This window comes from Ostrea edulis, chromosome 2 (genome assembly GCF_947568905.1).
Source record: "Ostrea edulis chromosome 2, xbOstEdul1.1, whole genome shotgun sequence".
In the NCBI taxonomy this organism is placed as follows: Eukaryota; Metazoa; Mollusca; class Bivalvia; order Ostreida; family Ostreidae; genus Ostrea; species Ostrea edulis.
In genome coordinates, this window is record NC_079165.1 from 88,439,613 (window position 1) to 88,496,968 (window position 57,356).

General features: G+C 34.8%; 3 protein-coding genes across 10 annotated transcripts in view; 2 read left to right on the forward strand and 1 right to left on the reverse strand.

Annotated features, from left to right (window-relative positions):
- Positions 1-436: 436 nt before the first annotated feature.
- LOC125680118 (uncharacterized) lies at positions 437-52,351 on the forward strand. Its single transcript, XM_056153515.1, has 33 exons — positions 437-509; positions 3,534-3,581; positions 3,816-3,842; positions 3,942-3,971; positions 4,194-4,220; positions 4,318-4,439; positions 5,300-5,380; positions 5,488-5,530; positions 5,832-5,984; positions 6,132-6,179; positions 14,827-14,853; positions 15,455-15,484; positions 15,613-15,639; positions 15,726-15,844; positions 19,223-19,309; positions 19,428-19,467; positions 19,557-19,613; positions 20,909-20,923; positions 23,322-23,465; positions 24,783-24,838; positions 26,844-26,910; positions 27,077-27,133; positions 28,421-28,453; positions 28,973-29,002; positions 29,101-29,127; positions 30,109-30,242; positions 33,617-33,688; positions 34,759-34,798; positions 36,783-37,223; positions 42,287-42,430; positions 43,190-43,246; positions 45,661-45,820; positions 52,098-52,351. Exons 1-33 carry the CDS (start codon positions 467-469, stop codon positions 52,279-52,281), a joined length of 2,670 nt encoding a protein of 889 aa, XP_056009490.1. The 5' UTR covers positions 437-466; the 3' UTR covers positions 52,282-52,351.
- On the forward strand, positions 8,550-12,169 carry LOC125680821 (uncharacterized). Its single transcript, XM_048920590.2, has 2 exons — positions 8,550-9,089; positions 9,554-12,169. Exons 1-2 carry the CDS (start codon positions 8,689-8,691, stop codon positions 10,290-10,292), a joined length of 1,140 nt encoding a protein of 379 aa, XP_048776547.2. The 5' UTR covers positions 8,550-8,688; the 3' UTR covers positions 10,293-12,169.
- Positions 52,352-55,352: 3,001 nt separating the features above from the next.
- Positions 55,353-57,356, reverse strand: part of LOC125679184 (GTPase-activating protein and VPS9 domain-containing protein 1-like) — a 42,466-nt gene continuing 40,462 nt past the window's right edge. For all 8 annotated transcript variants that reach the window (XM_056155353.1, XM_048918179.2, XM_056155355.1 and 5 more), the window contains one exon: positions 55,353-57,249. In XM_056155353.1, the coding sequence (XP_056011328.1) occupies positions 56,974-57,249 (276 nt within the window). In that variant the 3' untranslated portion in view covers positions 55,353-56,973. The remainder of the gene's footprint in view (positions 57,250-57,356) is intronic.

The following is a 57,356-nucleotide window of genomic DNA, read 5'->3' on the forward strand; positions in this document are numbered from 1 at the left end:
GTAATCCATAGTAAAAGAGTAGGCTCAAATGAGGCGACAATTTTCGATTTAGCTATCTATCTAAATTTCAAATCCATGGCGCTTGATATTGACTTCGCTTACTATAGTGCATGTAACTGAATAATTCTTTATCATTGTATGTTACTGTCATACTAAAACTGCAGTGAAATCTCTCCCCTCTTATGCCAGGTGCTTGCCCAACCTATGTTAATTGTCTTAAGAAGCGGTGCCGGAATCGAGAATTGAACCCGAGGCCTCCTGTCCTCGAAGCGAGCGCCCTAACCGCTAGGTCACCACTTCCGCTAGATAATACTACTAAAAAAAGAAAAGTTGCTTGTCAAGTTACGTAATAAACCTGTCTGGACATGTAACATGTACATAGTGTTTGCTGAACATCTGACAACAAAGATAACCTAAAGTGCCCGCTGATGTTATATTCTTATCTCTCGAGTGCTTTACGTCGTTCATGATGTTTTCCCGACTGCTTGTCTTCATACAGATAGTATACGGTGAGTGAAATTCAGCTACTTACTGGGATACTTTCCTTCTTAGGGTAATTTGAAGACAGAATCAGTGCACAATAACTGGGAACCAGTCACACACTGTATTGGACGACTAACAAAATCTCACGATAACCAACACGTCTATTGTTGCATACAGAGTAGACTGAAATGATTGACGAGTCGGTTAATGTGATGCATTTAAATATTTGACTCAAAATTTCTACCTTTAATTCAGTATATCTACCTTTGTCTCAGTATCTCTACCTTTGTCACAGTATCTCTACCTTTGTCTCAGTATCTTTACCTTTGAGTCATTATTTCTATCTTTGTCTCAGTATCTCTATCTTTGTTTCAGTATCTCTACCTTTGTCTCAGTATCTCTATCTTTGTCCCAGTATCTCTACCTTTGACTCAGTATCTCTACCTTTGTCTCAGTATCTTTACCTTTGTCTCAGTATCTCTACCTTTGAGTCATTATTTCTATCTTTGACTCAGTATCTCTATCTTTGTCTCAGTATTTCTATCTTTGACTCAGTATCTCTACCTTTGTCTCAGTATCTCTATCTTTGTCTCAGTATATCTACCTTTGTCTCAGTATCTCTACCTTTGTCACAGTATCTTTACCTTTGTCACAGTATCTCTACCTTTGTCTCAGTATCTTTACCTTTGTCTCAGTATCTCTATCTTTGACTCGGCATTTCTACCTTTGTCTCATTATCTCTACCTTTGAGTCATTATTTCTATCTTTGACTCAGTATTTCTATCTTTGTCTCAGTATCTCTATCTTTGACTCAGTATCTCTACCTTTGAGTCATTATTTCTATCTTTGACTCAGTATTTCTATCTTTGTCTCAGTATCTCTATCTTTGTCTCAGTATCTTTATCTTTGTCTCAGTATCTCTACCTTTGTCTCAGTATCTCTATCTTTGTCCCAGTATCTCTACCTTTGTCTCAGTATCTCTATCTTTGTCTCAGTATCTCTATCTTTGTCCCAGTATCTCTACCTTTGTCTCAGTATCTTTATCTTTGTCTCAGTATCTCTACCTTTGTCTCAGTATATCTACCTTTGACTCAGTATCTCTATCTTTGACTCAGTATCTCTACCTTTGTCTCAGTATCTCTATCTTTGTCTCAGTATCTCTATCTTTGTCTCAGTATATCTACCTTTGACTCAGTATCTCTATCTTTGACTCAGTATCTCTACCTTTGTCTCAGTATCTCTACCTTTGTCTCAGTATATCTATCTTTGTCTCAGTATATCTATCTTTGACTCAGTATCTCTATCTTTGACTCAGTATCTCTATCTTTGACTCAGTATCTCTATCTTTGTCTCAGTATCTCTACCTTTGTCTCAGTATATCTATCTTTGTCTCAGTATATCTATCTTTGTCTCAGTATTTCTATCTTTGACTCAGTATCTCTATCTTTGTCTCAGTATCTCTATCTTTGTCTCAGTATATCTACCTTTGACTCAGTATCTCTATCTTTGACTCAGTATCTCTACCTTTGTCTCAGTATCTCTACCTTTGTCTCAGTATCTCTATCTTTGTCTCAGTATATCTATCTTTGACTCAGTATTTCTATCTTTGACTCAGTATCTCTATCTTTGACTCAGTATCTCTACCTTTGTCTCAGTATCTCTACCTTTGTCTCAGTATCTCTATCTTTGTCTCAGTATATCTACCTTTGACTCAGTATCTCTATCTTTGACTCAGTATATCTACCTTTGTCTCAGTATCTCTACCTTTGTCTCAGTATCTCTACCTTTGACTCAGTATCTCTATCTTTGACTCAGTATCTCTACCTTTGTCTCAGTATCTCTACCTTTGTCTCAGTATCTCTACCTTTGACTCAGTATCTCTATCTTTGACTCAGTATCTCTACCTTTGTCTCATTATCTCTACCTTTGTCTCATTATCTCTATCTTTGACTCAGTATTTCTATCTTTGACTCAGTATCTCTACCTTTGACTCAGTATTTCTATCTTTGTCTCAGTATCTCTATCTTTGTCTCAGTATATCTACCTTTGACTCAGTATCTCTACCTTTGTCACAGTATATCTACCTTTGTCTCAGTATCTCTACCTTTGTCTCAGTATCTCTATCTTTGTCTCAGTATATCTACCTTTGACTCAGTATCTCTATCTTTGACTCAGTATCTCTATCTTTGACTCAGTATCTCTATCTTTGTCTCAGTATCTCTATCTTTGTCTCAGTATATCTACCTTTGACTCAGTATCTCTACCTTTGACTCAGTATCTCTACCTTTGTCACAGTATATCTACCTTTGTCTCAGTATCTCTACCTTTGTCTCAGTATCTCTATCTTTGTCTCAGTATCTCTACCTTTGTCTCAGTATCTCTACCTTTGACTCAGTATTTCTATCTTTGACTCAGTATCTCTACCTTTGACTCAGTATTTCTATCTTTGACTCAGTATCTCTACCTTTGACTCAGTATTTCTATCTTTGACTCAGTATCTCTACCTTTGTCTCAGTATTTCTATCTTTGACTCAGTATCTCTATCTTTGACTCAGTATTTCTATCTTTGACTCAGTATCTCTACCTTTGACTCAGTATTTCTATCTTTGACTCAGTATCTCTACCTTTGTCACAGTATCTCTACCTTTGACTCAGTATTTCTATCTTTGACTCAGTATCTCTACCTTTGAGTCATTATTTCTATCTTTGACTCAGTATTTCTATCTTTGTCTCAGTATTTCTATCTTTGTCTCAGTATCTCTATCTTTGTCTCAGTATTTCTATCTTTGTCTCAGTATCTCTACCTTTGAGTCATTATTTCTATCTTTGACTCAGTATTTCTACCTTTGTCTCAGTATCTTTATCTTTGACTCAGTATCTCTACCTTTGTCACAGTATCTCTACCTTTGTCTCAGTATCTTTATCTTTGTCCCAGTATCTCTATCTTTGTCTCAGTATATCTACCTTTGTCTCATTGTATTTGCTTTTGTCTCGGTATATCTACCTTTGCCACAGTATCCCTACATTTGACTCGATATATCTACTTTTAGCTGACGTCTTCATGAGTTCAAGCAGTTGCCATGATTTCCTCAGTAAAGGTAGGTAAATGTAGCACAGACGCTGGCTTTTATGACAAACAAAGAATGTTTGCATCTACGTAATATAAACAACATATTGTTATGTTCGTTTTTTGTAAGATGAAAAAAATAGGTATTCTCCAAGTAACTCTTTCCATATAAAGTAAGCTTTATGTGACGTAAGCATGATACGTGTATCTTTATGGGGCTATATGAAATAGTGAATAATTAGATAATTTATTTTATTTTCTCCAGGAAATGCTTTTAGTTGCCCTTCCTGGAGTGAGTATGCTTCATGCTTCCATCCATTGAGGTTTTCAATGAAAGAATATGAAATATTAAGTGAAATGTAGTACTGAGCAATATTTTGCCATGTTTTAGATGCTGAAATTAACACCAATTGCAGGATAAGTAAGTAGAAATCCATCGGTAATTTTTATTGTTGTCTTATTCAATTTTTCTCACGAGTAAGTAAAATATTCCTATGATTGGCATAGCATAACTGACCGTCTCGATAAGAAAGAAATGTCGTAAAAATGAGTCCACGACAGCTTTATTGTGTTTCTATTTGTAGAGCAGAAATATTTAGCGTGGAGTAGTTATGATTACTGACTTAAGTATTTTAATTTCCAGACCTACGACACGTGGATCCCGCTATAGGTAATTACCGGTATACATATTCTAAAAATAATCATTCTTATCCACGGGTATGGGGAATCCATTTAGAAACTGATGTGGCATGGCTCTTTGTTTTTAGCGGAGTATTATGTTGGAATCCTCAGTCAGACAACGTTGGTGGGATGCTTTGTCACGGACCTGGGTTCGACTCCTTACTTTAACGAAAATTCACACGTGATCGCTACATGTAAACCGGGGGCAGTAAGTATGGGATTACTTCATCTCCACCATTTTACCTTGGGTGCATTGGAATGTAATTCTTTTCGAATTCAATTTCTGCCACATTTTATAAGCGTCTTAAAGAGCAGTGGGGTTCGGTGACTTTGCGAGGATCACAGACACATTTTAAAAATCTGGGTACTGTGAACCTCACCACCTTCAGAAAATTTTGTATCCACTCCATTTTTACAGTGTTGTATGCTTGCGTGAAGCATTGCAGTTCATCCGCTCGCATATTTTCAAAAATGAAATCTATTTCTTCATATTTACATTCTACTTTCATTTCTTTCGGAATTCCCAGCTGTTAAAATAGACGTACTATATTTATCAAAATTCATACACACATTGTTCACTACTACATCGCATTCATGAGGAAATGGCTGTCATTACAATTGGTAAAAATATCGAAGGCAAAAACATTGTAAATGTATATAAATGTTACATAAATGTTACGACCAATGACTCTCTCTAGTCCCTAAATATGATTATTTAATTTGCAAAGATTGAATAATCAGTCGGCAATAGTGTTGTAGAGTTGAAAGACACATTGATTGACAGTTCCCAGACTCAATGTGTCTGTGATCCTTGCAAAGTCACCGAACCCCACTGCTCTTTATGACGCCTATAAAATGTGGCAGAAATTGGATTTGAAAAGAATTACATTCCAGTGCATCCAAGGTACACGTATTAATTGTATGAATCAATGCAGAAAGAGATAAAAGATACAGTCTGGCAAAAATGTAAAATAATTTAATTGTTTTGGTAAGGGGAGATAAGCGGTACCCAGACTTCGAATGTCTGTGGTACAGATAGGAACTAACAGGCGTTGGTTCGTTTTACAGATGTGTTTTTGGAGAAGGGTCGGTGATGCTTATGTTCAGGGATGCACTTTGACCTCGACAGATTCCGTGCCACATTATCATGTAACTACCAATGCATTTCTTGGTTATTTCATCACAACGTAAATAGTGTTTCAGTGGAGACTTACAATGTTGTAAAAATGAGCAATGCATCTTATTATTTTGAATAGATTTGTCAGGGAGACTTTTGTAACCATGGACAAAGCAGCACTGGTAATGATATTCTTTTGCCCTCATAATCAGAGACAGATTTTGGGTTGTCCGTCTGTCTATTTACCAGCTAAATTCTTTGGTCAAACTTTTGCATGGTGATAGGGCTTTCAAATTTCACATGTGTATTCTTTGTGATAAAACATTTCTTTTGGTACCAAGGATTTTTTACCTCATGGCCTTGACTTTTGAGTTTAGTACATCAGTGTTTCACAGACATTTGATTTTGTTCTATAGTCTTCTATTTTTTTTCTCACCCAGAATAGGGGTGATTTCTAATGAACTTAACATCTATTTCGTACAGAGTTGGACGTTATAAACAACATATTACGAAATTTAAATCGCACAACGCTTGCTCCTCACTCTACGCATGCACACCACGCAACGCATGCGCATCACACGACAAGTGTACAGCACTCAACGCACGCAATCCAGTTCACTTATCCACCCCAAAACGGTATAAAACAGCAATGACATTTTTAAAGCTTTCTAATGTAGACATAGTTTGGACCTATAATATCCAGTACATTATAGTACAAATATACAGAGCGATCAATAGAGAAAGCATTTATCAGTTAATGATCCCTAAATTCTTTGTTTTCAGTCCATGGCTCTCCACACACCCATACCTGCCAAGATATTTTCCAGAGCGGTAAATGTAGCACTCAGTTGTTGAACTAGTTTAAGGACAATGTTTATCATGTCTGCCCCAAGGCAAGAACTGTTCCTTGAGGAGGGAGAGGTCGCCCATGGGCAACAGTTCTTGCCAAGGGCAAGGGGCTGACAAAATGACTCGACAGTCAGTATTCCATTAATATTTATATATGGATTTCTACGAAATTCACAAAAATACACGATACTTACAAACTGTTTGCCAACATATGAAATACAAAAAATGATATACAGAAAAAATTGAATAATACAATCATACTTCAAAACAAACTTCCTTTTACTCCACTTCAAATTCAAAGTTAACATCAGAAAAGAGTTAATCGGTTAATTTAAACAGTATTTTTTTATGAATAACATAATAAGGATTAGGCAGCAGGCAATGCCTATATAAGCCTTCTCCTTAAAAGTACAAGGTAAAGCCCACATAATTATACACACAAAAAATTACAATATAGATATGAAGTAAAAGGATAATTTGTCATTCCAAATATAATGATTATATAAGTATTATGATTTCTTGATATGAATAATAGGCTAACAAAATAGAAATGTGGGGTGGTTAATGGGAACTAAATGACATACAAAAGAGAAAAAAATGAAATCAAATAAAAATAGTGGAAGAAAAACGAATAAGTACAACAGGAGAAAAAAAGATTGAGAGTACCGACTGAAACATGATAAGACAAGTACAACAGGAGAAAAAAAGATTGAGAGTACCGACTCAAACATGATAAGACAAGTACAACAGGAGAAAAAAAGATTGAGAGTACCGACTCAAACATGATAAGACAAGTACAACAGGAGAAAAAAAGATTGAGAGTACCGACTCAAACATGATAAGACAAGTACAACAGGAGAAAAAAAGATTGAGAGTACCGACTCAAACATGATAAGACAAGTACAACAGGAGAAAAAAAAAGATTGAGAGTACCGACTGAAACATGATAAGACAAGTACAACAGGAGAAAAAAAGATTGAGAGTACCGACTCAAACATGATAAGACAAGTACAACAGGGAAAAAAAAGATTGAGAGTACCGACTCAAACATGATAAGACAAGTACAACAGGAGAAAAAAAGATTGAGAGTACCGACTCAAACATAATAAGACAAGTACAACAGGAGAAAAAAAGATTGAGAGTACCGACTGAAACATGATAAGACAAGTACAACAGGAGGAAAAAAGATTGAGAGTACCGACTCAAACATAATAAGACAAGTACAACAGGAGAAAAAAAGATTGAGAGTACCGACTCAAACATGATAAGACAAGTACAACAGGAGAAAAAAAGATTGAGAGTACCGACTCAAACATGATAAGACAAGTACAATAGGAGAAAAAAAGATTGAGAGTACCGACTGAAACATGATAAGACTATACATACATGTACAGATAGTTAATCAGTTGGTCCACTCACTAATTTACTACATGTACATGATATCGATTTTAGACAAATGCTTATCAACATTTGAATATTCTTTAAAAGCGCTGATAAAAAAAAAACCCATTTTATTCATATATAGGGACTACATTTGCTATTACAGGTCGTGTAACGTATGTAGCGATTCTCAGTGAATTGCACCATTCATTTTAAACATATCCGTTATACTGAAACAGGTGTAACAGGAAAGGAGAAAATGCAACGGACCAGACCGGGATTCGAACCCGGGCCCCCTGAATCTCTAGTCAGGTGCTCTACCAACTGAGCTAACTGGCCACCTGTGATCGAACCCGGCCGACCGCTACATTCCTCCCTCCTTAAATTGTCTTCGCCCCTGAAGACACAACCCAAGTTCTTATTAGCCCCTGGGAGGACTTTCACCTCCAAGTCCAGGGGTGGTAAACGGCACCAAATCTGTAACGGGAAAGGAGAAAATGCAACGGACCAGACCGGGATTCGAACCCGGGCCCCCTGAATCTCTAGTCAGGTGCTCTACCTAACTGGCCACCTGTGATCGAACCCGGCCGACCGCTACACAGGGTTGATTACGATCATTCCCTTAGCTACTAGTATTTAACTTTGTTCGGTAATTTATCATCCTGACAATTCAACTCTTATAATATTTCTTCCGATTCCAACTAATTTCATTCTTAATTTTGGCTAATTACGTAACACCTAGACATTTATATGAGACTTGCTTTCTTTCGGTTAATTAAGGTAGTACTCTACATCGTCATAATGGCTGATTTCCTTTAAAAACATGGATGAAAAAATCAATATCAGCAATATTTGACTTTTCCTTTTCTATTTAAATACCTAGCCGAGTAGCTCAGTAGGTTAGAATACCGAATGCGGGACTTCCGGTCTACTTGTTGTAGTGAGCACGAGGAAGTTTTGTGTGTCGGAAAATTTACCTTTTTGCGTCTACTGTGAGTAGTATATTTGCCGACTGCTGTTCTGCAGAAGGCTTTATGTATATATGTTTCAATTTTCTGTGTAAAATAGTTAGACTTTGAGAACATTGTAAATAATTGTGCATAAACGTGAGATGGCAGCCACGTCGGGTGGCAGCCATCTTGGCGGATCTAACAATTTATTCAAAGACAGAAAGTACTGTCGTGAGAACACTGTGGTTGTAAATGTTAGAGACAATTCTCTCATCAAACCCGAGGGAATAATACAATTCGTCAATGAGAACTGTGGTTTGGGGTCTCTTTATGCATGTGTGCCTAAATCAGGTAATTTGTATGAACTTACTCTTGATGGAAAAGCACCAACACAATATTTGCTGGAAGGAATAAGACTTGGCAATGATTTGTTTGAATGTCGTGAAGTTGTACAGACTTCACTGATTGTTAGTTTTTTACACCTTCCTGCTTACATAGATGATGGAGAGATTGAACAAACTTTAACATCAATGGGTGTTGAATTGCTGTCACCTATTAACAGGTTGGGAACACTTCCCCTATAGCGAGATATTCTCGCTAAAACGCGATTATCCCTCTTTAGCGAGAAATAAACATTACCATAAACAGGTGATTTGGCGTCTTTATTGAAAATAATGGCAAATCCCGTGCAACGCTGAATAAGTGCGACACGCACTCAACATGATGTGAATTGTTTCTATGAAATTGACAACATAGTCATGAAATTACATATCAGAGTTGCTGCATAAGAGGGAAGCAGTATGAAATCCAATACACATCGTGAGTGTTTTTGTTTCGATTCATATATTTGCAGAAGTATCAGACATTTTATCACTTTTTCTTCTTTTCACGTGAATCACGAAAAGATGTACTCCGCGGGTGTTTTTCTCGGTTGTACGGGATCTATTTATTCTCGCTAGAGAGGGATAATCGCGTTTTAGCGAGAATATCTCGCTATAGGGGAAGTGTTCCCAACCTGATTAACAGACGATTTTATCCTGGAACTACAATTGCTGACGGAACAAGGTACGTTAAGGTGAAACTACCTCCTCATATGCCCTCTTTTCCATGCACTGTGAAATTTCAAAAGGAGTATCATAGGTGTATTCATAACGGTCAAATGAAAGTGTGTTCGCTGTGTTACGTGAGTGATCATTTATTTAGAGCATGTCCAAAATTTGTGTGCTTCAAGTGTAAGCAGCAAGGTCACTACGCGAGGGCCTGTAAAAATCACTTGTGTGAGCAGTGTGGTGAATGGACATTTAAATGCCAGTGTTGCATGAGTGATCACAGTTCTGAAGAAAACAATGAATTGGAAGTGTCTGAGGTGGAGAAAGAGGACGTGTTGGAGGGTAACACAAAGATGGAAACAGAAGAGGCGAACGAAGGGGTGCAACATGAGAACGAAAATATAGACGAATCACTTATTTGTGCGGAAACAAAACAAAAGAAACATACTGAGACGACAGAAAATCAAATTATTGTGAATAAAAACGATCAAGTGAATATGTCTACTAATAAAAATGCCCCTAAGGATGGTGAAAACGAAATTCAAGAGCGGGAATTGAATGAAGCCTCTCAAGATTGTGAAAACATGATTCAAGGGCGGAGTGAGAGTGACTCTAATGTAGGAACAGATTCGGAAAATGAAATCATCATCGTAGAGGGGAAAGCCAAAAGAAAAAAGAAATTGAAGAAGAAGAGAAACGCAAAAAAGAATAAATGAAATGGAAAGAATGGACAAACTATTATTCTTAATTACAATCATGGTGATAGTAACTTCGTGGAACTGTAATGGATTGTGTAATGTAAATAAGATGAAAATGATATTGAGTTTATTGGATGAAAGGAAGTATGATATCATTGGTTTACAAGAAACTCATTGGCGAGATGACTTCATTGAAAAATATAAACATTTATGGAAAGGAAGTATTATGTACAATAACTCTGAGACGTCGTCAAAGGGTGTAACTTTTTTGATTAGAAATGAATTAAAAGATAATATTCAATATGTAAAAGGGTGCGATGGTAGATTTCTACATATAAAATACAAAGAAAATGATGAAAATGTTGATATTATAAACATATATGCACCTAACGTTGCAAAAGAAAGGGCCAATTTTTTTCAATATATGTCTAGTATCATTCCATATTCAGTGAATCTTATAATACTAGGTGATTTTAATAACACACTTGCAGAGATTGATAGATGTGGTAAGACACGTCATGTTTATGACCAGGGTTACAAAGCCCTGTTCAATATGATGAATCAACATGGTGTAGCAGATTTATGGAGAAGTAGAAATAGAGGAGAAAAGGTTTTTTCAAGAAAAATGTTAGTAGGAAACATGTTAGTTCAAAGTAGAATAGATTACATTCTAGTTTCACACGTTATAAGAACATATGTTAGAAATATATTTTATGTTGAAACTACACTAAGCGATCATTCGATGGTCGTGATGTACTTGAATACATGTAATACTGTTTGTGAAAGAGGATCAGGGTTGTGGATACATAATAATTTGCTATTGAATGATGATACATATAAAACAAAAATCATAGAAATTATTGAAAGAGAAAAAAATTGTATATTATATGAAAATTCAATGTTGGTGTGGTGGGATAATTTGAAATACAAACTCAAAAAGTTTTCTCAAAGTTTTAGCAAAACTAGAGCCAGGGAACGAAATAAAGAATATTATGGTTTACAAAACAAAATGCAAAGAATTTCACAAAATTTAGCAAATGGAGTACAAGTTGATATTGAAAAATATGAAGCAATCAAACAAGAATTGTCAGATTTTGAAAATGAAAAGTGTCAGGGTGCAATACTCAGATCAAAAGCACAGTGGGCAAATGAATCAGATAAATGCACGAAATATTTTTTTAATTTAGAAAAACGAAGACAAGAATCAAATTCAGTAAAAGAATTGTTGAGTGACACAGAAGAAATAAAGAAGGATATTGATGCAATTTTAGAAACAGAGTACAATTTCTATTCTAACTTATATTCATCAGTGCGAATTGACTCTGAAAGTAAGGCACAGTTTTTGTCATATGTGAATAGAAAAATTGAAGAAAATGATAAGGAAATGTGTGAAAGGGATATTAACAAAGAAGAAATTGAAACTGCAATCAAGGAAATGGCTAATAATAAAAGCCCAGGATCTGATGGGTTGACTGTTGAATTTTATAAAATGTTTTTACCACAATTAAGAGATATTCTACTCAATTTATTTAAAGAAATTAACAGAAAACAAACGATGTCTAACTCTATGAAAATGGGTGTTATTACGTTGTTATACAAGAAGAAAGGAGATAAGAAATTGTTGAAAAACTGGAGGCCTATAAACCTGTTAAATGTAGATTATAAGATAATAGCAAGAGTTATGGCAAATAGACTGAAACAGGTATTACCAAATATTGTGTCTGAAACACAGACTTGTTGTATAATAGGAAGAGATATTGCAGATACTCTAGTTAGCATTAGAGATGTGATTGATATGGTAGAGATGGATAATTTAGAGGGTTATGTGGTTAAAATTGATCAGGAAAAAGCTTTTGATAGAGTGAGTCATGAGTATTTACTTGATGTATTAGAAGTATTTGGTTTTGGAACCCAATTTAGAAAACGGGTACAGATATTTTATACGGATATATACAGTAGTGTAAAGTATAATGGGCATTTAACTAAATATTTTCCTACTAAAATTCTGTTAGACAAGGTTGTCCAATATCTGCATTATTATATGTTTTATCAGCAGAACCTCTGAATTATGTCATGAAACAAAATACAGTAATAAGAGGTATTCCAATACCAATGTCAGAAAAGAATGGGTTGATGTTTCAACATGCTGATGATACTACAATGACAGTGTGTGACAAATATTCTGTTTTTGAAGTTTTCAAAGTATTTGGCATGTATGAAAAAGCATCTGGTGCCAAAATAAACATTCACAAGTCTGAAATAATGTGTATAGGAACTGGTAGAAGTTTTGAACAGGAAAAGATATCATTGAGTGTTTCTGAGGCAAGTGTCATGAAAATTCTTGGTATTTATTTTGGCAAAAATGGAGTAGAGTGTGAAAATTTAAATTAGAGAGACAAAGTTAGAAACATTAAGCAAACTCTTAATTTATGGAGAAAGAAATCCTTAGCAGTTCAAGGTAGAGCCACTTTAATTAATACCTTGTTTATGTCTAAATTATGGTACTCATTGTCAGTTATATCGATTCCACAATGGGCTAGAGACAGTATTCAAAAGGAATGTACCAATTTTTTATGGAATTTTGGCTCACACTTGGTATCTTATAAAACAATAATTGGTGAAAAACACAATGGTGGTTTGAAAATAGCTGATATCTATCTAAAAATGTTATCATTTAGACTCAAGTTTCTTGCAAAGCACTTTTGTTGTAATAAAGATTTTCTGTGGAAACATATTTTTAGATATTTCCTATCAAAGATTCAAAATTTAGGAGCAGGAATGGAGATATTTTTACTACAGTTTAAGAAAACAGATTTAGAGGGTCTACCACAGTTTTACAATGAATTATTTTGTGCATGGTATGCCATAAAAGATTATATCATTGTTACAGAAAAAGAAAATTATGTTTTTAATTATTGTCTGTTTTTTAATCCGAAAGTACAAAGAAGAAACAAAATGTTGAATTGGAAAGATTTTATTAGTGCTAGTATTACACATGTCAAGGATATTTCATATGAAGTAATTCCGGGATTTGTACCAATATCATGTATTGTGGAGATTTTTCAAGAACAAAATTCAGAGGTAAATGTATCACTGATTACAAAAAATTATAAGGATTTGTTATTATCTATTCCAGAAGAATGGAAAAATTATGTTCATGAAAATGAGTACAAAAGAACATGCTTTCAGCCAAATTTTGATATTTCATATAGAGATCGAAGGATAGTGTTCCAATCCGGTACAGTACAAATATTTTATAATTTGTTAGTTCAAAAAATGTTTCAAGAACCGGTGTCAAATATTTATTGGCGAGATAAACTTGATATGAATGATAAATCATCCATTGAAAAGCGATGGGAAACGGTATGGGTGTTATACAAAACACCAGATATTACTGAACTGGATTTCAAAATTTTTCACAATATTATATTTACATATGAGAAACTTTTTAAGATAGGGAAGTCTGATTCTAAAATATGTCCAATTTGTATGCTAGAATGCGAGGATATAATGCATTTATTTATTAGATGTAAAGAGTTGGCTGAATTTAAGAACAATTTTGTTATTTATCATCTTGAATCGTTATTGAAAGATTGTGAAAGTGATGTTTTTAACAGATTAAACTTTGAAGAAATATTCATGACAGCATTACATAAGGGTATCAAAAACGTGAATGTATTTTTTGTAAATTATTTTATATCAGTATGCAGATTTTGTATTTATAGAAGAGGACAGATTTTTTTGCAAAGTGAAAAGAAAATTGATATTGAAAGGCTTTGTAGATATACGTTGAGACATTACATTTCATATAACCATTATCAATTGACTGTTTTAGAGAAGAAAATGAACCTGTTCAAAAAGTTTTTCTTACATAGAAATCCTCTATTGAAAGAAACAGAGGGAATATTATTGTTCATATTTTAAATACAAAGTGTTTTAAATGTGATTGTAACTGATGATTAGTCTGTGATATCTGTTTAAATGTTAATCAATAAAAGAGAAGAAAAAAAGAATACCGAATGCTGAACTGTAGGTCGCAGGTTCGAGTCCAGCAGGGATTTTAAATTTTTTTCAGATTACCTTCTACTAAAACTGTATTTTTTGACAAAATAAAGTAAATTTGAAATTTTTCAACTTCAAAATATTGTTGTACATATCCTCCACTTTTCATCTACATCAAATTTCTTTGGTGTAGCATACATCCTTAAACTGCTATCAGGTTAAACATCCGGGGGTTAATAAATCTCATTCCCATGATGAATCCAGAAGTGTTTTTATGTCAATCGTTTATTCATGTGTTTTGATGTTAACTGGGCCGGGATGAATGGTCAAGCAGAGAATGCAACGTGTTTTAGATTAATTATTGTGGAAACTATATTTTGTAGCTCGCTGTGATATTGATGTCAATGTTCTAAATTTCAGAGTCTTTAACACGCGCGAAAAGCCACAGTTAGATTAGTACTGTCTGATATATCTTTTATTTTTTGAAGTGAGCTTGATGACATTCAAATTACAACGATTTTTTCTTATTGTTATTTTTTCTTTCTTTCAGGAAGTTCTTTCAATTGTCCATCCTGTAGTGAGTTTTGGAAGTTTTCTTTATAATCTTGAAATCCATTGAGACCTTTATTGTGATAACATGTATTATTATACTTTCATGTAAAATACTCGAATCTGATTGGTCAAGAAGCATTTGAAAAAACATATTGTTACCCTCTGAGAACAGAAAACACACCCTCCAGGGTGATAGTATCTAGCAACGGGTAACAGTACTTGACAACGGGTGATATTATAAAAAAATTATCACATGCGTCAAATTTATGCGCGTACGGTTCGCCGTAGATTGTTAGACGACGTCGTTTGAGCGTTTGTAATAAACACGAATACCCGCATCGATATACGAAAAATCGCATAACATTGATTGATCAATGTCAACAGACGCAAGTCTTTCTGCTTTGTTGTTTATTTAACATTCAGTATAATAAAACAAATATTGCATGTAGTTGAGGGTAACATTGAAAATTTTCACCCCTCGAAAAACCATTGTCAACCTCGGCTACGCCTCGGTTGACAATGGTTTTCTCGGGGTGAAAATTTTCAATGTTACCCTCAACTACATGCAATATTTATATAATATAATATTGCAACATTTTATTTCTTTTTCGTTGTACATTCTACAGATGTGGAGATTGACACTAAATGCAGAATAAGTAAGTTCAATATCACCCCCCCCCCCCAATTTTCTGACAGTTAATTGTTAAATCAATTAATTTCTATGGACTATGAAACATGATCAAAGTAATATTATATAATTCAAACTGCATTTATGTATTGACAGGTTTACGACACATACGGCCAATAGTAGGTAATAAACAAATGCTTTCTTCGTCTTGGAAGATGTGTTCATAAAATAAAAGAAAAAAAGTTGAGTTTTACTTCCTAACATTTAAGCCAGCCATTACCTAAGAGTGCTCGTTCAGTCGTCGTTATTGGGATGTTTCGTCACGGATTCCAGTACGTCTTACTTCAACCAATCATCCCACGTGATCGCTGTATGCAAACCAGGGGCGGTGAGCAAATTTCAGAAATTTTTCAATGATGGAAGCAATAATATGTTGGGTTTTTGGTTGCTTTTCTATGACATTTATTTTGCAAATCATGTAATTATGCTTGCTAATTCTTGGCTCGGACATGCCCATATGCTTGAATTCTAATCTACCTAGAAAATAGACCAAATGAAATCATTCGTACAAGTGTGAGATTCGGAAATTCCGCTGAGGGAACAAATCAGCAACCCAGGACAAAGCTTTACCAAGTCCTAGACCGCGAATCTTGTTTCATGTGTGGAATTTCCCAACTACAAAAATGTGACCCCACGAAAATAAGTGATTCTATAGTCAATGTATTCAATAAGTGATTCTATAGTCAATGTATTCAATAAGTGATCCTATAGTCACTATATTCAATAAGTGATTCTATAGTCAATGTATTCAATAAGTGATCTATAGTCACTATATTCAATAAATGATTCTATAGTCAATGTATTCAATAAGTGATTCTATAGTCACTGTATTCAATAAGTGATTCTATAGTCAATGTATTCAATAAGTGATTCTATAGTCAATGTATTCAATAAGTGATCCTATATTCACTGTATTCAATAAGTGATTCTATAGTCAATCTATTCAATAAGTGATTCTATAGTCACTGTATTCAATAAGTGATTCTATAGTCAATGTATTCAATAAGTGATTCTATAGTCAATGTATTCAATAAGTGATTCTATAGTCAATGTATTCAATAAGTGATTCTATAGTCAATGTATTTAATAAGTGATTCTATAGTCACTGTATTCAATAAGTGATTCTATAGTCAATGTATTCAATAAGTGATTCTATATTCACTGTATTCAATAAGTGATGCTATAGTCAATGTATTCAATAAGTGATTCTATAGTCAATGTATTCAATAAGTGATTCTATAGTCAATGTATTCAAAAAGTGATTCTATAGTCACTGTATTCAATAAGTGATTCTATAGTCAATGTATTCAATAAGTGATTCTATAGTCAATGTATTCAATAAGTGATTCTATAGTCACTGTATTCAATAAGTGATGCTATAGTCAATGTATTCAATAAGTGATCCTATAGTCAATGTATTCAAAAAGTGATTCTATAGTCAATGTATTCAATAAGTGATTCTATAGTCACTGTATTCAATAAGTGATTCTATAGTCACTGTATTCAATAAGTGATTCTATAGTCAATGTATTCAATAAGTGATTCTATAGTTAATGTATTCAATAAGTGATTCTATAGTCACTGTATTCAATGAGTGATTCTACAGTCAATGTATTCAATAAGTGATTCTATAGTCAATGTATTCAATAAGTGATTCTATAGTCAATGTATTCAATAAGTGATTCTATAGTCAATGTATTTAATAAGTGATTCTATAGTCACTGTATTCAATAAGTGATTCTATAGTCAATGTATTCAATAAGTGATTCTATATTCACTGTATTCAATAAGTGATGCTATAGTCATTGTATTCAATAAGTGATTCTATAGTCACTGTATTCAATAAGTGATTCTATAGTCAATGTATTCAATAAGTGATTCTATAGTCAATGTATTCAATAAGTGATTCTATAGTCAATGTATTCAATAAGTGATTCTATAGTCAATGTATTTAATAAGTGATTCTATAGTCACTGTATTCAATAAGTGATTCTATAGTCAATATATTCAATAAGTGATTCTATAGTCACTGTATTCAATAAGTGATGCTATAGTCAATGTATTCAATAAGTGATTCTATAGTCAATGTATTCAATAAGTGATTCTATAGTCAATGTATTCAATAAGTGATTCTATAATCACTGTATTCAATAAGTGATTCTATAGTCAATGTATTCAATAAGTGATTCTATAGTCAATGTATTCAATAAGTGATTCTATATTCACTGTATTCAATAAGTGATGCTATCGTCATTGTATTCAATAAGTGATTCTATAGTCACTGTATTCAATAAGTGATTCTATAGTCAATGTATTCAATAAGTGATTCTATAGTCAATGTATTCAATAAGTGATTCTATAGTCAATGTATTCAATAAGTGATTCTATAGTCAATGTATTTAATAAGTGATTCTATAGTCACTGTATTCAATAAGTGATTCTATAGTCAATATATTCAATAAGTGATTCTATAGTCACTGTATTCAATAAGTGATGCTATAGTCAATGTATTCAATAAGTGATTCTATAGTCAATGTATTCAATAAGTGATTCTATAGTCAATGTATTCAATAAGTGATTCTATAATCACTGTATTCAATAAGTGATTCTATAGTCAATGTATTCAATAAGTGATTCTATAGTCAATGTATTCAATAAGTGATTCTATAGTCACTGTATTCAATAAGTGATTCTATAGTCACTGTATTCAATAAGTGATTCTATAGTCAATGTATTCAATAAGTGATCCTATAGTCAATGTATTCAATAAGTGATTCTATAGTCACTATATTCAATAAGTGATTCTACAGTCACTATATTCAATAAGTGATTCTACAGTCACTGTATTCAATAAGTGATTCTATAGTCACTGTATTCAATAAGTGATCCTATAGTTAATGTATTCAATAAGTGATTCTATAGTCAATGTATTCAATAAGTGATCCTATAGTTAATGTATTCAATAAGTGATTCTACAGTCAATGTATTCAATAATTGATCCTATAGTCAATGTATTCAATAAGTGATTCTATAGTCACTGTATTCAATAAGTGATTCTATAGTCACTGTATTCAAAAAGTGATTCTATAGTCACTGTATTCAATACGTGATCCTATATTCAATGCATTCAATAAGTGATTATACAGTCATTGTATTCAATAAGTTATTCTATATAGTCACTGTATTCAATAAGTGATTATATATAGTTACTGTATTCAATAAATGATTCTATAGTCAATGTATTCAATAAGTGATTCTATAGTCACTGTATTCAATAAGTGATTCTATAGTCAATGTATTTAATAGATGATTCTTTAGTTACTGTATCAAGTCTTTTAAAGTCATAATTATTTCAAACACGAGAATTTTTATATTTTATGCCCCGGGGGATACAGTATTTAACCCTAGCCAGACATTTTTTTATTATCAAGGTTTTTGAAGTTATGACCTTCACCTTGGCGTTTGACCTACTTTAAAAAAAATTAACCTTCATCATAACTTTTGAACGCTTAAAGCAAGGACTTTTAATTTCCATATATGTATTCCTTGTGATAAGACAGGTCTTTCGGTACTAAGGAGTTTGATCTTGTGACCTTCACCTTAGGATTTAACCTACTTTTTGAAATCTTTAACTTTGGCTGCTAACAACTTTGCTGCCATACGGGGGCATCAGTGTTTCACAAACTCATCTTGTTTTATTTTATAGATTTGTTATTCTGGGAAGTTTGGAGATGCGTATTTTCGTGGATGTACTATGGATCCAACAACAATTCATCTACTCACTGAAATCAAAGTATTGTGTACACTCACATTGCTTTTCATCGTTAAATAAAAAAAATTATATTTACTTTGGTGACATGTGTGTGCATTGTGATTATGACCGAGTGTTGGATTTTTTTTTTTTTTTACAGACTTGCAGGGGAGATTTTTGCAACCATGGAACTATTTCAGGTAATTTTAATTTTTCAGAATGTTGTTCGTTAAACCTCCAATTCATTATTCAGCTGCTTTAGTATCGAATATCATTTCTTTTCTCTAAGAACTGGAGCTTATTTATAAAATACTGGAAAATACAGCGGACACAGAACAAAATAGTGGTAAGTACTAATCCACAGCGGACACGGAACAAAATAGTGGTAAGTACTAATCCACAGCGGACACAGAACAAACCAGTGGTAAGTACTAATCCACAGCGGACACAAAACAAACCAGTGGTAAGTACTAATCCACAGCGGACACAGAACAAACCAGTGGTAAGTACTAATCCACAGTGGATACAGAACAAAATAGTGGTAAGTACTAATCCACAGCGGACACAAAACAAACCAGTGGTAAGTACTAATCCACAGCGGACACAAAACAAACCAGTGGTAAGTACTAATCCACAGCGGACACGGAACAAAATAGTGGTAAGTACTAATCCACAGCGGACACAGAACAAACCAGTGGTAAGTACTAATCCACAGCGGACACAAAACAAACCAGTGGTAAGTACTAATCCACAGCGGACACAAAACAAACCAGTGGTAAGTACTAATCCACAGCGGACACAGAACAAACCAGTGGTAAGTACTAATCCACAGCGGACACAGAACAAACCAGTGGTAAGTACTAATCCACGTGTCTGTTCTTTAATAACACTGACCGTGTGTCTGTTCTTTAATAACACTGACCATGTGTGTGTCCTTTAATAACATTGACCGCGTGTCTGTTCTTTAATAACACTAACCGCGTGTCTGTTCTTAAATAACACTGACCATGTGTGTGTCCTTTAATAACACTGACCGTGTGTCTGTTCTTTAATAACACTAACCGCGTGTCTGTTCTTTAATAACACTGACCATGTGTGTGTCCTTTAATAACACTAACCGCGTGTCTGTTCTTAAATAACACTGACCATGTGTGTGTCCTTTAATAACACTGACCGTGTGTCTGTTCTTTAATAACACTGACCGTGTGTCTGTTTTTTAATAACACTGACCGCGTGTCTGTTCTTTAATGACACTGACCGCGTGTCTGTTCTTTAATAACACTGACCGCGTGTTTCTTCTTTAATAACACTGACCATGTGTCTGTTCTTTAATAACACTGACCGCGTGTCTGTTCTTTAATAACACTGACCGTGTGTCTGTTCTTTAATAACACTGACCGTGTGTCTGTTCTTTAATAACACTGACCGCGTGTCTGTTCTTTAATAACACTGACCGCGTGTCTGTTCTTTAATAACACTGACCGCGTGTCTGTTCTTTAATAACACTGACCGTGTGTCTGTTCTTTAATAACACTGACCACGTGTCTGTTCTTTAGTAACACTGACTGCGTCTTTGTTTTGTAATATCACTGACCGCGTCTTTGTTTTGTAATACCATTCACCGTACACTTCTCTTTTCAGCCATACCCTGTATTGGTAAGCATCTTTGCCGTCTTCTTTCTTATTTCTTTTGGGGAATACATATTTCTTGTTCACTATACTACATGACCATCATTTTCATTGTTTTGTTATCAGTTACCCTCGGTACATCGGTCTCAATATATTGTAATTTATGAAATGGCCACTTAGTACCGTGATCTGATGTGTTCTATAGGTACATCGGACTCGGTATGTTGTGACTTATGTAATGTACCGTGATCTGGTGAGGTCTGTAGGTACATTGGACTCGGAATATTGTTATTTATGTAATGACCACTTAGTATCGTGGTCTGTAGGTATATCGGACTCGGTATGTTGTGATTTATGTAATGGACTCTTAGTACCGTGATCTGGTGCATTCTATAGGTACATCGGACTCGGTATGTTGTAATTTTTAGCTCTTCTGAGCCGAAGGCTCAAAGAGCTAATCATATGGCCATATGTCTGGCGTGCGGTGTGCGTCAACTTTTTGGAAAAAAGGGCTATATCTCAAATTTTGTCAAATTTGTCACAGGGTATCCTTGGCCCAAGGGCTTTCATTTATACTAAAATTAGGGTTGTGACCCTTTAACAAGGGGAGATAATTAGGAAAATGCAAACAAAAGTAGTGGTTGCTAAAAATCTTCTCAAGAACCACTGGGCAAATTATCATCAAACTTATGCATAAGGATGAGGATAGGTTGTAGATAAAAAAAATTGTTCAAGGCATCATCCTGGGGCAAAGGGTGTGGTTTCAAGGTCACTTCAAAGTTGACCATAAATTTTCTTTTCTTAAAACTTTGATATTTTGCTTAGTATAAGGACTAGGATCATCAAATTTTGTCAGTTGATGCATCTTAGGACTTAATATCATGTTGTCTCAAAAGTATGGTATGGTGACCTACTTTTTGAATTTCGCAGGTAATTAATATTAAATGGATGTTGATGCATATCTTAGACACTTTTGAGCCTATGATCATCAAAAGTTGTCAGTTGATGGATCATGGAACCTTAAAGTGCGTCATGTGAAAAGTATGTCACCATGACCTACTTTCTGAATTTTATGGCTAATCATTTATGAATACATTTTAGGTTGTTATTTCAGATACCGAGAGGTTTAGAATCATCAAACCTTGTAAGTTGATGCATCTAGAGGCCTCAAAACATATTTATAAAAAAGTAGGTCACAGTGACCTACTTTTTGAATTTTGCAGACATTCAAATTTCACATTTTCAATTTTAGATGCATATTTTGGACACTATGAAAGCTAGGATTATCAAACATTGTCAGTTGATGCATCTTCAGTCTTCATAGTTTGTTGACCAAAAAGTAGGTCACCGTGACCTACTTTTGGAATTTGACGGCTATATTTTAATATTTCAGATACTATTTGACTTACAATTATCAAACTTTGACAGTTGATGCATGTTGAGTCTTCAGAGTGTGTTGACTAAAAAGTAGGTCACCGTGACCTATTTTTGGATTTTGACGACTATATTTGAATATTTCAGATACTATTTGACTTACAATCATCAAACTTTGTCAGTTGATTGGTCTTGAGTCTTCAGAGTGTGTCGATCAAAAAGTAGGTCACTGTGACCTACTTTTGGAATTTGACGTTTATATCTGAATATTTCATATACTATTTGACTTCAATTATCAAACTTTGTCAGTTGATGCATCTTGAGTCTTTGGAGTGTGTCGACCAAAAAGTAGGTCACTGTGGCCTTCTTTTGGAATTTGATGGCTATATTTGAATACTATTTGACTTGTCAGTTGATGCATCTTGAGTCTTCAGTGTGTCGACCAAAAGTAGGTCACCGTGACCTACTTTTGGACAGTTACATTTAAATTTTCAGGTACTATTTGACTTCACATAATCAAACTTTGTTAATTGATAAATCTTGGTTAGTGAGAATTTTTGTTTGTTCTACAATGTATCAGAAGAGCGATTCTAGGCCCATGGGCCTCTTGTTGTAATGTGCCGTGATCTGATGTGTTCTATAGGTACATCGGACTCGGTATGTTGTGATTTATGTAATGTACCGTGATCTGGTGTGGTCTGTAGGTACTTTGGACTCGGTATATTGTAATTTATGAAATGGCCACTTAGTACCGTGATCTGATATGTTCTATAGGTACATTGGACTCAGTATGCAGTGATTTATGTAATGGGCTCTTATTACCGTGATCTGGTGCATTCTATAGGTACATCGGACTCGGTATGTTGTAATTTTTGTAATGTGCCGTGATCTGATGTGATCTATAGGTACATCGGACTCGGTATGTTGTAATTTATGAAATGACCACTTAGTACTGTGATCCGGTGCGTTCTATAGGTACACCGGATCCAGTGCGCGTGCTGTACACGATTAACATGGACTTATTGTTCATCTGGTGTGGTTCATTCTGTAGGCACTTCTGACTCGCTGTGTCGTAATGAATGGCCATTTTGTTCCAACTATCACAACACCACAGGAATTTGTAACTATCAAGCTATCAGCGAACACATCGACTTCTTCGATAAATGTGCCCTCCACTGCAAGAGATGTCAAGAATGTGAGTACATCAGCATAGCATACATATAGATAAAAAGGAACCATGAATAATGTGTATACTGAATATCCACTACTATACGCGAGTAAAGGGTGTTTCCTAATGATAAATATATTCGCCTTTCATCCATGTATTATGATGGAATGATAATTAAGAACGGGTATCTTAGGTGAGTTAAAATGGAAGACTTTGGTGTTTTTCAATTCTTAAAATGCCATTAAATGATTCATCCCTGGTTTGTGCGTACTTAATACAAGGAAATACAGTTCAAAACGTTTTCAACAAAATGAAGAATTATTCATGGTTTCAAATAATCTGTAAATGACTAACATTTTTTGATTGATTAAGATAAATTGGAAGGAAACCTTGCGCATCAATGCGTTATGCGCATTGATATACTTTTTCGGTAAAATACATAGGTGAACCGACAAAAATTCCGTAGGGATCCAGGTTAGAATAGGTCTTCAATGCCCTTGCTTGTCGTAATAGGTGATTAAATGGGGGGGGGGGGTCCTTCGGATGAGACTGCATAACCGAGGCCCCTTGTCACAGCAGGTGTGACATAATAAAGACCCCCCCCCCCTGCTCAAAGGCCATAAGTGCCTAAATTTTGCAGCCCTTCACCATATGAGTGAAAAATCCTCTAGTGAGATGTTAAACAATGTACAACCAACCAATCAATCTTTTTAAATTACATTCATATAACTTTTAGACAGATTATCAACGCCTGATTCCATTATTACATGTAATTTTGCAGTGTACGTTTGATCGTTTTTCGTTTTGTAGATTATCTTTTATTCAATTTGCAGAATTTTCGTTTTGAAGATTTTTTTATTTTAATTATTATTATTCATTTTGCAGATTTTTCGTTTTGTAGATTGTGCGTTATTTATTTTGCAGATTTTTCGTTTTTCATTTTGTAGTTCGTGCGTGTATCATTCATTTTGTAGATTGAGAATACTTTACTTTGCAGATTAAACACACAGGCACTTGACGTTTTAATTATCCATAATTTAGAAAAAGGTCTTTCTATAAACAAAATATTCACAAGGTATATCACGCCACCATCTTGGTTTTCTTTTTTACCACCTGCATCGCTTGCAATTTTCGGCGAAAAGTTCGATCTAGTATGATAATTACAAGCGATGCAGCTGGTAAAAAAAGAAAACCAAGATGACGGCGTGATATACCTTGTGAATATTTTGTTTATAGAAAGACCTTTTTCTAAATTATGGATATTTTAAAAAACGTCAAGCGCCCGTGATTAAACAATATTCATTGTTTATATTATGCGTTGTCATTATTTTTCAATTCATTTAGATTGTGAAGTCAAAAGAGGAATTATGACGCAACCATCCATTACGGGTAATCAGAATGTGTGATCATCTATAAAAGATAATAATGATCAATTGAAAAACGTGCGTATATGGCGTGTAAAAAGTTGTGATATTGTACTTGTACGAATCTTGCTATTAAAATTGAAATTCTTGGTTTATATTAGATGATATTGTTATTTGTATGCGAAAATCTTCATCATTTTCGATAATCTTTTTATTTACATCTGTATATTATGGAATATTTATCAAAATTTATTGAATATACACCAATAAAAAGGTGAAGATAACGAACAGTAATCAATCTCATGCCTCTTTTAAAGAATCCAAAATTAAGAGTTAATATTTATCGATTATACATCGAGATTTAGCACATATTGCAATCAAGCATTATTGAATATAAATCTCGGAGACACTCAATAAGAAATCTTACTTCATCAGTATTTTCGGGAAAAAATCAATATTTGTATAATATTGCAACGTTTTACACGCCATATAGCTTTTATATTTTTACATCACAAAAGTTCGAATTTACCTGATAACCCAATGCTGTTTAACAGGGCATTTGATTGGTCGGCGACGACGTCTATCCACCTCTAGTTTATAAGAATCCAGGATGAACCATCAATAAACACTGTTGGAAAAACTTTTACGGTTGTTGACTTATTATGTATACAGGATTACGGGCAGGTTAAGATGTAGTTTTATCATTCAAAGAATGCCGGCCGAAATAAACAATAAGGTACATAACAAGGACGAATTACCAGTATATAGGACAGTCTTCTCACTATGTCAGTCTCAACACCGGATTTTTGATGTCGCATCAACCTCTAATCTCAAATCTTATTCATATGGGGAGATCAGCTATTGTTATTGGCCTTTGTGGCGACATTTCAATGGATGGTGTCGTTGATCTTCACTATCAATTAAACAAGTGTTGTTTTGTTCTATCTTGGCGTCCTTTACGAACATATAAACATTTATTTACCTTATTAATAACACTGGTAAGACTTTTTTGCCGTAACATCGGTAAGAAGCTAATTACCTTGATGATAACCCTAGTAAGCTATGTGTGTGGGGGGGGGGGGGATTCTATATACCTAATTGTCAACTGTTAATCAGAACTTTTGAAATTTTGATGCAGTGTTTACGATAATCTGTCCTTTGATGCAATGTTTACGATCATCTGTCCTTTGATGCAGTGTTTACGATCATCTGTCCTTTGATGCAATGTTTACGATCATCTGTCCTTTGATGCAGTGTTTACGATCATCTGTCCTTTGTTACAATGTTTACGATCATCTGTCCTTTGTTACAATGTTTACGATCATCTGTCCTTTGATGCAGTGTTTACGGTCATCTGTCCTTTGTTACAATGTTTACGATCATCTGTCCTTTGTTACAATGTTTACGATCATCTGTCCTTTGATGCAGTGTTTACGGTCATCTGTCCTTTGTTACAATGTTTACGGTCATCTGTCCTTTGTTACAATGTTTACGATCATCTGTCCTTTGTTACAATGTTTACGGTCATCTGTCCTTTGATGCAGTGTTTACGGTCATCTGTCCTTTGTTACAATGTTTACGATCATCTGTCCTTTGTTACAATGTTTACGATCATCTGTCCTTTGATGCAGTGTTTACGGTCATCTGTCCTTTGTTACAATGTTTACGGTCATCTGTCCTTTGTTACAATGTTTACGATCATCTGTCCTTTGTTACAATGTTTACGATCATCTGTCCTTTGTTACAATGTTTACGATCATCTGTCCTTTGATGCAGTGTTTACGGTCATCTGTCCTTTGTTACAATGTTTACGGTCATCTGTCCTTTGTTACAATGTTTACGGTCATCTGTCCTTTGTTACAATGTTTACGGTCATCTGTCCTTTGTTACAATGTTTACGATCATCTGTCCTTTGACATGAAATATAAAACAATTTTACGTCAGACAACTAATTGAGTCCGTTCCATGCTACGATATGGGTCGTCGTTTGATATATCTTATGTGACATTATCATAATCCTAAGATAAGATTTAAAGTGTAGAATGACCCACTGCCTGAAGTATTCAGTCTGATAATGATGTTCCATGTGACGTTTTTGATCACAGTTGGTAAGAATTTATATTTGTCTCTAAAATTGTAAATTACGACTGTTTCAAATTTTCTAGAAATGTCTATGGTAGTGTTTTCAGTTAATGTACGCGGTAACGTTTAAATGGTGACTCGCTATGTTTCTCTATCACTATGACTACGGGTTTTTTCTCTTCTGTACCCCAGCCTCCTGTACGATTCCAGTGTCTGTTGCCTTCTCATGCACTGAAATATTTGAAAAAGGTATGAACATAACTCAATGATCTACGTTTGTAATGACACCGGTAAGCTACTTATTTTGGAAATAACTCCAGTAATTTAAATACCTTGGTACTGACACCGGTAATGTATTCACCTTGATAATGACACCTGAAAGGTATTTACTTTGATATGACACCGTTAAGGTATTCACCTTGATAATGACACCTGTAAGGTATTCACCTTGAGATGACACCGTTAAGGTATTCACCTTGGTAATCCTTGATATTAACACAGATAAGATATCTACCTTTGAGATAACACCGTTTAGCTACTTATCTTGGTAATAACACTGGTAAGCTATTTATCTTGGTATTATCGTTGGTAAGCTATTTACCTGGGTATTATCGTTGATAAGCTATTTATCTTGGTATTATCGTTGATAAGCTATTTACCTGGGTATTATCGTTGATAAGCTATTTATCTTGGTATTATCGTTGATAAGCTATTTACCTGGGTATTATCGTTGGTAAGCTATTTATCTTGGTATTATCGTTGGTAAGCTATTTACCTGGGTATTATCGTTGGTAAGCTATTTATCTTGGTATTATTGTTGGTAAGCTATTTATCTTGGTATTATCGTTGGTAAGCTATTTATCTTGGTATTATCGTTGATAAGCTATTTATCTTGGTATTATCGTTGATAAGCTATTTATCTTGGTATTATCGTCGGTAAGCTATTTATCTTGGTATTATCGTCGGTAAGCTATTTATCTTGGTATTATCGTTGGTAAGCTATTTATCTTGGTATTATCGTTGGTAAGCTATTTACCTGGGTATTATCGTTGGTAAGCTATTTACCTGGGTATTATCGTCGGTAAGCTATTTACATGGTATTATCGTTGATAAGCTATTTATCTTGGTATTATCGTTGGTAAACTATTTATCTTGGTATTATCGTTGGTAAGCTATTTACCTGGGTATTATCGTCGGTAAGCTATTTACCTGGGTATTATCGTCGGTAAGCTATTTACAGGGTATTATCGTTGATAAGCTATGTATCTGGGTATTATCGTTGATAAGCTATTTATCTTGGTATTATCGTTGGTAAGCTATTTATCTGGGTATTATCGTTGATAAGCTATTTATCTTGGTATTATCGTTGGTAAGCTATTTACCTGAGTATTATCGTCGGTAAGCTATTTACCTGGGTATTATCGTTGATAAGCTATTTACCTTGGTAAGCTATATGTACCTTGTTAATGATACTGGTAATTTATATATGTTACATACTGCTTTAGGTCGTTTACCAATATTCTTGTTGTTTTTCAGCCAAGACTAATACGCTTGATTGCTCACACTGCAGTACGTACAGATTTTTCTTTAGTAGTTAACTAAAGTATATCACTATACTTCTGAATACTTGATTTGGCAGTGAGCATGGGGAACACTATGGACCATAGCCATGCATTCTCTGCATTCTCCCATCAGTACACTTTAAAAAGTCTTTGGCATTTATTGTAAAAAAGGAATAGTTTAAATTTCGTATAGAATTTGATTTTTCAGTGTTAATAAGTCGATAGACTTGTGTCTATTGCATTTACAGAACAAACAAACCAAAGCTTACACGTGTATGATGGGAGAAACAGACTTTTTTTCAAGTAGCACTCGGCAAGCCTTGTGTCTCTTGAAAAATTCAAAACTTAAGAAACTCGAGTTTTGGGTGGAACCGATTTCTAACTCTCACTGATATGGGACCATTACATCTCATATTCACATATAGATTATACCAACCATTGTTCATCAAGTAGGTAATTAATTTAAAAACATGCATCAAATTGTAGTCACTGCTAATCCAGTTCAATACTCATTTTCCTTTTTCAGGGACTGAGATAAATGAACACTGTCGATTAAGTAAGTAAGAGTTAAGTTTTACAAGTGAAACATTATTATTCCTGATTAATGTATTGATGGATAAAATAACATTTCACTTGAAATGTATTTCTATTTAGATTTACAGCACATTGAGCCTCATACCCGTAAGTATATCACAAAATTACTAATTGAGGTATAAGACATCAAACTTTTTAAATCAATTAATGCAAAGGGAATAATGCACTATATATAATTTTGACATACGGTGGGTTTTGTACAAGTGTCATTCACAATGTTGTAATTCGCAACTTTTTCCTTTGATATATTTACTAATTGTAATGATAGCCATTTCCTCATGAATGCGCTGCAGTTGTGTTTGTTAAGGAAAAAACTGTAAATTAAATTATAATTCAAAAGATTATTAAGACTACTTTTTTTCTCTCTGTGTATTTCATGAGAGATTAAAATTACAGTGCATCCAATCTGACGTGTACCTGTACACTGTATCTAATGGATTTATATATAATGGCAAACATTATGTATTTCATGAAACTTTTACCAACCTTTGATTGTAAATTTCATAAAAATGAATACCTTTTCATGTACTAGTGTATTTTAAGGACATATGATAACCAAAACAATTGTCATCGAATTTTATAAAGCTATTTCTAAATGTTTTAATATTGCTAAAAACCTACATTTACAAAAATATGATATACTACGACCTTAAGAGGTGCTGGTTGAATCTGTACTAGTGTATTTAGGAGCACAAAGCGCCAACATTCAGTGTCAGTGCTATTCCTAAAAAGTTTATTTTCTTACTGAGCTTTAAAGAACGACAGTCAGCCTTCTATATTTTTCAACCATTAGATTGTTGTTTTATTTCACTTTATTTTGACAGTCGCACCTTACCTGTACTGTTTGTTGTTTTATTTCACTTTATTTTAACAGTCGCGCCTTACCTGTACTGTTTGTTGTTTTATTTCACTTTATTTTGACAGTCACACCTTACCTGTACTGTTAAATTGTTGTTTTATTTCACTTTATTTTGACAGTCGCGCCTTACCTGTACTGTTTGTTGTTTTATTTCACTTTATTTTGACAGTCGCGCTTTACCTGTACTGTTTGTTGTTTTATTTTGACAGTCGCGCCTTACCTGGATATTTTGCGGACTACCTCTCTGTTGGGTTGTTTCTTCTCCGAGTACACCCGAAAACACCCGGATAAAGACTACTTTAATGGAACATCACACGTCATCGCTATTTGTAAACCAGGAGCGGTACGTATAACCAAAGATTACAGTTGAATATATGACCTGTTGACCTCCCATAAACTTGACCCTTCCACCTTAGACGTATAGACTATTTTTATCTTTTCCACTTATAGATCTATTGACGCGTTAATCTGATGCAGTTCACAGATCTACGCATCACAGATATTTTCAGACATGTTTACATGAAGATGTAATGAACTGTCAATCCGTGATTAGGTAGATAAATGATAAAATTATAATCAAGATTGTAGTTGAAATTTAAAATTGGTCAAGACGTTTGATATACCAATATTTTTATAATTCTTATTTTTATGAACACTTGACCTGTACAGAAACTGTAATACTGTACTGTATACCACTTCCGGAACATTTTTGTCAGGTCAAAGAATTTCTAATTTTAGCGACCAACAGACCATCCCCAATCTGATTAAAATATAGATCGCTCGAATAGCGCACGCTTTGCACCGTGCAATATTTGAGAGATCTGTATTTTAATGAGATTGGGCCATCCCTATATATTTTATTAGGGTACCTGAACTGAAAGTTCAACTGACTTTTCCTGATTTAAGTTTGACCGTCGCCCATATGTCTGTCTGTAAACTTTTCCCATTTTCGACTTCGAATTATATGACCAGTTTCAATGAAACTTAGTACAAAGGATCTTTAGAGAAGGGGACTTAAGTTTGATGATGTTTCTAGAGGAGATAATTAACAAGTATCAAAATTAGGTAAGGGTGTTCAAATAACTCGAGAATAACTGAATACTTTCGTTATATGAAGCCACAAATGGAGCTTAAATCTGTACAGAAGAATATACACTAGATTTAATTTAATTTTTTCTCATGAATCACAAGGGTGTCGTCAAATTTCACTTGTCAGATCAATACACAGGCATCTCCATGTAATGTACATTCACAGTGTGTTTACATCTTGACCCCGTAGCCTGTGTCCGCAGTAGGGATTCAAAATAATGCATAGGATTATTCGTTCAAGAATCGCAAGGGTTCATACGTTTAATTGATATACACGCATCCTCATGTTGTGTAGATAAAAGTTTTTGTTTACACCATGTCTCACGGGTATCTCTATAGGGGTTTAGAATTTATCATAAAACAATATATACTAAAAGAGTATTGTGGCGGAATGCACTAAATTGAAAGAAGAAGAAATTCTTATAAAATGTTCTTCTAAAAAAAAAACATAAGGCTGTAATATGTCAAATTGTTGTGCAAGTAGAGGGTCAACGTTTTGTTTAGGAGCATATAGGAAAATTAAAAATATCTTAAAAACCACAAAGGTGCAATGAAAAGTGAAGATAACGAACAGTGAGCAATCTCATACCTCCTATAAAGGTGAAGCTAACGAACAGTGATCAATCTCATAACTCCTATAAAGGTGAAGATAACAAACAGTGATCAATCTCATACCTCCTATAAAGGTGAAGTTAACGAACAGTGATCAATCTCATAACTCATATAAAGCTGAAGCTAACGAACAGTGATTGATCTCAAAACTCATATAAAGGTGAATATAACGAACAGTGATAAATCCCATAGCTCCTATAAAGGTGAAGTTAACGAACAGTGATCAATCTCATAACTCCTATAAAGATGACGATAATGAACAGTGATCAATCTCATAACTCTTATAAAGGTGAAAATAATAAAACGTTATCAATCTCATAAATCATATAAACGTAAAGATAACGAACAGTGATCAATCTCATAACCCACCGGCAATGGTGACGTCTCTGTATGAGTGAAAAACTATTGAGAGGAACGTTAAACAAAAACAAAATCATTAAAAAATCATAACTCTTATAAGGATACAAAATAGAGAGTTTGGCAAACACGGAACCCTGGATATAGCAGAAGTGGGGTCAGTTATCCCCAGCGTCCCCAGAAGTAAGCATCCCCTGTCGACCGGTCACGTGAGCCCTATATCTCGATCAGTGTGCCAAGAACGGCCTAAAAAGCGGTATGAAACACATCAGACAGCATTTGTCCGAATGATAGGTTGTATTAGCAAACTAGATCATTATACCGAGCGAAGCTAGGCTCTAAAGGTAACACGTATGTAAAAAAAAAAATTGAGAAAATCAGCAAAGGAATAGAGATAATCTCTACATATGTTCACTTAAAATTTTGTGATCCATATGGGCGCCGCCATATTGTTTTGTTCGTTAGTTTGTTCTACGGTTATTATTGTTTTGATTTGGAATGCCAAAAATACAAGACTGACATGCAATTGTAATTCAAACACTTAGTTTGCTAAAAATGAATGGGATAATTATTACTGTTACAGTTTTTTTTTAGCTAATCATCAAATAGGGAAACAGTAATACGACTAAATAGATGAACGAGTTCATGAGTTTCTTTACACAAAAAAATATACGATATATCTACGCTTACGGTTTTACCACATTGAATTTGTTGTTTAGTTTTGTTTTGTTTTAACTGTCTTTTAAATTGCAAACGGGATGTATTGTTGTTTATAATTGTTTGATTTGAAAGAGAGAGAAAAAAAACCGCGGCTAAATGTGATGTCACGCTTTACGTCGCGTGGTTATATATTCCCCGCGTTAAATGAATAGGCGGATCCTTTATCTATCCTCATATGTCCCCCTTCCATATCTAGATGTTACTGGGCATTTAACGCAAGGGGAAGTTCATAAAATATAAAAAATATTTTTAAATGAATTATGATTTAAAGTACTTTTAAATGGGATTATCACTTGGGACACACCAATGACTATTTCATGCTTCGCTCGGTCCAACGGTCACACCGTAAATATTTTTAACAGCCATATAATTTGTGAAATGCTGACTTTAATCGAGATGTTGAAACCCCTGTAACATCAACTTGCTTTAAAGTAGCCTGCCTCGATTTAAAAACTTATCATACGCAGAATAAACTATTGCGTATCGAATCATTTGAAAGATTTAAACATCATATGCAGGTGATAATGGAGTATTGCTACATAAATATGGGAAGTTGACAATGGAGAAGCTGAATTCATCCCGTTTTCAATTTTGTTTGCCATTAATATTTATTTTTGATAAAATATCTAAGCATGAAGCAGAAGTGGACGACTCTGATGTCTTTTATTTCTGTAGAATTGTTAGGGTGAGCAATGTGACCCACGTGCCTCTTGTTTGTTACCCCTTTGGTACTTGATATAAGTACATTCTTATACATTTTTTGAAATACTTCGATCTAGAAGAATATATATGCTGAACCAGCGTTTCTCTCTGTATTTCAAAATTAGACCAAATATTTATGCGCCAATATTTTTCCAGCCATAAGGTGTCGTTTTGATTTAACTAAATTTTAAATGACCATTTTTATTTCTTCTTTAAATTCCATCAGTTCTTTTTCAGCAATGCGGCAACATACAACATACAGATGCGTATGAAAGGGGTTGTGTCAGCTCGAGCGCGCATGTAAGCCAGGTACGTCATCACAAAAATATTCCAAAGGGTGCACTCAGTGCTCCTAGCAGAGAACTCTAAAGGGTGCACTCTCAAAATGTTCGGTTTGATGATGTTTATCTGTATGTTGGTATGCATGTATCATCCATCTTCTGACATTCAAATTGCATGTGTTTGGATTAAAAATAACTCGAGTAATCAAAACACCGTGAAGACAACAAATAGTGATCAACCCCATAAATCCTATAAAGAATACAAAATAGAGAGTAGGACAAACACAGAAGCCTGGAGAGGATCAGGTGTTTAGAAGGAGTAAGTATCCTCTGTTGACCGGTGGTATGAAACACGTCAGACAACCTTCGATCTAATGACAGGTTTTATTTGCAAATTAGATCACTATAACGACCATAACATTGCAAAATACTTTTAGCGCCCTGTATCATCAACGTATTTGTCAGAACTCTGCCTCGGTTTAAAAACTGACCATGCAAAGAACTTGTTCTAGTGTTGAGAGATATAAAAACAATATGCATGTGATAGTGGAATATTGCTACATAAACTTGGGAAGTGGACGATGGAGAAGCTATACTAGTCCCGTTTGTCGTAAAGGTATTGTATTAGTACGCCGTTAACGTCAATGTATAATTTATTTTTAGAAATCCAAATACGAAGCAGATATGGAAAACTATATGGTGTCTTTTATTTTAAGTTCACTGAGATATATCAAATCGACATATTGTTAATATATAATTAAAATCACCAAAAAAAAAAAAAAACAACAGAAAAACCATAGCAACAAAACCACAGCAAGAGATATTCTCTTCTCACGTAGAAGCTTTTGAATAAATTCTGCTTTATGAGAATACAAAAACAGGTCAGCTTATAAAGGAGCACAATTCACGTCCATGGGAATTCCAACATACTTTTGGAAGACCTGATTACCAAAGACTGCGTAGATGTTGTCAATGGGAAACTTCCATACATTGTATCTTTTAATATCAACTTTATGGTAACTGGTCACAAAATCTGATTATTTCTTAGTTCCATTTTAATTGAAGAATTGTGCTGATATACTGTTGTATTATTTACAGAAATGCAGCACAGACTTTTGTAATCACATCTCGGCTACAGGTAATTTCTCTGTACCCTACATATATAGAGCTGTTACAGCTGAATACATTCTTGGGACTGTATAGGGAAACTATACTTTCTCAAGATCATCCAGGTTACAAATTTGTCAATATGAGGAAAGCCTTTGACCATTATCGTAAGTCTACGATGTTCCCGCAAGCCAAATTGTATTGTGTGAAGGTCTACTCTGTCCTCACAGGACATAATTTAAACAATTTTGAATGCACTTGTATATCGTACAAAAAGCTACTTCAGCATTTTATTTATCTTTAAGTTCTTCATCGTGTTTTTATAGACTTCACCTATATAAATATGTTGTATTTCCTCTGTAAATCTTTGCAGATCTAAATGTATGCTTCCAACCAAATTAGCCTCGGGTCCACGCTCCAAAGAACAAATTGTATCTACATTGCATCATGATGCTTGCATTTTATTTGAAATCATGTAACTATTGTTAAGAAGATTTTGAATGTTTGGGAGGCTTGCTTTATAACCCTGACCTATATACTAAGAAGTAAACCTGTGTTCCCCTTCTGTAGTCCCATCATGACCTAGTTTCATAGTTTTGAACCTACACTTTTAAAGATTACCAATAGTATGTAATATGTTGTAACTTCTTTTTCGACCCAACCATGGTCCCCGGGGTGTGAAGATTTGTATCAACTTGATAAATTTACACTGCATGTGGGTGTCTACATTTATCATTGTTGTTTTTTAAATTCAGCCTTTTCGTTCATCAGAAAATAATTTGAAATTCTCTGTTTTTATTCCCATGAAACATTTTGTGCCCATATTGTAGCCCCCATTCCAGCCTAGGAAAAGAAACTAAATCATTATGATGCTTTCAACCTAAGAAACTGTGTCCTTCTCAATAAGATGTCTTAAAGGTGCATGATTTGTGAAAGTGATGACGATTTTCTTTTTCGAACTCCCTCAATAACATGGTAATAGAATATATTAATGACTGCCTGTAATAAAAAAAACATTTATTTTGTACAAAAAGAAGAGAAACCTAATAAAATTATGTTATATAACCACTTTTAGTGTAAAGAAATATATATGCAAAAATTGTCTTACTAGACAATGATTATCTTATCACCAAAATTACAAATTCATACATGAATGTTTGCTCTGAGGGTGTAAGAAGTGTTTGAAATCATGCAATATATTAGATGGAGGCATTTTTCATTTTAATTCAGTTGTTGGTAACAATATGACAGCTAGTGTCCATTTAAGTATTTTTTCCTTATATCACTGTGTAAACGTTTGCATTCCTATTGCTTCTCCAAACGTGACTCCAGAGTCCATTGTTTGAACAAAATTAAATCTCCAATAAATATGACTGACAAACTACACTCATGAATTTATAAGAATTTCCCCTATAAATATATAATCGAGTCCCATTTGCAGTCCTATCCTGACCTGAAAACAAAATACCTCCGTGAAAAGGTGAAGATAACGAACAATGTTTTTCTGAAAATTTTGAGTCCCTATTTTGACTTCACCATGACGTTAAGGTCCCTGATTTGAACAAAACAAATTGTAATTACTGTGTGAGAAAGGTTTTATACAAGGTTCCCACTTTTGACCATGAGTTTCGTTATATATTTGAAGATAAATCCATACTATTGTCTAGTTACAATTGTTTTTTCTTGGAAGGAAGAATGGTCTTTTCGATTGGACAGGTTTTGGGTTTACGTTACCCAAGAATGCTTTGTGTCAAGCTTGGTTAAACTTTGACCAGTGATGTATATGGAGAGTAGAAATGTGCAAAACCTCGATAACCAAAATTTCACTTGAGCCTATGGCCATGGGGAACAAAATACGTGTATATCACAACAGCCTAATGCGTTAAACTGGCTCAATGTGCGACCATAGACTACAAAACTTAAGATTAATACTCCATTAAAATGACTTTGTTAAGCATTGTAACCCTTCCACCTTTTGTTTCAGAATGGGGTTTTTACAAAATCGTATTTTACAGAAATGAATTTGGTGGATAACATTCTCGGTTATATAAGTACTACTACTACTACTACCACCACAACAACTCCAAAACCTACGACGACAATCACAACAACAACGACAACCACCACACCGAAACCAACAACATCAACACCTACAACTACAACACCGATACCAACAACTACAACAACCACACCTAAACCAACAACACCTTCATCAACGACAACAACAACACCCATACCATCATCATCAACTACAACAACACCGATACCATCATCAACTACAACAACACCGATACCATCATCAACGACAACAACACCGATACCATCATCACCAACGACAACAACACCTACAACTACACCGATACCATCATCATCAACGACAACAACGACACCAACAACAACACCGATACCAACAACAACTGCTACATCAAAAATAACGACACCTGTAAATTGCCAGAGTATGTACTCAAAATAACTTTATGTCGGTATAAAATATGTTTGCGACATGGAAAGGGTTTAAGAGGAATTTGACAATAGATATTGTTTTGGTGTAGGAGAAAATATCCTTTCCAAGATTACCAGTCGCGGTAGCTCAGTGGTAGAACGTTTGCTTCGTAACAGGACGTTCGTGAGTTTCGAGCCCCACTCGTGCCATGGACGCGTCAAATCTAAAACGTAAACATAGGTAGTGCTTTGCTCCTTTGCCAAACGTTCGGTATCTAGAAGTGAGAATGGTGGTTCTTTCAGATATGACCTTATATAACGGAGGTCCCGTATCGCGGCAGGCGTTGGCATGTTAAAGAATCCTCACTGTCTCGGCCGTAACCGCTAAGCATAGGTCTAAATTTGTGGTACTTCATCTACAGCTGGTAACGTGTCAATATGAGTACAAAATGTTGGACGAGGCGTAAAACAAACAAACAACCTTTTTCTGACTTGCCTTGGTAACGCAAAAAGCATACAAGCCCAGCTGAAATAAGAATATTGTCAAAATGAAAGTGTGTAGACACTATTCATTGCATTGAATTTCGAACTTCAGTAAATTCAGAATCGGTACATTCAGTACATATCACATATACATGTACATATGAAGATCAGTCAGTTTAGGGTCAAAATGCAATACTAATACGCGATTTTTGAGATATCAGTGGGAACCCAGGTTAGAATAGGCCCTCAGTACCCCTTGCTTGCCGCAAAAACAGAGGCCCCCTGCTTAAAGACCGTAAGCATCGAGCTTAAGCCTAAATTTTGCAGCCCTTCACCGGCAATGGTGATGTCTCCATTTGAGTAAAATGTTCTCGAGAAGGACGTTAAACAATATATAACCAACCAAGATATCAGCTCTTCTGTGATGGAAGTATGTTCAGTAATCTGTTGAAAGCTTGGGCGGGTACAAGATGTATGGATATTACACGCTGGTTATGTGGATAAGGATAACAGTTATGAAAGTGTAAATTTTGTTTGTATCAGCCGTTGGTATAAATTGAATTGACCATATCAAGAATGATTTGTTCTAATTAAGCCATTAAATTAAATATAAAATTGTTGTTTATTTCCTCTTCTACACGAGTGATAATCTTATCAAAGAAAGATGGTGATGATCGATTTTTCTTTGAGCTATTTTATTATATTATATTCCCTGCCTTCCTTTGGTTGCATGACGTCAGGTAATCACCTTTAGACAATATATGAACGCAGCGATAAGCATTTGTACCCACCGTGTGAATATGAAAACATATTTTGTGTCTCACTGTGCGCAAGAGTTCAACAAAGGGAAATAACTATTGGGCGACTCGAAATTTGCGTATTCAAGGGAATTGTGATGGCAGAAATGCGTCTAGAAACACTATAACATATTTTCACATGTTTGATTCACTTTTACCTTACGTCAACAGACAATTAGGTCTATATCATATTCGTACAAAACTTTATTCTGTTCCATTGAGAGTTTTACATACGTTATTTGAAGAAGCCACAGCTAGTCTATTCTTGGATTTTTCACCACCTAAATATAGACTGAACTCTATGATTATGGATGTTGCCAATCACAGGCTCTTTAAACCAGCACGGGTCATGGATGACATTCCTTCCAAATCATACCGCCAGTTCCTTAAGCTCAAATTTACAAACAAAGGAATAGAAGCCGTCAACATAAGCAACATTCTTCGTCATAAAAGGGTTCAGTCGTGTATTCCAACTTATTTCAAGTTCAAGTCTACACCCTGTATTTCCTACAGCTATACTTCTACTATTGCATCCAAACTCATTGATTATAAACAAACTTTGCAGTGCCTAGATATAGACCATCTTAAACCTAATCCACCAACGTGCTCTTGTTCTTCATCTTCTTTCAACTATAGTCCAGCTGGACATGTCATTACTGATGATGTTGATATAGTTGAAAATGAGGACCTCAAATCACTTCTTCTAAAAGGTCCTAAATACAGAGAACCTCGGTCTTTCAATTGGCGACAGAACTTCATCTCTATTATGAATTCTGTCGAAGATTATGCCAGACAATGGGCTAAATATGAAAAAGAACTTGATACATTGTCAAAATGGGTTAAAAGCATAAGTATAATATTAAAATCCCGCATTAGACATATTAAAACAAAAGTAAGTACCATCTATCCTTCTGTGTTTAATAAACCAGAAGTGATAAAAGAATTAGATAGGTTACATGAGGAATATGTTTTAGTTCCAGCTGACAAAGCTTGTAACAACATTGTCTTTGTTTGTAAGGCTCATTATTATACCTGTATTTTGAACGAACTTGGCATTAATTCCACTTTTGGTAATCATACTTATAATCCAACTGCCCTTTCAAAAGATGAAATTCTTCAAAACCATGCTTCAGTTTTAGACACATTTAATATCCCAGTCAATGGGTCGAATGAATATGAGTTACCGTACCTATACTGGATTCCTAAACTACATAAAAACCCTTATAAACAAAGATATATTGCTGGATCCAGTAAGTGCTCTACCAAGCCCCTATCTTTGCTCCTCACGAAAATATTAACAGCTGTGAAGAAGAAACTTCAAACACACTGTGCGACTACATATGACAGAAGTGGTGTTAATGAAATGTGGGATTCTAAAAAATTCTAAAGAACTTTTAGTAAACTTGAAATCGCAAAACTTTTCCCAAATCAATAACATCAAAACCTATGACTTTTCAACACTTTACACGACCATTCCTCACGATAAATTAAAGACTAGACTTTTTAACATCATAGACAGTTGCTTCTTCAACAAAAATAGAAAATGGAAATATTCATATCTAGTAATCAGTCATCCCCCCAAAAAATTACTTTGCTAAACACCACTCTGATTCCACGCACAAGTACTCTGAAGTTGAAATAAAATAATATGTTCCTCATTGTTCCTCATTGACAATATCTTTGTGGTCTTTGGTGATCAGGTCTTCCAACAGTCTGTTGGAATTCCCATAGGCACAAATTCTGCTCCTTTGTTAGCTGACCTGTTTCTATATTCATATGAAGCAGAATGTATTCAAAAACTTCTACGTGAGAAGAAAAAATCTCTTGTTGTGGCCTTCAATTCGACATTTAGATATATCGACGACGTTTTGTCTATTAACAATAACAACTTTCATTCATATGTCGTTTCGATATATCCCTGTGAGCTCGAAATAAAAGACACCACAGAGTCGTCCACTTCTGCTTCATATTTAGATATTTTATTGAAAATAGACATTAATGGCAAACTGACAACTCAAATTTATGACAAACGGGATGATTTCAGCTTTTCCATCGTCAACTTCCCATATGTCGCAATATTCTATTATCACCTGCAAGTGCCCGGAGACTAATCTTACTCAAATGCGACAATAGATCTGCTAACATACATGTAACTCAATGATTGTATGTCAAACGTTGCAACATTTGACCGTTTACTTCTGTATCTATCGTATGTTATTAAGTTTATATTGAAAACATCTTTTGTATTGTATATTTTCCCATTTGTATTGCATGATTTTTCATTTGAATTGTATATTTTCTATTTGTATTCTATATTTTCCATCTGTGTTGTATAATTTTTAATTTGCATTGAACGTATATCGCATAATTTTGGCGCGCTGGAAATTCGTCAAAAAAATGAAAGTGAAATGAAGCGCTAAGATTTCAAACTGTATCTTTTTAAAAGAAAAATCCGCTAAATATTCCCTACGCCAAAATGACACGGTGTATTTTCTGTTTGTATTTTATTCGAGGGATTGTTTATTTTGGTTTGTTACAAAGAATCCCATTGGCTTAAACAATGGGTCAATCATCAAGCCATAGGTTATACCTTTTTCTTATCTGTTGTTTACCTACATGTTGATTCAACTGAACTCATTTCTCTCGCTTATCAACCTCGTGTTTAACTAGTCCTGTATGGAAATAGAGGAGCAGTTTCTCGTGTGGTCGAGCATCTGGAACATTTCGCTCGTTTTCGATACGATACAAGCTAAGACTTGACCAATTAAATCGTTTCATAGCAAAAATCGAAGTAAACAACCCTTCGGATACAACACGAATGGAAAATGATACAATGCAAATGAAAAACTTTACAATACTAATGAAAAATATATAATACAAATGGGAAATTATAAAATATCAACAGTTGCTTGTTTGGTTTTTTTACGTCCTGTCGAGAATTTTTCACTCATATTGAGACGTCACCAATTGTAGGTGAAGTACCACAAATTTAGACCTATGATTAGCACTTACGGTCGCAGCAGTGAGAGTTCATTAACGTGCCAATGCCTGTCGCGACAGAAGATCTACGTTTCTAAGGTCATATCCGAAAAACATGATTTTCACTTCTAAATGCCAAGCGTATGGTGAGGGAACAATTACTACCAATGTTAACGTCTTTGGTTTGACACGGTCTTGGTACTAGCGGGACTCGTGCTCACGACCACCCGGCTCGAACTCACGACCTCCCGGTTACGAAGCGAACGCTCTACTACTGAGCTTCCGAAACCGGCAATACAAAAGGAAAATATATAATACAAATGGAAAATTGGACATGTACATTTACAATACAAATAGAAAATATACAATACAGATGAAAAATTCTACAATTTAAAATGAAACATTACACAATACAATTAGAAAGATCAAATATTACAACGTTTTTCTGGCTGTATGATTCTTGCATCACATTTTTGTACAAAAATATTGGACGTGAACACACCGTCTGCTACCGTAGATGTAGATGAATGTTTCGCTTCTAAAATTAAAAGTGCGTATAATTTGTAAAATGTGTAATAAAAAGTTATGACTGAATTTCGGGAAATATGCCCCATGCCCCCCCCCCCTCCCCTCGATCGATGTGCGAAAGTGTGCATCGCAAGCTTGGTCTCCTCTACTGCGCTACAACATCGGGCGGGTTTACATCCTGATATTTAGACAAAAAAATTATGAATAAAACCACTATACCGTGTATTTTAGTTTTAACTGTTCTTAAGGTGAACTAGATTTAAGTACATATGTATCCAATCTTTTTCCAGGTGGCTCTCGGCAAATATGCCAAAGTGAGATGCCCTTCTGTTTCGACTACGATAACTTGTCTGGTGCCTGTAATAAACCAATCAACAGTAACACCGAGGGCTTCTTCCAGAAGTGTTCACTCTTCTGCAACAGATGTCAGGAGTGTAGGTTTTATTTCATATTTGGGATTTCTATTGGGCTCAAATTGTGCTCCTTTATTAGCTGATCTGTTTTTATACTCTTATGATGCAGAATTTATGCAAATGCGTATACATGAAAAGAAGAAATGCCTTGCGTTGGCCTTCTACAAATTTATGCATCTTCGCCACTATGGAGCGTCACCCATGGCTAGCGAAGATGCAAATTTATGTAGCAATACTGTAATCCATTATCACATGCATATGGTGTCTATGTCTCTCAGTCGATTCAATACGTGAGAGAATGTTCTGCTCATGATCAATTTTAGAACAAAGCAGGTCACTGACAAATAAGTTGATGCGGCAATGGTTTCAACAATCTCGTTTAAAGTCACCCTTTCAAAATTCTATGGTTGTTACAATGATTTAATATATGCAAATACAGTCTGTCATTAAGTCGAATGCTGTCTAATGTGTTTCTGTTAGGTCGTTCTTTATATACTGATTTTGATTTTGATTACGGATAACTCCGTTTACCTGATCAAGATATCGGATTCACTTCGAGTGTGACTGGTCCACAGGGGATACTTTCTCATCCTTGGCATTTGATTAAACCTCTGTTGTATCCAGGGGTTCGCGTTTGCCCTGCTCTCAATTTTGTATTCTTTAGGGGATTTATGAGATTGATCACTGTTCGTTATCTTTACTTTTTCATTTCAGAATAATATGAAATGGTTCATGTCATGTTTACTCATTTTGAAATGCAAAAATATTCTCCTTTTTCAGATTGTCAGTATGTCGCTTCTACAACTGTTAGTACTACTACTACAACTTCCGCACCAGGTAAACAAAGAAAACAAAAAATCTTCAAAATTCAAACTTTTTTTTAATATACGTCGTTCATTTAGTTATACTAAAATCAGGTTTAAAAGCAGTAGCATATAATATTCTCGATTCGCTAAGTCGAGGAAAAACAAATGCTTAAGGGCTTAGATTAAGCATCATACAAGCCTACATTGTTTCAAAGGTTCCGTGCATGAGTGGAAACCTATTATAGTCTAAATCGTTACAGACTTTGATATATTATAAAACTTATACAAACTAGCATGACACAAGTGATATTTACTCAGCATGCGATCCCTGTAAAACCTTGTCAGTGATATTTAATCCAAGATGCAGGTTCTTTAAAAGCTTCTTGATGGCACTTTATAAGGATGCGCTTACCATATTGTTTGTTAGCAACACTTTGCCGGGATGCACTCTCTCTAAAAGCTTGTCAAGGGTTCTTAATCGAGACATGCTTACTGAAGACGCTTTTTAGTGGCACTTAATCAGAATGTGCTTACTTTAAAAGCTTGTTAGGGATCTTTAATCAGGATGCGCTTACTTTAAAAGCTTGTTAGGGATCTTTAATCAGGATGTGCTTACTTTAAAAGCTTGTTAGGGATCTTTAATCAGGATGCGCTTAGTTTAAAGCTTGTTAGGGATCTTTAATCAGGATGCACTTAGTTTAAAGCTTGTTAGGGATCTTTAATCAGGATACGCTTAGTTTAAAGCTTGTTAGGGATCTTTAATCAGGAGGCGCTTAGTTTGAAGCTTGTTAGGGATTTAATCAGGATACGCTTAGTTTAAAGCTTGTTAGGGATCTTTAATCAGGATGCGCTTAGTTTAAAGCTTGTTAGGGATCTTTAATCAGGATGCGCTTAGTTTGAAGCTTGTTGGGGATCTTTAATCAGAATGCGCTTAGTTTAAAGCTTGTTAGCGATACTTAATCAGGATGCGCTTAGTTTAAAAGCTTGTTAGTATGGAGCGCCAAATTAACATAAACTCAAATAAATGAAGATATCTTCAATTATTTGAAGATATCATCAATTCAATTATTGTCCTCTTTAATTGAATTAATGCGCGCATTAAATCAATTATTGCTCTCATCAAATGAATTAATGCGCGCTTCAATTCAATCATTGCTCTCATCAATTAAATTAATGCGAGCATTAATTCAATTATTGCTCTCTTCAATTCATTTGATGAGAGCATCAATTTAGTAGAAATATTGCTCGCAATAATTAATTTAAAGCTTGGTATAAATAATTTGATGATCTCTTTAATTCGATTGAATATATCTTAAATCATTTACAATGCTTCTTTACAAGGAATTAATGCGCGCATCAATTCTTTTAAAGAGAGCAACAATTCAATTAAAGATATATCATTAATTCAATTGTGGATATGTTGAATTGAAGATATCTTTAATTATATAGTTGCTCTCTCTAAAAGAATTATTGCTCTCTTCAAATCAATTAAAGATATCATTAATTCAATTGAAGAGAGCAATAATTGAATTAATGCGCGCATTAAATCAATTCTTGCTCTCATCAAATGAATTAATGCGCGCATCAATTCAATTATTGCTCTCATTAAATGAATTAATGCGCGCGTTATATCAATTATTGCTCTCTTCAATTGAATTGTTGCGCGCATCAAATGAATTGATAATATCTTTAAATAATTGAAGATATCTTCAATTATTTGAGTTTATGTTCATTTGGCGCTCCATGTGATAGCGATACTTAATCAGGATGCGCTTACTTTAAAAGCTTGTTAGCAATACTTAATCAGATGCGCTTGCAGTGAAAGCTTATCCCTATTAAGAAAACTAACAATTCATCACACTTTTATCGTGCCAAATTTCAGCTACTATTCACTAATCTTGCATTTTTGTGGTGAAAGTGAAACAAGAAAAATGGGGGAAAAAACCATATTCTTTTAAATACACGAAAACTTCGGTTTTACCAAAAGTTAAGTCAACAACAAATGGGTTGAAATCTTTTAGATATGAATCTGCAAACTGAAATATTGTAGGCTTTAACCAACTTATATTAAACATTAGCAGTTAGTACGGTTACTATCGTACTTGTGTTTGTAGCTAATTTTTATGATATTTAAGTATTTTACTAGAGAATCAAATACATATTGTCCCAAGGTGCAACAGGCTGGACTTTCCTTTTAGATAATTTATGATAATTAGTGGTTACATGTAGGTCGTTGACCACAAGTTAACTTAAAGACCTAGTGCCATATTTAGTGTACTTTCTCTATATTGAATTCATGTATGTGTATACCCATGTTATAGTATGATAGTACTGTTTTGCATATGTTATGCGAGTTTTATTCATTTAGTCAGAAAATAGCTCTTAAGACCAAATGTTGCTGTTTGTGAACCCGACTTGAAATAAATATTATATTAACTTTTACAGTCCGCCGGCATTGTCGCCAGTGTGGGGATTTGAGCTCCTCTAATCCCTGCAGCACTCTTGATGTTTACACAGGGCCCTCCACGGCCTGCCCCACGGGACTCGATTTCTGTATGACGGACGTAATCCATGATATCAATGGTAACGACAACATTTACAAAAGGTACGTAAAAAGACAGGAAAGCAAAGCGGGAGTAGTGACTGAGAAAATCAATACTGTTTACGATCTACCGTAGCGAAAATCGGTCGGCTACATTAAGGTGGCACCACCGTATGAGAGATAGGAACTCAGGGTTGGTGTTTGCTTCGTAACCGGGGCTTTGTAACCGGGAGGTCGTGAGTTCGAGCCCCGCTCGTGCCGCGTCAAACCCAAGACGTTGGCATATGTAGTGATTGCTCCTTCGTCAATATGGAGCGCCAAATGAACATAAACTCAAATAATTGAAGATATCTTCAATTATTTGAAGATATCATCAATTCATTTGATGCGCACAACAATTGAATTAAAGATCTCTACAAATAATGAATGATATCTTCAATTCTGAATTATCGCGCGCATTAATTGAATTGATGAGAGCATTAATTATTCAGCTGATTTGATGCGCGCTTTAATTGATTAATGATATCTTCAAATGAATTAATGATATCAACAATTGAATTGATGCGCGCTACAATTCAATTGAAGAGAGCAATAATTGATATAATGGGCGCATTAAATCAATTGATGAGAGCAATAATTGAATTGATGCGCGCATTAATTCATTTGATGAGAGCAAGAATTGATTTAATGCGCGCATTAATTCAATTATTGCTCTCTTCAATTGAATTAATGATATCTTTAATTGATTTGAAGAGAGCAATAATTCTTTTAGAGAGAGCAACTATATAATTAAAGATATCTTCAATTCAACATATCCACAATTGAATTAATGATATATCTTTAATTGAATTGTTGCTCTCTTTAAAGAAATTGAAGCGCGCATTAATTCCTTATACAAAAGCATTGTAAATGATTTAAAGATATCTTCAATTGAATTAAAGAGATCATCAAATTATTTATACCGAGCTCTAAATTAATTATTGCGAGCAATATTTCTACTAAATTGATGCTCTCATCAAATGAATTGAAGAGAGCAATAATTGAATTAATGCACGCATCAAATCTATTATTCCTCTCATTAATTGAATTAATGCGCGCATCAATTGAATTGAAGAGAGCAATAATTGAATTAATGCGCGCATTAAATCAATTATTGCTCTCATTAATTCAATTGATGCGCGCATTAACTCAATCGATGAGAGCAATAATTGAATTGAAGCACGCATTAATTCATTTGATAAGAGCAATAATTGATTTAATGCGCGCATTAATTCAATTAAAGAAAGCAATAATTGAATTGATGATACCTTCAAATAATTGAAGATATCTTCAATTATTTGAGTTTATGTTAATTTGGCGCTCCATACGTCAAACGCTCGGTATTTAGAAACGACAATCACGGGTCTTTCGAATTGATTGTTGTTTTATGTCCCGTCGAGAATTTTTCACAATCACTCACTAGGGTTAGTGCAATGACGGGTTTTGTTTTTTTACTGTGTCACCAATTTACTGTGACCTCGGATTTTACCTCCGCTTCTAACGCCGAACAGTTTGCGAAGGAACACTCACTAAAACTACAACAGGTTAAGGTATCGCGTCTGACCCACCCTAGGGCTTCACCCGGGTGCTCACAACGTAAGCGGTACTGATTGAGTTACTGTCGCTGTCAAATAGGAAGTGTTCACGGTAGGTTTCAGGCGGAAGTAAATATGTGTAGTAGTAGGTTCACGTGGACTTTCTTTATTTCCTATGACATACAAATAATTAGAAACATACTATAAACTAGGAAAACTGAATCAATTACTTTATCATCTAAAGTGTCAATGCTATTATTTTTAAATTCATATACAATCTACATTTATTTTGTGATATGTTTAGGCTTTGTTGCACTCAACAACAACAACAAAAGTTCATATCCATCATCGACAGGACGCAATGCTCCCCAATTCTCCTCAAGAACGCGCGTAATTGTGCAAGCACCCCAGAATGGCACACTTATAAAACCAATGATTTTTATGGATGTCGTTTATATGTCCCTACCTGCGAATTTGGCATTCCATCATGAAAGATAACTTGGGTTGTTCTCAAATTTCATTTGCAAAGGATTCTAGCATTTCTTTTTATTTCGGCTAGTTTTAATGATTTTCACTTAATCTTTTCTCTTGTCCGAAAGATTAATCAGATACAGAACAATTATAAATTAATTAAGTTATGAAAATATTTGCCACAAGTACGATTGTATACATAAAAAGGCCCAAAAATTTTCTCTCTATAAAATGTGTCTGGAATTAACCTTAATAAGCGTTTTAAGAAAGTAAAATATATGCCAGGTATACTATGTCAACAAAATCAGAATGGTATTTCTAATTGGATAGCATTATGACATCATGAATAAGACATTTCCCGCCTTTTTTTCAAAATAAGCCTGAAAACTGTCAAATGTCATACAGATTATTGCTCAGGAAAAGATGTGCGCATTTGTCGAGCAAAATAAAAATGATATATATTGTGTATTATTTTAAGATGAAAAACATTCTTGAATATGAATTTGCTCGACGCATGCGCTGTGTGTTTTCTGAAAAGAAAACCACCTGAATTTGTGGATATTTTCATTGAAAATGGCATTTTTGCAATTTTATGCCAACTTCTAGCTCTCGTCATATGACATAAATCATTTTGCTGATCAAACTGAGCGGATTTTGGGTTTGCTAATCAATTCCTTATTTGAATGCCAGGGTTTGAGCTCCAAGTGAAATCATCGATATTTTGGGCCAAATGACTTTAGAAACTGTACCTACTTCTTTGTCGGATTATTTCAATGGAGAACATTCTCGTGGGAAAAGTATTCGGTTTTATAGTCGTGTATTTAAGAAATCAAAATTTTTGAAATATACTCGAGAGTGTATGGAGTGCGACGCTTTATGTCTGCATATTTCATGAAACGTGTGTTACACCCCAAATCGTCACCCATCCCGAATCGTCGCCGCCTGTTGGTACCATTCTTTTTCCCGGCATTGCCATCTCCCCCCGAAGATTGTGATGGTATGTTGTTTCACAAACGAAGAAAAAAATAAGATAAATATATACTGAAAAAGACTTGAATTATAATTGAACCCCTTTCAAATGCTATTACTTTATTCTGACTGCTACCTAAAGAAAAAACATTATGTGGCTATCTAATGAATAAAAGGTACAACCCCCTGCCCCCAAAAATAACATTGTAAAAGATAAAAAAAAAAAAAAAATTAAAACAATTTCCCCCAAACATAGCCGTTTTAAATCGAACGTGCTTTTAATCGAACTAGATATGTTTAAGATAAATGAATTTGAATTTAGTTCTACACCTGGTACAATATACATTTATGTATCACATCAAATTCTAAAGCGAACGAGTCCGGCGTGGAAACAAGGTTTGCCTCATTTGCGATGAATCTATGTGAAAGTTCGTACATTTACGGATATCCTGCGGATTAGTGTTGAAACGAAAGAGATACAGCGGGAAAAAATTGAAACAGCACAGTGAAGTTTATGGCCCATAGTAAGAGGAATTTACAGATTTATTTCATGATATATGAAATAGCTAAAAGGCTAACACAGAATTTATGCTTGGATGGAATTAAAAGTCATCTCATTATTAATCTAAATGTTAAGATATTCAAGTATTTAGTTTAAAAATGAGCTGTCAGAAGTTCTCCCTATTAAGGATTGGAGTGCTGCGGTTACTAAGTCTCTGTTAGTTAAAAATAATAATAAATCAAACACAAGATGTTTAAATTGTTGACTTAATAAGATCATGAATTATTGTTGTTTTATACATATCACACTCCCTGTTTTAAGTACACACATACACGGTATTATGTGTAAATACATGTACATGTGCGTTAATGACGTTTTGCCACGGGGGGAGGGAGCATATTAACCACGTGTGTTCTTTTCATTCTCTACCCACTGGTGTCGCTGCTTGCTAACACCTGTCAATGCCGGAATTTCAAAATTCTTGTAAAACGCTTTGTAAATTCTTAAACAACCGTTTAACTTATTTGATTAATCAATTTATGATGCAAAATTTAATGATAAAGTTGTCTTATCGCTTGTAAAAATTCCCAAATTGTTGGTTTTAATAAAAATGAATCATTTCCCCCCAATATTTTTTTTTTGGCGTTATATTATCTACATTAATCATTCTACATTCCGTTCCGTTTACTGTTCCACGTTTTAGCAATACCCTGCTGCAAATTCAAAGCATTTCAGTTTGGAAGGCCCACAACCTTGCATTGAAGATCTTTTTGAAGATTAAACTCGAATTACCAAAGCATATTCCAAAATAGTAATTTATTCTTATCAACGTGAAATTGATGAAGTCCACGTGAGAGAATCGTGCATGGTTTGGCTCACCAAAATCTTTCAAGAATCCTGTAAACAGCAAATTTTCAAAACAGTTGTTAATTCACAGGCACCAGTAATTTTGTTTGTGATAATAATAGTAGTGGTCTATGCCAAACCACCCTCTAATAAAAAAAAAACCTTTTTATAAGATGATGGTATGGTACATGTATAGACCCAACTCTCATTATTACATACAAAATTGCTGGTTCTTGTGGTTAATTTCACAATCTTATAGAGAACGGTCTTCCATAACTTCTGTAAAGCAATAGTTTGATACCATGCTTATAATTCACTATTCTTTTCCTTGGTTAATCACGTTTTGCGATTCCTTGACAATGTATATGGCCTATCACTGACCAAAAGAGCTAAATTTTATTCTACCACGATTATGGCAGCCATGGTCATTTCTCTGCGATATACCATCATGCGTAATAACTGATTACGAGACACTTCGCTTGCACTTCTTGTTCAGCTAATACAACAATAAAGTCAATAACTGATAATTCAATTTCAAAATCATACAAATGAATTAATATATGTTGCAAAACAAATTTATAAATGACTGAAGAACATTTAAATCAATCGTCTGCATTCCAAGATCGATACACATGTAAACATGTCGATGTACAGACAAGTTAACCCTCTTCCATGTATTTGTGTAATTTTCTTGGACTCTGGTGATATAACCCGTCAACATTAAACTAAATACTTAAAATGTTTTTCAAAATAAATCTAGCATACCCCTACCATCTCCCCCCCCCCTTTTTTTTTTTGTTAGCAAAAAACATGTAGTTAAAACATCTAGTCCGTTTTGGAAACTGACATGACGTCACGCAGCTGTATAGGTAAATGATGGGCTGTATATTTCTGAGTCGTAGTAGAATAGAAATAAAGTTCTTGTTTTCGTGACCTGTTTTCATATTCTTATGAAGCAGAATTTATTCAAAAACTTCTACGTGAGAAGGAAAAAATCTGTTGCAGTGACCTTCCATGCGACATTTAGATATATCGACGACGTTCTATCTATATTTCATTCATATGTCGATTCGATATATCCCTGTGAACTCGAAATAAAAGACACCACAGAGTCGTCCACTTCTGCTTCATACTTAGATATTTTATTGAAAATAGATTTTAATGGCAAACAAACTTGAAAATGGGGTGATTTCAGCTTCTCCATCGTCAACTCCACATATTCATGTAGCAATATTCCATTATCACCTGTATATGGTGTTTATATCTCTCAACCGATTCGATACGCAAGAGCTTGTTCTGCGTAAAATCAGTTTTTAAATCGAGGCAGGCTACTGACAAACAAATTGATGATGCAGGGGTTTCAACACTTTCGTTTAAAGTCAGCATTTCGCAAATTCTGTGGTCGTTATAACGATTTAGTTCGTCAATACAACCTACCATTGGGTCAAATGCTGTCCGACTTGTTTCATACCGATTGTTAAACCGTTCTTGGCACATTGATTTTGAATATGGATAACTCCGTTTATCTGATCAAGATAGAGGGCTCATGGCGGGGTGTAACCGGTCGACAGGGGATGCTTACTCCTCCTAGGCACCTGATCCCACCTCTGGTATATCCAGGGGTCCGTGTTTGCCCAACTCTCTATTTTGTATTGCTTATAAGAGTTATGAGATCGATCACTGCTCGTTATCTTCACCTTTCATGATGCAGGATAACCTCCTTGGTCTCGAAATGTTGTTTGAAATATAAAAGCCTCGGCTAACTCTTCGGCTTTTATATTTCAATACAACATTTCTCGACCTCGGGGGTTATCCTGCAACATACACGAAATAGGAGATATTCTAGATCAAGGTAATGTATAATTTATGCGCATTTTGTTGTTGTAGGTACTTTTTAACGTATACTTTTGTTAAGGTGCGTGTCAGTTGGGCCACCCTAAAGTAACCCCTAATATTATGACGTATGCCTTTATTTTAGATGCGTGTCCCGAAACACCTGTTCCACGCAGTGGCTGTCCCAGAGCTCGGACAAGGATCGCTGCACTCGCTTCGGTCAAGTTCCCGTGAGTGGACAGTATAACTGCCATTTCTGTTGTACCGAAGATGGGTGTAACACACGAATTGTCCCTGATCACAGTACTCTCTACACTCAGCACTCGTGACCAACACAAAACTGATCCCTAACACGAGGAAAACAGTGGTTTTTTCCAATTAAAAAAGTTTGGACACGTACTTCTTGTTGTGTTCATTGACGACTGGCTTCTGTCGACATCTTGTTTCTTTGTTTTTCTTCAATCTCATTGGGCGCAAGCATACATCTCTGTGTGATCGTATCTGCCTCGAGTATAACAATCTATTCTCTGCCTCGAGTGTGACAATTTATTCTCTGTCTCGAGTATGGCAGACCATTATCTGCCTCGTGTATGACAATCTATTGTCTGCGTCGAGTATAACAAACTATTCTCTGCCTCGAGTGTGACAATTTATTATCTGCCTCGTGTATGACAAACTAGTCTATGCATCGAGTATGACAAACTAGTCTATGCATCGAGTATGACAAACTAGTTTATGCATCGAGTATTGCATACTAGTCTCTGCTTCATGACAAACTATTCTCTATCTCGAGTATGACAAACCGGTCGTGGTAGCCCAGTGGTAGAGCGTTCGCTTCGTAACCGGGAGGTCGTGAGTTTGGGCCCCCTTCGTGCCATGGCAGCGTCAAACAGAAGACGTTAAAGTAGGTAGTGATTGCTCTCCTTCGCCAAAAGTTCGGCACTTCGAAGCGAGAATCACGGGTCTTCCGGATATAACCACAAGAGGCCCATGGACCACATCGCTCACATGAGTCACCCTGGCTCATATTTAAAGATATTTCCTATATATCCGCATGTAAAACTTTGATCCCCTATTGTGGCCCCAACCTACTCCCGGGGGCCATGATTTTTAACAAACTTGAATCTGCACTATGTCAGGAAGCTTTCATGTAAATTTCAACTTCCCTGGCTCAGTAGTGTTTGAGTAGAAGATTTTAAAAGATTTTTCCTATATATATGTATGTAAAACTTTGATCCCCTATTGTGACCATGATTTGAACAAACTTGAATCTGCACTATGCCGGGATGCTTTCATGTAAATCTCACCTTTTCTGGCTCAGTGGTTCTTGAGAAGAAGATTTTAAAAGATTTTTCCTATATATTTGTATGTAAAACTTTGATCCCCCCCTTGTGGCCCCATCCTACCCCCGGGGGCCATGATTTGAACAAACTTGAATCTGTAATATGTCAGGAAGCTTTCAGGTAAATTTCAGCTTCTCTGGCCCAGTGGTTCTTGAGAAGATTTTTAAATGACCCACCCTATTTTTGTAATTATCTCCCCTTTGAAAGGGACATGGCCCTTTATTTGAATAAACTTAAAATTCCTTCACCCTAGGATGCTTTTGGCCAAGTTTGGTTGAAATTGGCTGAGCGGTTCTGGAGAAGAAGTCGAAAGTTTACAGACGATGGACAACAGGTGATCAGAAAATCTCACCTAAGCTTTCAGCTCAGGTGAGCTAAAAACAGAGTTCCCATGTCGCAGCAGGCGTTGGCACGATAAAGTACCCTTACTGCTACGGCCCTGAGCGCTAAGCATAGGTCAAAATTTGTCGTACTTCACCTACAGCTAGTGACGTCTCAATACGAGTGAAAAATTCTCAACGGGACGTAAAAAACAATCATTCAATCGTTATTGAATACTACTTGTAACGGACCTGATTGAAAATTTTGTTTGTTTTCCTTTTTTGACTAGTTCCAAAAAAATTCACGAACTTCTTTAAGTATTTTGGAATTTTTTTTTCAAGATTTCTTTTTTCATTTGAAAGTTATTTTTCATTTTCATTCTAGGATACGCTCTATCCCAATTGTTTAAATTTTTATGGACAATAATTCCACTTTACAAAGATTGGGATTTGTTGCAGGTCTCATCTACTGCAAGATGCAACTCTAAAAATTACACATACACAGAGGAGTTTGACAATATTTGTGCTTTTGTACATTCCCAATAGAGTTCTTCGGTATGTCTGAATTATTTGTAAAAGAATTGTTAGTGTACATCTATAAAACAGACCTATGGGCCACGCAACTCATCCGAGTTGCATTGCTCATGTAAAGATGTTTATGAAAACTCAAGTTTGGGACACCAGCATTGTAAAAAAAAAATCTAACCCATTTTATAAGTTATAAATTACACAATGCTTTCTTATTCTTTATACAGTTACCTTGGCCAAATGACCTTGATTAACGACACTGACCCATCATAAAGTCATAATCATTATTTGCACTAAGTATCTCCTAATGTCTCTCATAGTTGTAGACAAAAGACAAACGGATAGGCATGCTGATTCACATACTTCTCAAGACTTTGTGGTCTGTATAAAAATTGGGCAAAAGTAACAAAATAACAGATACATGTATTTGCCTCACCAAACCCAAAGTATATCTACCCAACTCAAACTCATGCCTTTTTACCAATTTCATTGGGAATTTTGTATGGATCTGCATCACAATTTACTCGACTTTTTTTCTCTTCCACTTTTAAAATAAAGGATCAACAGACAGAAACACGGCACCATACAACCTTTCTCTGATGGTTTAATTTGTGTATCAAGTTTGATTATCCTAGCCTTATTCGTACTGTTTCTATTTGGTTTTGTGCCTTAAAAATTACCTACATGCATGTAAATTACCATGTAAGCTTGACCTCGAAAAACCATAACCATCTTCCTCTTGTATACCAAATTTTATGGTCCTAGCCATATAAGCAGTTATAACCCATACACAAGGTGCTGACAGATGCACTACGCCACGCTATATAATACGACCCTTCTATTTTTAATATAGAATCATATCATTATAAAATAGAGATGTTTTGAAATCAAAAGTTAATTCATCAATGTGAAATTTACATCATACAGCAATGCTTATATGTCAATATTGAGATTATATTTTCATATTAATTACTTTATAATTACATTTTTTTCAAATTACCCCCCTTTATTTACGAGACATGCTGTTTATTCAAATGCATGTGAAAGCCACAATGCTAAAGAATACCTTAGGACAAGCCCGGTGAGAATGGACCCAAAGATTCCTTCAGAGACGCTGTCCATATTCCACCAAGTTTACATGTCACACGATATGATACAGTCTACTACCTCACTAAATCCTTCAACTCGGGTAAATTAAAGAAGAAGAAAATCATTTTCATTTTAATATGAATTGTTCTTTCATTACATTGTACTCCTGATATATTGTCATAAAATAATGAGAGATAAACCATAAACTTTCTCCATTCGTTAATAATGATGCATAGCACTGCAGCTTTGGCAGCAGAACTTGGAAATACTGGTTAACATTGCTTTACCAGAAATAACAGAATGTATTCCGCATGCAACTCAATTCCAGCCACATTACATTTGTAAAGATATTGCACGGTGGATGATATTTACATGCACATTAAACCTGGATCACACCCGATAATCTACAATAAAGTTCACTAAATAAATAATGAAGTAAACTGCTAGACAGAAAGAGCTGACTTCACTTTGTGTATAAAATGGTCCTGCTAATTTCCAGTTTATAAACAAATTCCCAACTGCATCTAATTTTAAGTGTAAACTGTACTACTATAAGAACAGTGTTCTTAAAATTGAAAAGTTTGTAATTCATATGGAAAAATGCCATACTGTTTACATATATTACAAAGGATTTTAATATGAACATAGCCCTGGATCACTAAGCATGTAAGAAGATTAGTTCACAGGTTCAGTGCTCTGCGAAGAATTTTTCAAAAAATGAAAAATTTGGCAAAATGGTTATAATCACACACTTTATGACATCATAATGTACAGACTACTGTGAAAATTAAATCCATATAAGAGATCTGTAATAAATGTAATATCTCGTGTGTGAAAAAGTGAAATTCAGCGACTTTCTTTTATTTTTTAAATTCCCAGGGAGGTCCTACTATGTGAACTGCATCCTTTCTCAATAAAGCTACTGTAACAAAAAATGAAAGTTATTTTTTTAGCACGCATAAAACAGAAGTCTTGTGTTAACCTCCAGTTCCTAGCTACAAACAGTGATATGTACAAAGACACTATAAACTCAGAATTTTGTAGATTTGTCTTGGGGAAACCTGAGTATGTTAATTTTAGACTGTGATGTGTATACTTTATAAAGCTAGTCTACATTGCTCAGCCTGTAGACTTTGCTATCTCTGTACAACAGCAAACATAACAAAACAGTATAAGTGTAACAACTCAAAGCAAAATATTACAGCAAAACTTGATCATCAACAAGGACATTACTAAACAACAACAAAAGTAACATAAATGTAACACAAGTCCCAACAGTAACAGAGCTGAGAAGTTTAAAATGTCTCTAATAAAACTATCCTCCACTGACTGAAAGACTCCTGGTTTCCATCAGTTTTAGCATCACCCTGTACAACTGATTGTACGATGAATTATATCTCCTTCAACATGACGTAAATGCATAAACTAAAAATAAAAACCATTTTTCATATCTTCAACCATCAGACAATTTGATGTCTACTGTTGAACAAAGATAGAAACTAAAAGTAGACTAAAGCACTCCCATAAAACTTTTCATTTAAAAAATGCACAAGATGGAGAAAAGTGTCCACGTGCAAAAGGAACATGATTGATAAAATCAAAATCTACAACCGTTACTCATGTAAATAAAATAGGTATTGTTTTCATTAAACAATCAGTCATCATTCGTTTGTGTATTCCATGGTTTTGATAACCCACCCCCCTCCACAAAAAAATCATTTGTAATATTCCATGGTTTTTATCATTCAGTCGTGTATTCCATGGTTTTAATGAATTCCGCCGCTGAACAAAACTGAATCCACCAATACTGTTCCTCTCCTCCGATCCTGTTGCCATAGAAACTCTGGACGTACTGTATAGTGGACAATAAGCAAGGAGGGTTAGCTTTGATGATGACGAAGATGAGAACAGGAATGAAATCATCGGCAGCAGGGACTGCCTTCTCATTAGCCATACTCAGAAGGTTCATGATGGTGGTGGCACAGCGGAAGACACACTTGACTTTGTCCTTGGGGGTCTGCAATAAAGAAGAGGTGGACTACAGCAAAAATCATCCTGAAACATCCCACAGCATCAGTAGAGATCAGACATAAACATAAAGTTCCTCTTCATTATCATCAAAAG

Bases quoted from the DNA above. Each gene is read 5' to 3' on its own strand.
- LOC125680118 (XM_056153515.1), top strand. From the start codon at position 467: ATGATGTTTTCCCGACTGCTTGTCTTCATACAGATAGTATACG. The intron at 30,243-33,616 runs GTACGTATAACC...GTTCTTTTTCAG, and splicing joins CTATTTGTAAACCAGGAGCG to CAATGCGGCAACATACAACA. The intron at 37,224-42,286 runs GTATGTACTCAA...ATCTTTTTCCAG, and splicing joins GACACCTGTAAATTGCCAGA to GTGGCTCTCGGCAAATATGC.
- LOC125680821 (XM_048920590.2), top strand. From the start codon at position 8,689: ATGGCAGCCACGTCGGGTGGCAGCCATCTTGGCGGATCTAACAATTTA. The intron at 9,090-9,553 runs GTTGGGAACACT...CCTGATTAACAG, and splicing joins TTGCTGTCACCTATTAACAG to ACGATTTTATCCTGGAACTA.